Source organism: Fistularia commersonii, chromosome 29 (assembly GCF_037954325.1).
Source record: "Fistularia commersonii isolate RoL2024-O1a breed Wild chromosome 29, RoL_Fcom_v1.0, whole genome shotgun sequence".
Classification (NCBI taxonomy): Eukaryota; Metazoa; Chordata; class Actinopteri; order Syngnathiformes; family Fistulariidae; genus Fistularia; species Fistularia commersonii.
Window position 1 is genome coordinate 7,345,671 of NC_141312.1, and position 68,815 is coordinate 7,414,485.

Sequence of the window (68,815 nt, forward strand, 5' to 3'; positions counted from 1 at the left end):
GGGTGCAGGTAATGTGACTCACAGCGGCGGAGAGGGATGATTCACTTCCAGCTTAACTCAGATAAAGCCTGTCTGAATCTCGGCGCAGAGGGGAATCTTTACACCCGTAAATCAAACCGTACAAAGCCACTCCGGATTGGCGGCATCGGGCGCCACACCGTACTGTGCCATAGTTTTACTCCAAAGCTGCACATTCGAATTGATTTTTAATTTCTTTTTGCACTGCAATTTCAAACAAAGGACAACTCGCTTGCTTGCAAACGGTGACTTTTTCACATACGCCGTGTGTACTCATCCACGTACGTGAAATGCCTCGGCAGATAACCGATAACAAGGTTGCCATGTTGAATTCTCATTTCCAAGAAAATGCTGATTATTTATAATATTATATATGTTGCTGCACCGCGTCAAGTCAACCATGAGGGATTACGTCCCCGTGGCCAGGATGCTAATACAAAATAAACAAGTCTCGGTTAATTGCTTCTCATTTCTTATTCCATTTACTCTCCACTGCGCTTCTTTGAGATTAAACCATAGGGTTTAATTCTTAAAACAAGAATCGTGATGGGGAAACCGTATTTTGCGCACTCAGGCGTCATTCATGATGCAAGCTCGGGGTCTGAAGGTTTCAAATTGAGCTTTGCAGCGATACGGCGGGAAAAATTGCGGCCGTGCTGAGGAAGCACGGACGTGCTTATCTCAGATCCCGACAGGGATGCACAGAAATTGCAGCTTAATGGAGGAAGTTTGCTGTTTGAATCAAAATGCTTTCATCTGTACTTTTTCCTTCCTGAAACCCCCAGTAAGTTATAAACATAACATATATGCATTTTGAATTTTACATTAAATAAAAATAAATAATCCCCCTAAAGACATCTGTGAATTGACTTCCAATGAATTGAATCAATTACATGTATGGCTTTCAATGTCTTTAAGAGTGGGGATATATTGAAGGCAGAAAATTAACAGATTATCAATGTATCAATAACATATAATGTAGCTTGGGAAAAAAAAATGTGATTTACAAATAACCTCACAAATTTAAAGCAGTCGGTTGCCAGTTTATCCTAATGCTTTGGAAAATTAATATAGTAATCCCCATGCAGACATTTTTATCATAATCACACAAGTACGGTGGAACGTTGACCTATGAGAGATTTAACTTACGAGTTTTACGAGATATAAGCCGTCGCTCAGTCAATTTTTTGCTTTGTGATACGAGCTGAGATATAGACACGCTGCCACCACAAGGTAACTCTGGGAATATCATGACAACATATGAGGGAGGTGGCGTGTCAACTTGTCCATGAAGAAATGGAGGAGTTGTTGGTGAGATACCTGCATTGTTTGAGATGTCGTAACACATTCACGGGGGATTTGGTGCAGCAAACGTCGGGAACGTCATCGGAAGAAGCGTCCGAAGCCAGTCGAGGAGGACCGGCATTCACCACGTGCTAAATTAGGTTTCGCAATAAAATGTGCCGGTTAGATTTCACAATATGTTGTAGCATTAAGTGACTTCCTCCACCGCCGCCAGCATCTTTGTCCAATATTCAAGCTAAATACACTTCATAAAACCAGTTTATTTCTTTACGTTCCCTTCTATTACACATTATTATTTTTTATATATTTTTTTTTAATGAAGTTAATTTTTTATAAAGGGATTAATAGAGTTTAAGTTCATTTTAATGGGGAAATTGAATTTGATATACAAGCGAGTTAATCTCGTTCACAGAACGAAGCAAACTCGTACCTCAAGGTATCACATCGAGCAAATTAATATTAAACTTGAGAATGCACTTTTTACAGGAACCATTTTCCTGCCATTTTTTTCCTTATATTGAAGTTCACCCGGCAGAGATGTTCTCTCCATCTGCACGTTTCGCCACTTGCCGTACGGCGGCTTCAACCGTTGTTCACCCAGACAGCATGAGGAGAAATTCTGCAGTGCGTTTATTTCACGATTCTGTATCGCGTTCCGGCAAAAAAGGGGGCATCGGTTCCACAGTTTTGTCAAACAACCCTATGCTTTTTTTTGTAATGTTTTTTTGTTTTTGTGTCTCTCGGTACCCAAGACGTCTCGTGCATATGAATGAGAAGCCTATTTATTTTCATGCAGGGATTTTCAACAAAGACAACCAAACGGTCGGGAGGACTTATTGCAAATGTCGTGAAACACCTCTGCATACGGAGTTAAAACTAGGTTTTTTTTCTTTGTCGGGTGTTGAGGATGTCAAAGATATAACAACAATGATAATGATAATATTCTAATAATAATACAATTCATTTGAGGCGCCTTATTCGACACTCAAGGACAACAATTAAAAAATAGAAATGATAATAAATAAACAAAAGTGACAAAAATCTCACACTGTGAATTATTTTTCTAACCTCCCTCAGTGACCGGAGCAAGGCGCTCAGCCAGTTTGGCCGGAGTGCACGTGGTAGCCCAAGGTGACAGGTGCACGAGGAAGCGCGGGGCGGGGGGGACGCAAAGAGGATGCTGCAGTGAGGAGCAGGTGAACGGCAGCGGGTTTAAACTCACACGGAGATACGCAGCAGATTAAACAAAACAAAACAAAACAAAAAAAAAGGTACTACTCTACTTTGACCTGTGATTACTAGAAAAATGTCCTCCTTCAGAAAACAACAACATGCATGACTGTGCTGCATTCGGTTCGGTGAGGGTTTAAGTCCGGCGGCGTCCATGCACGAACTACTCGAATCATGAAAATCGCCGCAGGCCTCCCGTCTTTCTGTGCGTGCGCAGCCCGGGGTGGAGACGGCGTGACAAACTGACACATTCGACTACGCTCCCTGTCAACAGCGGCCGAGCTGACGGTGTGGATCTCTCGCAGGAGACGAATAGGAAGCTTTTCGGTCGCATGTTCCCGATCGACCCAAACGTCCGGTGCCAGTCTAATGGTTTTTGGGTTCTCCTTTTTCAGGCTTTTTTCAGATTTTGGTTTCACACATATTTCAGCTCCCGGAGGAGAAGGTTGATGACAGAGGCTGGGATGACCGAAAAAAATAAACATGCTGTCCGTGCCACAACTTGGCTCCCATCCACATTTAATCCATTATCTCGGACTTGCCGCCGCCATGCTGGAAAAACAGATTACATGTAAAGTGATTCTAAATCAAATCGATGGCTGGAATGCAAAACCTCCAATCTGAAAAAAAACACTTTTTTCAGGAAATGAAAAAAACCTTTCATTTGATTGCAGTATGGTCTTTGTTAAAGATATGCAAGAATATTCTACCGATCACAGGTTATATTTCTATGTTATAATTTAAAAATACATGGCATGTATTTTTACCACTGACAATGCAGATAAGAGTTTTTTTCCTAATTTTTTCTGCTTCATTGTGCACATAGGAGTTTTGTCATGTGACATTTCTGTCAAAAGAAAGGGCGGGATTATCTAGCAAAGAGACTGAGCATGTGGAGCCAGCCCATTTCTCACCATTCATTGAAAAAAACCCAAAATCAAAAAATTTGCAGATAGGAGGTTTGCATTCCAGCCATCAAAATGCTATAATAGAAATTTGTCCGTCACTACAAACTGGGTATCTGCAGTTGCAGCTCTCTGTGGATAATATCGTTATAAATGTAATTGTTTTGCCAGATCATAAAATCTGTGTAAATAAATGAAAGACAAACTACTGTTGTATTTGTAAATGGATCTTAATGTTGAATAAAGAGAAGTCCTTGGTTTCATGCTTATGTCACCATCTCCCATAAATTCATTAAGACATGAATTAGTTGGTGAGAGGAGCGGATGAAAGCAGTACATCGTCAAGTGCCGCTTTGTTTTACATTCACAGGTTGTAGTTTCGCTTTCTTTTGTGTTGTTCTTTTATCAGTCGGAAACTTTTTGACCTTCATTCCAACTCCACAAGCATGAGTCACACTCTTCTGACGGCAGTGCCGACTTACGGTGAAAATCACATAAAGAGCAAGTTAAGTCGAGGACCTCCTATAATCCTAAACTCGTTAAAACAGGCTTTGGGTCCAAAATAAATTTAAAAAGGTGAGATAACTATGTATCATCGCATGACAGACAAATGGATAAGACGGAGATTATAAAAAATCGGAGTGCCAAAGGCAGAGACTTGAGGAACCCCTCAACTTTGTGTTCAAATCAACGGAAGACCAAGTAAAGTGCTGTTATCTTTGCAGATGGATCTTAATATTAAATACAGGAAGTCCTCCGCTTTACGACGTTCTCGATCCACGGCATTCGTGCTTAGACGGCTTCATTTTACATTCATTGGTTTCACTTTGTTTTCTTTAGTGCTGGAAACTTTTTGGAAACTTTTTGCCCTTCATACCAGCTCCCAAGCATAACCTAAACTGTTCTGATATCGAAAATCATGTTAAGTCCAACTTTAGTCCTAAACTTATTTAAACAGGTTTCGGATCCAATAATTGATTAAATATGGTAAGATAGCGATGTAGCATCGCGTGACGGTGATAAGGAACCATAGCTCCAAACGGCTAAGAGGGAGATTATAAAAAGTCAGACTGCCAAAGACAGAGAATTGAGGCGATGTATTCATTCATTCATTTGTGAGTTTAATAGCAATTTCTCCATGAAATATAAGAACGAGTGGGGAAGGAGGATGATTTGATCAAACGGGACAAAGGGCCGTCTCCTTTTCTTCCGGGCTAATCCATTTTCCGAGCAGAGATTCACGAGCAGCTGTGGGCACTATGCTTGCTGACATTGCGCCGCCAGCTCTCGGTGGGAGGGCAGGTCATTCAAGCAGCGCACCGGAGATTCCTTTCAGTTGAAGTTAGCGAGCAGTAAACTTGACAAGGTTATAAAAACCTGCTAATTGTTAGGTCTCCGCTGTGAAAATCTAAGCAAAGCAAAAAAGGAAATTTAGTTTCCAGTCACACTATTTTTATTTGCATCCATAATCTGTAAAGCATCTATGCATGTTGGAATAAAATTTACTTTTTTTTAGCTTGTTTGTTCGAGGGTCTGTTTTTGAGCACTGCCTATAATAAATACATTTAAAAAAAAAAAGAAAGGGACTTTTCACAAGAGATGTTGACAAAGTGCAATTTGACTTAAAAGTTCATACATAACAGTGAGACAATGCGGAGAATGGAAAAATAAAGAATAGAAAGTCATGCTCAACCTGAAAACAAGATTAACTCCGAAGGAACAGCGCTGTCATCGCCAGGCAGGGTATGGGATTCATGAATAACACATGAAGACATTTCAAAGAAAGTCAAACGTTTCACTTTAAAACACGAATCCCTAAGAACGAGGAGCCGTTATTTGCTACCGTCTGGGAAAAAAAGGAAAAATTTAATTTCTCTTTTGATAGGAAAAGCCACGACGAAGCTGTGTACACCATATTTTTTTCACAGCAACATTAAAACAAGAACAGACAGCAAAGCCAAAATTAATTCTTTGTCAACATCTCTGTTATTGTTATATCACCTAACAAAAATGTTGCTACTCCAGAGCTTTAATTTTTCAGCAGCAGTAGCAGAATGATCAAATATTTTATGAAAAAGGTTAATATCCCCGTTGACTAGGCGATAAGGCAGATAAGGATTTTAGGTTCACAGTCACTGGCTTGGAGTTTTGATTTTCGCACAGTTCACTGTTTTTTTTTTCCAGACTTCTGATTTTCCCGCGTTTCAGATGTTTTTTTTATTCAGGTCTCCGACTTTGTGCATTCTCATTTTTTCTCTTTTTAGTTGTTACGTCTTACTAAGAAGTAGTCCAATATTGCGGATGTTTCTCCGTTTTGATATGTTAGCATTTCCCCAATTAGCTGCCGTCATGTTCTCTTCCCTGTTGGTTTTCAGCCGTTGAAACCTTTTTATTTTGTTGTTTTTATTTTGTTTCTCTGTCGTTCGCCCATCGGGACTTTCCGTGTGTTCCTGCCTCAGATGCTTGTTCTGGCTCACTCCCATCAATGTTCACACATTTTTTTTTTCTTCCACTTTCATTTCATTAATGTTCTAATTGGGCTTTTCTCCCAGCCTATATTTCTCTTGTGTTTTGTTTTCCTTATAAATAACATCTCACCTCCAGTTTGCTCCCTGCCATCCCCGATATTGCATGTGTGCCATATACACATCCTCTTACTCTCGTTGTACAATATTTATAGCTCTGTCACCAACGTCAATCCTTGTGAGAAAGATTCTTTATTCCTAAATTGTTTAAAAGCAAAGTTACATCAGAACTTTTCCTTGCAAACCGGAGTTTAAGTCCAAATCCTGCCCCAGGCAACTATGATATAAACATGAAATTAACCCGCCCTTCGTGGCTGAAATAATACAAAAATTTCAGTTGGGTAACCCCAAAACAATTAACTCTCTTAAACGAAAATGTATGTTTTGTCCATGTCTTCCTGCACTGATAGAGTGGCGATGTCCCGCATTTAAATTACAAAGATAAAATAAGTAAAACTGAGATGAAAAAAAAAACAAGCAAATGATTTATTACGGGGAAATTTTAAATATTGTAAGCAAAATCTAGCACAATGCTCCAATGTGTATTCCTCTTCATGCTTCTTGTACACTTGCGTGAGCTGAACCGAAGCCGTTGCCAGATAATGTGGATGTTCTGAAAACTGCCGTTTCCGGTTCAAATTGCCAAATAAGGAGAAGATAATGGCATCTAAACCTAAAAAAAAAAACTAAAATAATTTTAGTAATGATAACAACCATAATCACAATGATAATAGAGATAAAAAAATAAATTAAAAAAAATCTCACCCACTTACTGTAAATTGTAATAATTTATCTGTATATATATTCATAACTGTGCAATATTTCATTCCATAACAGCTTCATGAACAATATTTTTTCATACTCTTGTTCACTCCTATCTTTCACTTGGTACTTAAGACCTTAAGACACTTTATAGTTTATTTGTATTTCTTAGTCCCCCCCTCCCTTTCTTTTTTTTTTTTTTTTTTTACTGTTTTTTACAATTGTCTACTATTAATTATCATTGTTATGTTTTTCTTGTAACTGGCAAAACAATTACCTTCGAGATACATAAAGTTGCTCTTAATCTCTTATTCTCTTATTCTTAATAATAATTATCATCATAACAAAAATTATGATAATAACAAAAATAACAACAATAATAATAATAATAATAATGAAGATGAACAGATGTTGTTTGGTCGGCTTGACAAATAATCTCGTACCCGCTGATACCCTTTTCCTTGACACAGGAGTGAGACTATGGAGAGATACTCTCCAGTGTCATTGCCAACAAAACTGGTACAACAAGAGTTGCCAGGATATTTTTAACATCTCAACATAAATCTATTACTTAGGCTGTTGGTGGACGCGCTCACTCCACCCTGTGACTCTCTGAGTCAGACGGAGGAACCGCGTCGTTACTCCAGCCAGAACGTTGCAACTTGTGCAAACCCTCGAGGCTTGGCTTGGTTACAAGCCTCCGCCATCAGCGGCTAACTCTCGATGCAAAGCGGAAATTCTTCAGGTTTCGCAAACCAAACAGCCCTCCAGCTGTTTGAGCTCGGCGGAGCCTGAAGGAAACCACCCACCCCGTGAATTCGATGGCCTTATTTGGCCATAAAAATGTGTAGTTTCTTACCTCTTAACGCCTTTCTCAGTCTACCCAGACACATACCCCAACCCTCATCCCATTCTTTGACATGCTTCAGCAACCCTCATCGCCATATACCGTAGGACTTGATGTTGTCATGTTGTATGTTGACTCCGGAATTTACTGAATCTCAAGTCTAGAAATGAAATAAAGTAAAAATAAGGATTATTCATTCTGTGTCCAAATGAAATGTAGACACCATGGTCAACACATCATCTTTTCAGTATTTGCACTTACAAATATAAGATAACTCAACATGTCCCTTTATTAGTCCCAAAACAATGAAAACGAATTAAAGTTAGCGGAAATATAAATCTGTGAGGGGAGGGGGTGAATAAAAAGGATCGCTATAAAAATAGCACCTTCAGGTATATATAACTTATAACCATGAATATTCACCTTCTGCTGGTAAAGTTTTTGAAGTCTTGCTCTGTTGGTACCATACCAGGTCCATACCTTACGCATTAAAATACAACCTGCAAAACATGGACCCAGCACCACTCTTCTCTACAAGCCCCCATCTGCAAGGAGATAGGCTCTCTCACCTGTCCCTTCCGGGTTTTGGCCAATTCACTCTTAATGCTGGGGATCCAGACCAGTCCCTTTACCAGTATCCTTGGGAAGCCCCCCTCAGCTACATGCCCTCGGAGTTAATGACTATGATTGCTGACTTCCTGGAAGATTTTCCTGGCTTGGCTTCGCATGGTAAACCGACCGGTAGGACTCCAAAAAGTCCGACTTCAATGGTTCCTCCATTGGTCCGTCCTCGACAGCTGATTTGGTCCACCTTGATGCACAGTTACCGACCACGGCAGGCAATCAGATTTGAAAGCTGCAGCTCCAGTCCTACGAGTTGCCAGGTTTTTCCCTCCTCTTGCCTGTTTTCCAGGTACCGACCTTGCCCGTTTCAGATTCCCGGATTTGTCTGCGTTCTGTTATCACGAACGTTTCAACAGCTGTCAGAATCTTAGTAAAATGTTTGAACTCTTTCTCTTTTGGTGCATAGTTGTTGCAATTGTGTCCATACACCACCTACAGTGCCATCTTGTATGGTTTCCATTTAAAAAGTGCTTTCTGGTTGGTTCCAGAAGCATACATTTGCAGTGGGAGCTCTTTGTCCCCATTGTATCCCCAGTCTGTTGTCTAGGTTTGCATTGAAGTTGAGATTGAATTTGAGAATATCCGTGTATTGTGACTGTTCCCTCATCGAGACTGTCTGAGCCTCGATGGGACAAAGTGACCATGATGAACACGGCCGACATGGACATGCTAGTGGCAGCTATAGGCGCCCAAGAGGTTCTTCTGATCCAGACACAGAACCAAATGCCATCTCTGGACTGCGTGATGGATGGGATCCATGATGGAGTGCAACGTGGTCCTGACCCTCCAACTGAACCTCCCGGGGGTCCAGATCCAAAAGCTGGCAGTGTTTCTTGATGGTCAACAGCCAATTGCTGAGTCCTCGAATCCATTCGCCTAGCCCATGGCTCAGGTCCCTTGAGGGGACCCACTGGAGGAATCAAAGGCATATAGGGATGGTTTCCAGCCAATGGGTGAGCCCTCGAGTCCATTCGCCAAGCCCATGGCCGAAGTCCTGGAGGGGATCAACTGCGGGTCGGCACCAGGGAATATCTTGATGGTTCCAAGACCATGGCTGAGCCCTTGAGTTCATTCGCCAAGCCCATGGCCCAGGTTCCTGGAGCCGCCCCCCTCACCCCACCAGTGGGTCCCCTCCACAGAGCCCCTTCCTCTCACCGAGTTTCATTGATGTGGAGATACATCTGATATTGGAAGGTGATGGGTAAACTCCACTTTTTTTTTTGTTTGGGATGTCGGGAGCCATCCCTCGGGGCGGAGGGTAGTGCCATGGATGTAGTTCTGTCAATTACTTCAACCTGTTACCCATTCTGGACGTGTTTGTGTATGCATATGGTGTGGGAGCACTTTGTCCTGATTCTAGATTATGTCAGATTCAGGTCGGTAATTTTTTGGATATCTGTGTACCGTATCATAACTTTTGCCTCGAAGAGACATTTCCTTTTGCTCTCTAACTCTGTTCAGATCCACACCTCCTGTGGGGGTCCTGTGTCTTGCCCAAGGACACCTTGGCACCCAAGAAAGGAGGAGACAGGAATGGAGCTGCCAACCTTCCATTTGGAGGGACAACTGAACCACAGCCGCCCCCCCCAGTCTGCCAAGTTGGGAATAAGTAAAGGCGCAGCGTAGAAAAGACAGAGTTGTGTCTTTCCTGCCTGCAGCCTATCATTAACCTTGACTGTACTTCCACTCTTAACCCCTCCCCCGCCCCTGCCACCATGGGTGCTTTATCGACAAAAGTGTTTTTTAAAACCAATTTGTTTAATAATATACCTCTATAAATATTCAAAACAAATATTTTGGCAAACCAGGTTATGTGATCAGTGTCATTAAATCAAAAAACATTTTTTTAATCTAATAAATGTTTGCTTCTGTTTTTAAAATTAAGATTATTTTCACAGTTGGCTACAAAGCTGGGTCGGGGCAGAAATCAGTGTGAGTTGAACCTGAAATGAAACAAAAGATCATTCAATTTCCCGACCTCTGCCTGATAGTCCCATGAGGCGATTAGAAAATGATTGATGGGGGCCGCAGTTATTTGACTTCCAGTAACACCGGCAACTATGAAAAAGCCACGTGACCCTCCGGGACGATTGTTAGGTTTGCTCACTCGAAGCACTTGTTTATAAATCCCAAACTGCCGTCAGAGACTTCCGTTTCTGACAGACGTTTTGTCCCTATCAATCACGTTGACCTCTGGGAAATCGAGGCAACACTTTTAAAGCTACCTGAATTATCCTTTGACATGGTACAGATGAGCAAAATTAGCACTCGGGCCTGCTTCCATTGTCAGACGCTCCTGTTCGTGCCTGAAACCCGTACCTGCTTTGAGGAGATAGAGATTTCATAATCGGATCCTGCTAAGTCATTGACCGCCGTGTATTTTCCCTCACAGGGCTTCCAGTGAACGAATGTGCATAACGGGAAAATACATACTCAAACAAATATAATATATATATATATATATATATATGTGTGTGTGTGTGTGTGTGTATACAGTGCATGTATGTATATATACACACACACACACACACATATATTCTGAGCATAAACATACAGTAAACGTAAACATAGGTTTGTGTATAAACAGTGTGATTGTATATATACACTGTGCATGAACGTACATGTGTGTGTTTGTACGTACATACCCACATGTATACATTATGTATATTACAGTATGTATGTATGTATTACAGTATGTATGTTTATGCACAGTATATACACACATATATGCATTTGTGTAATTATGAATATACATATCTTTGGATGAATCGATGTGTATGTGTACGAATGTGTGTGTGTGTGTGTGTTCTTGTTCTTTCCTGGCTGGGGTTCCTAGCCTTCAGGGGTCGCCACAGCGAATCATGTCCCTCTATCAAAGTCTATTCTCTTCATCCCTTTCGCTCATGCCAACTAGACTGCCAACTATATCCATAAATCTATATTCAAATGTATAGATAGAGTATTTTTTTTACCAGATTTCATTCAACTTTCATACTGTTGAATTCTAAAGTTAAGGTGGGCAAAAAATATTTTTGAGAAACTTTTGCCCTCAGACTCAAAGCTAATAAAATCAAGTTTCAGCCAAAATAACGCAGAAAAAAAACAGTTCCAGACTGTAATTCCTATTCCAGTGGGATTTACTAAAAAAAGACAGGGACCTGTTAGTAAATCCAATTTATATACTACAACACTTTGCTTGTCGCAAATCCCAAGGTGACGCTGTCATTATCAAAAGACAGCGGAGAATGAGCAAAGGGCTGTTCGCCATAGAAACGCACTTCACAAAAGGAACTTTAGGGCATCTCTCTTAAAAATGTATTTTGTCAGACATGCAGAGGTATGTCGCACCAATGATATAACATCATTTGTTGTTTGTTTTGATATTTTTTATATCAATGCACAGTAGCTGCTTTTGTCAATTAATGCACTATTATATGGAAGTTGGAGCCGGCACGGCCACATTAAAGTGGTGGAGGGTGGAGAAAGAGGATTTGTCAGCTGTCAAGTAGCTGTCAGGTTATGTAAATGCAAGGGGAACGCAGGAACACAGCGAGGACACCACATTCAGGGAGCCGGAAAAAAAAAAAATTTGCGTCACTGTTCAAAATCAATCCCCATTGATCAACTGCAGCGACATGATCTTCCGATACCCAGTCGGAGTCAAAAGTACCGCGGCGCTCGTGTCCAGACAGCTTGCTCAAATAACACAAAGCAGGATGCACGGATGAAAAACAAAAAAGAACCATACATGTTTATTTTTTTGTTTGTTTTTTTTTTTTAAACAAGAAGGGCATATTTTGTACAAACCGTAAACTAAATACTGCCATAACTCTGAGGAATATAATCTTTGACATCACTTTCATGAATGAACACCAGAAACATGTAAATAAATAAATATATAAATAGTCGCTGGATCTGAAAAGTGTAAATGAAAAAAAAAAAAATCCCACAATGGAGTAAAACATACAGCATGTAAGTTTGCTACACACGTTGAGGTTTTTTTTTTTTTAAGATAAAAAGCACTTGTGTTTATCACAACTACATTTTGAACATCATTATACAATACTCTATCCCTGCTGCATTCCCCCAGCCATAAAATACTGCCATTTATCTCTTTTTTTTTTCTTTTTTTTTAACCTATTAAAGCATTGTTACTGAATCAATGTCGAGGTAGGGGCTCTGACGTCATCCTGGACAGATGATAAAATGAAAACGAACATCAGAAAAACAAACAAAAAAAAAAAACCTTACCCTTCAAACCCTACATCTCTCGGCCTCTGTCATTTGCCTAACTTGTTCGAAGGCATGTAGTGACACTCTCTGAGAGACCGTGCACTGTCAAAAGGTCTGCTGAGAAACTTGCAGGGCGTGCCAGGGGGTTGAAGAATTCCCCTGATCAAACAAAACATTTTTTCGGGCTGGGGCGAAGAGGGTGGGGAGGTATACTCACGCCTCCATCGCCCTTGTCCGAAAATCAAAGCGGCGACAGCTTCGGAGACGGCTCATTGACTTGACAAGGTGAGGCTCTGAGGGCTTTCACCTGGAGCCCAAATACACCGGGGAGATTTCTTGTTTTGATTTTTTTTTTTTTTTTTTCTCTAAAATTTATACATACAGCATTAATATACAAAACTGCATCTGGTGAACTTTTCAAAACCCCCTAAAAAAAAAAAAAGTTGATGAATCTATATATAATTAAGAGCCTTACCCTGAATGCGCTGCTTAAAAACAAAAAAAAATGAATAAATTTGGTAAAAGATTAATAGCAATGTTGACCAGGTGGGCATTTGAATTCAAGGGTTTGACTCAAACATACAGAAGGGAAACAGTAGGCCCTGTCTGTTTAATAATAAATTCCATGCGCGTTAACATCTGGAACACTCATCAAGTCGACAGAGGCAGCCAAGAGAAAAGAGAGAGAGATAGCGGAGGAGCGAGAAAGAGCGGGAAAAGGAAGGTTAAGGATGGAAGCGGTGGGCGAACAAATCTTCTCAGAGGCGTTTTTTTTTTTTTTTACCCTCCCGACGTGTTTTGTGCTCTTTGCTTTTTATCGCTTCTTCTTGCTAGATTATTTTTGGGAATAAAAAAATACATTTAAAATAAAAAAAAAGGTGGTCAGTGAAGGGAAGCGGGTAAATAATCTAAATGGGACGGTTGGCTATTTTTCTAAATGGTAACAGCTGAGCTGAAAGAGGGACAGTGAAGTCAACTGTGGCACTTTAAAAGGGAATATGGACTATTTTGGAATCCGAAACAAGCGTATCCGAATATATTATAATCGGACGGGAGCTACGAAAAATACAACTGACGGGGCTGTATGAAATGAGGATAAGGCAAAGAGGACAAGGTTGCTTTTGTGTCACACGCGGAGCCACATATCGAGCTAAAACGCCCCCCACCCACCCCACCCCTTTGTTAACATCCAGATAACATTGGATTTTCCAAAGCAGGAAAATCAAATGCTGCGTTCAAGACCAATTGCTTTCTATTGGATCAGCTTTCTACCCCTGATGTATGACGGTTTCGTGCATTTTCACAAACACACTTTCCATGGGTAAACATGGGTAAAGCATGGGTAAACACGCGGCATATATTTAATTGGTATATTAAAATGAGTGAAACAGAAGATTGGCTGTTGTTTTGTCTGACCTTGGTAATAAATTGCTTTTTTGTAGTTATAATGTGTGGACTTGCCCAGACTGAGTTAAACACACTAATGAACGTAATACTTTCTGCACATTACATTTTCTTTTTTTGTCATGTCTTATTTTCATAGTTTAATTTGGAATATCAATTACCTCCGGAAACTTGAAATCAAACTTAAATGAGTCCCGTGGAATTCGGGAAACAGGCTCCTGGTGTTTCATTACGCTGCTTTATGACTAAAAAGACCGACGGTGAGCAAACGTAGAGCAAAGGCTAATCGGAAATACGAATAAGCACCGATCTCCCTCTCGGAAGTCTGATTTAAACAACGCCGAGGACACAGCCATCCTCACCAAAATACTCCCCTCGATGTTCCGACGCAACAAATATCACAATGTCCAAATCGAGAAAACTAGACCCATGAAATGAAACCCGTCATTTCAGTTGGCCTCCCCTCGGTGACCCAGGCGGGACTTAATCTAAAAATTGCTAGAAATCATTTTTTATCATTTCGAAAATCTCAACATGTCGTTGCTGAACATGGGAGTTTCTGACCTGACTAAAAAAAAAAAAAAGAAATACAGAAAATGTACAATCTTTAAAGTGAGGGTTTGAATCAACCGCTGCTCCTTGAAATGGTTTGGAGAAAAATATCCATGAAGGTGAGCAGAATCAAATGATTCAATGAATTTGAATGTAGAATAAGAGCCAAGGAGAGACCATATGATTAATTAGGACAATACAGTATGAACAAATATTAAAATAAGATGTCAAACATAGATGGTAATTCTCATGATGGGGAAATTGAGGGGGGCTTACGTCCCTGCAAATATACTGAATGTCACTTTGCATGTCCCACATTGCCACCAAAGCACGGCGCAGCTCCCAGCATGAACAATTTACAAAATCAGATATCTGCAAGTTTGCAAAAGGTCACAAAGCGTCATTTACATTCTGGCTGAGTGAACACTGCAGACCCCCTCCACCTCCGGCCCCCCGAACCCTGTCATCAAATCATGGGATTTTTAGTCACTGTACTTTTTTCAAATTACCAACTGATGGCATTTGCTAAAAATAGAAACATGAGTGCCACTTTAGGAGGAGGGAGGACTTGAAATAGATCACTGTCAGTTTTAGGCAATAAACGGAGGGTTGACAAAAAAAAAACAAACAGATAATGATAATAATAATAATAATAATAATAATAATTGTATTATTGTTGATTATAATAACAATGATAATTTTATCATTATTATTATTATTATTATTGTCCATGAAGGTGGGCGAAATCAAAGGATTCAATGAATTTGATAATTATAAGATAATAAGATAGTAAGATAAGATGATAATAATAATAATAACAATAATGAAATTATTGTTATTATTATTATCTTATTTATTTCAATTTTATCATTATTACTATTATTATCATTATTATTATTATCATCATCTGTTTTTTTTGTTAGTTTTTTGTTACAATTATAAGAGATTATTATGGAAATAAATGAAATTTAAAAGGGAATGCAAAAAAATGCAACCAATTCACACAAATTTCATAGTCTGCATAGAATAGCAGAAAAGGGGGAAAACAAAAACACAGTCCACCGAGGGGACAGAAAGGAGGCGGGACCCAGGTGTAAACGGTCGTGCTGACCGAAGAGTCAGGGAAAGGGGGGGGGCAAGACTGAAGAGAAGAAGTTGACAACGCTGAGGAAATTGGGCCAGCGCAAGGCAGGGGGGTGGGGAGGGACTTTGCTGACTGAGGACAGGAAAGCAGAAAATCTGAGAGGAGAGGACAGGAGACGGCCTTAGAGAGAGGCTGAATAATAAACCTGGCGGGAAAAGGGGAACATGAAATTCGGGTAAACACTTGTTCGAGCCTGGATCAGATGAAGCGGGGGGGGGAGAAAACCTGCGGCGCTTTCGGGAGAACTTTCTCTCTGGTTCTCTGGCGTCTAAACATCCAGTTAGACCTCTGAGCTTGTTTGGTCAAAATCCCACATCACTTAAGACATCGTCTTATATCAAAAGATCGTCACGTCATCCGGGGGAGATTGGCTTCTGCTGTTTAAAGATGCGATTTTTACACATTTTTAATGTAGATTGGAACTTTGGCATGTAAAGGAATTGTATCTAAGTAAACTTCTAACGCGGTTCGGAGTGTTTTCAGTCTGCGGTCGAGATTTTTAACTCAGAGGGAAATAATAAAAACACGCATCCACCGATTTACCCACGTAGAACTTCCGTTCGCCGAACACATGGGAACCGCCTACCTACGCGACAAGTTGCTAATAGTTACTACGTCTTCCTCCGCTCTATATAAGTCCATCCAAGATAGTGTACAGGATACTCGTGCGGATGTACACGTCTTTGCAATTCTGCAAAAAAATGTATGCTTGCGCACGACGGTTCTGCTTCAATATTCACATTATCAACATTTATCATCAAATGTTTCAATTTCATCAATAAATGCTGAGAGTATTTTGCAGATAGTTACGTCCAGGATAAAGTGCCTTTTTTTTTTTTTTTTAACTTGAAAAACATTCTGAAGGTTTGTTTCCTTGTAGGTTTTTGTTCACAGTCTTGTACATAACACACTCACTATGTTGCTGTCAGGCGCGTGCACGGAGTAGTCCGTCTTGTCCCGGTGCGCGCGCACGTACGCGCCTCGCCGCTGCGTTCCGACCCCGGCCGTCGCCCCTCCTCAACACGACGCGACTTTGTGCTGTCCGTTCTGCGTGACGGGACTGATCTTTTCCGGCGTGACCTCGGTATCGCTGTCTAGATTCCCCGAGATGGCCGGACAGAGTTTCTTCAGGGTGTTATTTACCACTCCTACCTCGATCTCCCCGACTGATCTGTCCCTCTTCTGTAACTCCTCCTCCTGACACAGGATGCTGTGCGGAATCACGTAGCCCGCCGAATTGTTCCCCTCCTTCGGGATGTGACTCTTGGGTTGATACTGGCAGTTGGGGTTCGTGTTGGGCGCGCCCATGTTGTTGTTGATGCTGACGATCTCGATGGCGTTGCCCCCGGGGCAGAGGCGGTGGCAGCCCAGCAGGATGGAGAAGGCCTTGCGGAAATCTGCATTGAAGGCATAGATGATGGGGTTGAGCGACGAGTTTGCCCAGCCGAACCACACGAACACGTCGAAGGTGGTGGAGCCGATGCAGGGGAACTCGCCGGTATCGTCCGGCATGTTGGACTCGCAGAACGGAACCATGCAGTTGAGGATGAAAAACGGCAACCAGCAGCACACGAACACTCCCATGATGACCGAGAGCGTCTTTAAGACTTTGGTTTCGCGCTTGAAAGACATTTTGAACGAGCTCTCGCTTTCTATATTCGAAGTATTCCCCATGCTGCTGTGGCGGTTCTTGGCACTCTCCGCCGCCCTCTCCAAGGCGGATATTCTCCGGATCTGCTTCTGGGCGATGCGGTAGATACGGGTGTAGGTGACGATCATAATGGCCACGGGGATGTAGAAGCTGATGAGGGAGGAGGAGATGGCGTAGGTCCGGTTAAGGCTGGAGTCGCAGTTGTCGGGGGGCAGCTCGCCCGGGTACGTGCCGTTTAGCTCCGCGTAGCCGGTGGTCTGAGCCTTGTGCCAGTTGAGCTGCACGGGGATGAAGGAGATGAGGACGGAGAGGGTCCACGCCACGCTGATCATCAGACACGCCACCTTCGGGGTCATCTTGCGTTCGTAGCGGAACGGGCTGGAGATGGCCCAGTAGCGGTCGACGCTGATCACGCACAGATTCAAGATGGAGGCGGTGGAGCACATGATGTCGAACGCCACCCAGACGTTGCAGAAGGCGCCGAACGGCCAGAACCCCATGATTTCCGTCGCCGCCTTCCACGGCATTACCAAGATGGCGACCAGGAGGTCGGAGATGGCCAGCGAGATGACGAAGAAATTGGTGACCTTCGACCTCAGGTGTCGGAACTTGGTGACGGCGACGCACACGAGCGTGTTGCCCAGCAACGTGGTGAAGATGAGGAGGGAGAGGAAGCATCCCGTCAGCACGCGCTTGGAGGAGTCTCTCTCCGACACCAGCTGCTTGCCGTCCCGAACCGTTGAGAAATTCTGATCCATCGTTTGCGTCGCGCGGGCGATAAAGTAAGAGAGGGGGTGGGTGAGGGGGGTGTCAACAGTCACCCCATCACATCCCCGGCCTACCGCAGCTGTGCCTCTCTGGGGAAGGGTTTAGATGGACAGCGTAGCTGCTGGGGAGGTCAACCGTCTGGGCGCCGGCTCTCCCACGGACTGGGTCATCCATAGGTTCCTTGTCACAACCGCCACCCTCCCGCGGGAGTTCCCATGAATATTTTCAAAAAGGCCTCTTCGGGAACGCTCGTCCCCGAAACGGCCGGTTCGTAAATCCCAGCATCTTTTTTTGGGGCTTTGAGAGCGGGTGGGTAAATTCCAGCTGCTGCTGCTGCCGCCGCTGCTGCTGCTGTCTATTTCTCCGCTGACAGCATTGGTCCTGGGAAAAAAAAAAAGGATAAAGCAGGAGTGGGAATTATTTCAAAAGCGGGGGAAAAAAAAAAGGCAGTTCTTCCTTTCTCTCCCACCCCTGCGCGCCGCTCGCCACGGCTGTCGAGCCCTCAGCAAAAGTTTCGGACCGTATTGTCAGAGAGTTGTTGGGTAAACAGGAGCTCGGCCAATCATTAGCCTTATATACCACCTCGTCAGTGACTGCTATCGATTGATCTCGGGGTGCGTTTATCTGATTTGTTTAATGGTACTCGAGGCGTATCCATGGCGATCCACCCCCCCTGCAGGGAGATGCTGGATTTGATTTCTTTGCGTCTTTCATTGCAATTTATTTTTTTATTACGGTTGCGGTAGCCCTTCAACGATAACAATGTCGCCCGGGTGGTAGGTTTAAAAAAAAAAAAAAAAAGAAAGAAATAAGGAAACAGCAGTCAAAGGTCTCAATTTGAATTTGAGTTCTCGGACTGTTATTCACACACACGCAAAAAGCACGGAAAACAGTCATTTAAATTAAAAAAAAAAAGAATTTTGGTCACATGCAGTGCAGTAATCTCGTGTGTCGTCTTTCCGGGGGAATATAAATATAATCTAAATATTTTTAGTTTATTATTATTTCACACAACGTGCGCTCCGATCTGCGGAGGCGGACGTCTGACGCATCGTCTGAAGAGAAGCGCATCCAAAGTCGCCTCCGATCATTTCCACACAAAAAAAAAAATAATAATAATAAAAATTTGAAAGAAAAATACCTCACATCCAAATCCAACTTGCACCTCGGTCGCCAAATGGGAAAAGACGAGACGCTCACCTTCTCCGTGGGTTGTCTGTCGAGGGTTCCTCCAGCGCGTCACGGCTCCCCGTGGGTCCCTCTCCCCGGCGTCATCCTTCCACAATTCCGTTACCCCCGTTGATGCGTTTGCGTCTTTGCGCGTCGGACGGACAGTGACGGGAATAAAAAGTCGGGATTTTTTTTTTTTTTTTTTTTTTTTTCCCTGCCGTGCGCGTCCCCGTCCCCCTCCGCTCCACCGCCGCCTCCTGCCGTCTCTGCCGCGACTGCTGAATCCATCCGGGGAACCTGTGAGGGCGAAAGCCACTCAAATCACCCGTTCAGGGTCCACCTTCTGTTTAACAGGAGGCTCTGCATGTCATTTCCAATTTAGTATTATTATTATTTATTATTATTATTACAGGTGACACTATTGTCCACATGGATATTTATGCTTTTATATATTTTATATAGAACAATAGCTTTTATTGTCATGGCATTTCCGAAACACAACAAAATTGGAATGCTGCCACACGGTATAATCATGATTAATATAAATAATGAATAAAAGTTCAAAAAAATGCTATAGCACTTGTGGAAGATGCATGGTTCAAGGTTATCATATGTTATGTTATGTTATATATTGTGTTATATATACAGGACTGTCTAAGAAAATTAGAATATTGTGATCAAGTTCTTTATCTTCTGTAATGAAATTACAAAAACAAAAATGTCATACATTCTGGATTCATTACAGCCTTTCATTATTTTAATGTTGCTGATTGTGGCTTACATCTTAAGAAAACTCAAAAATCTCAAAATATTAGAATATCATGAAAAAGTAGTTTTTGTTTTTTTTTAATTGCATTACAGAGGATAAAGAACTCTGTCACAATATTCTAATTTTCTGTGACAGTCCTGTATGTTGGGGTATAATTTTTTTTTTTTTTTTGCACCTGAACCCATTCTATTGACAGTTGCAGGGCTGCAGGCTGATCTAAACCCTGGCCTGGCCTCCCTCACCAGCTTGGTCTTTATTGGACTAAAAAAAAAAAAACTTTATAATAAGCCATGAAAGCTGTTGTGTTACTTAAAAATGGAGGGAGTAGAGCGGGAAAGACTAAAAATGAAGGTGCCACTATGTCCTGAGATGAACTTGTAGCCAGTAGGCATGCAGACAGAGGCACAATGAGGCCATCTACCGGATAAAAGATGGTGGGCGGGCCATGAGAGTTTGGGGGCTGAGGGGGCAGAGCCGCAGCACTGTTGCATTAACGTCACCTCGATAAACATGACTGAGCAACTCTGAATTAGAGTCCCATGAGCCTCGCTGCAGCAGGCCAGCCCATGAATTAAAGGAGGCACATAGCTGTGCATGTGTGTGTGTGTGTGTGTGTGCAAACATGTGGGGCGGGGAGGTGGGGGGATGAATGACAAGCCTGACCAAAAAGCAGAATGCCTCTGCGTCTGTGTGTATGTGTGTGTGTGTGTGTGCTGTATGCTTGGTATGACTGTGCATGTATTCTTGTGTCATTTTGACAAAAGTGCGCCTGCTTAGTGTGTTTGTTTCGTGTGTGTGTGTGTGTGTGTGTGTGTGTGTGAGTAATGCATGTAGACAAGCCAAGTGTAAGAGGCCTGGCAGACACAACGCCCACATTTCCCTGTAGCACAGAGCCAGGGTATGCGTGCAGCCGACGAAGTTCAAACCAAGACCATGTTATACACAAACACACACACACACACACACACACACACATACTCACTCACACACGCATGCACAACCAGCCATGCAGGGTAATTTATGTCTGCTCCAAAAAGCAAACAAAATAGAAAAGAGTAGAAGAGCATAGAGCTCCAAATATGTCTTTCTGAAATGACTTTTCTGATTTTTTTTTCACCCTAACACACGTGAATCGGTAAAATATCACGTTTCCGTTTTCGTATTTCCTACTCCCTATTTTTCGTTTTCCGCCATTTCTATTCAGCTGGTGAGTAGAATTTATATTTTACCGACGCGATTGTTGGTTTAAGTTCATCTGTATGCAAATGACGGCACCCCGAAACTGACTTTTCCTGAGAATGTGGCGGCGCACCTCTAGACAGGAAGTTCATGAGTTATCTGTTCCACACACATCAAATACACACCCATTTCGAATAAATAAATGCTAAACATTTAACGGGGCAAAGCCAGAATAGGGGCAGCTCAAACATTAATTTCTGGCATCCACCACAAGCTCCGTAATGTATGTGCATTGAGAATGAGTTAGATTCGTAGCCTTGCGCCGCTCACGGGATGGCGAACACCCTGAAGAAAGGATGTGTGACACCCAACTGCATCGTGCCAGGAGATGAATCTAAATGAACACTTGGGCCCCGGAGTCAAATTTTTTTCACTTCTGCAAACACAGACGCTGGAAACACAAATTTCTCACAGGTGTTGGCGACGATTCAAACGTGAGCGATTTCTCGTGTAATTTACACAGATACGGCGTCAGGTCGCCCCTTCGCCGAGGCTTGAGAAGACGAGGTACCCTGGGATGAATTTCCACCCTGTGACAAATATCCATGTGTGAAAATGCACCACAGTCTTCATTTGAACCCATTCAGCCTTCCATGCTAATTTGTTTACACAATCAAGTGTTTGAATAGTCCTGGGAGGTGTGTGTGTGAGTGAGTGTGTGTGTGTTGGGGGGGGGGGGGGTTACATCATCAGGATAGCCGGCGCCTGGAGAAGCTGACAACCCAAAAAACACATTCAGGTGCATTTTTTGGTAATGATAACCTGTATAAGAGGACTAAATATAAAAAAAGAGAACATCCCACGGTACGTGACATTGAGCCCCTCCTTTTACGAGCCCAGACAGTACGACTTCAAACATCAGAGAGCTCCCCCATTCTCCAAATCCCTTTTTTTTTCAATCCCCGTGACATCTATCAAGGTTCCCTGCTTTTTGCCTTTTTGGGCGTCTAATGGTCAGACGCCCAGCGATGCTTTTGCGCTAATACCGTCACTGCCGGGATCCACAAGACTGTGGCATCCAAAACGACACAACTACCCGCATATTGCCTGTGCAAGTGTTTGTGTGTGTGTGTGTGTGTGCGTCTTTCCTTCGTGACAGTTTTGGGATCCCTCAACTCAATTGTACTGAGTCATCTTCAGCCCACGCTTTCAATTCCCTTAGAGGAGCGGGGTGAGAATATGAAGGCAAAGGTGAAAGCAGACGACACGCAACCGCGATCAAAAGGGCCTTTTTTTTTTCTATTAGCTTTGGAAATATAAAAGGCTGCTTTCAAATTCGCCGTCACCTTCAGCAATTTGAGTTATGACACGCTGAGTTGAACTTTTTTTTTTTCATCTCTCTCATCTTACTATCGTCTTTTCATGGCGGACTTTTGTTTTGTTTCTCTAAAAAGTCTCTGCCATCATTAACGTTTCAACATCGATAAGTTATTTCGGAATTTTGTGCATCCGCGCTTGGCCCGGGGTGAAATCGTCGCATGGTAAGTGGAGTGGGTGTCAGAAGGTGGCGGTTCAATTCACGACTCCTCCTGTCCGCGTGTCGGAGTTGCCTGTGGGGGGAAATGGCCAAAAATGAAGGTGCTACCCATCTGGTTGGTGCCTTACATGGCATTGGTGTGTAATTGTGTGCGTGTGTGTGTGTGTGTGTGTGTGAAGGAGGGAGTGTGATCCGGTGTAGCACTTTGATATCGCAAGGTGTGAAAACACTATAAATGGAGACCATTATCATTTACCTTATGTGGCGCCCTAGGCGAGGATTTACATATGTTTACAAAAAGAAATCAAATCAATAGCATCGTTTTCATCGTTGTCTTTAATTTTTAAGATAACATTACCCAATTTAGATGCTTAACAAATTACAAATAAATTTAAAAAAAAATTGAAATACAATATGAATATTTATGCCACAAAATAAAAATCCTGTAAATAAGTAAATGAGTAATGATAATAGTTTTTTAATACTTTTTAATACATTTTGAATATCACAAGGGGTCCCGACAATAATCAGCCCTCCCGGCCTTAGAGACAAAGCCGGTATCGATCAGCCGGGGAAGGGAGGGCTTATTGCTTTTCCCTTTTCAGAGCACAAAGTAATAACTAGTTTTACTTTTATAACATAGAAGGAGCTTTTTTTTTTTTTTTTTTTTTTCAATTTCATAGTGCCCCCTGGAGGCCACGTGCCCTTCACATTTGCCCATAACAGAGGTCCTCGACTTACATCTGAATTCCTTTCCTAAGGCACGACGTAATGTGATTTTTGCCGTAAGCTGGAACTCTGGAGCACCGGAGGGTGCTGGAGATACCGATGATCATGCACAACTTATTTAATAAATCACTGGGAGATGGTGACATAACCATGAAACACAGCAGGTAGAGGTAACTATAGCCAATAATAAATGGTTATTACAGGTGCAGTGTGGTTTGTTGTTAATGCCCTCTGTTCAAATTCAAAAGGACATATTTTTATTTTTAAATTTGGCAGTGACATTCTAGGACATTGGTTTGGGGAAAGACTTCTCACATCACTGACTTCTTTGGAGTTCCAGCGCATTTGTTTTTAACGTATATAACCAAATAGGCCGATCGTTATCAGTTCACCCGATTTGTTGCTTTACAGCTAATTTGCCAGGACATGTTGTTGGACCTCACGTTGACTCTTGTTGTGAACGGCTTCCAAATGCAAATTCAACGCCGGGATCAACACCGAGTCCTTTATCTGCTTAATTTGCCACAGAATAACAAGGGCAAAGGCCACGAACAGCCCAGTAATTGCTTGTCTGTCAAACATCCAGTTGAGCCTCTGAAAAATAAGGGACTGCATGAAAATGCCCCATGGCTAACTTCATGACGGCTGGCGCGATATCGTCAACAAACCCTTTGAAAGAAAGGTAAAAGTCAGCAATGTTGACAACATCTTGATTTCTCTACCTCCGATTTGACAAGACTTTAAGGGTGAAAAAAAAAAAAAAACATGCACCTCTACCCAGAAAGTCATGTATCCAATTATGCGCTCAGAAGGAAAGCCCTGATCTTGTTTTTTTTACCATATAACTAAATCTTCATCTTGACATTTGTTGGTTAACAATACGAGGATGTGGATGTTCTCCTCGCTGGCTGTATCCGCACGAAACGTTGTAAAACAACATTTTACGACATTCAACGTGAGCCACACGCATGCTTTTAGCTCCCGTCATTCTTTGTGCTGTCATCCCTTGTTGTTCTCATCGCATTTGGGGATAAAAGGCTCAGCGCGGTTTATGATATTGGACCATCTGTTTCATTTAATAAACTAGGTTTGTAAAAACAAGGCAAATGTCTGGGCAACGGTTAATCTCTAAACACATGCACGCTCTCTCTCTTTCTCACACACACACACACTCACACTGAATTATTTGGTAAGTAACTACAGAACCCTTAATCCAGCCTCCTGTCTCTGCACATACACAGGTGTGTGAACACACACCACCTCACTGTGGCACATTAGCGCAAATAGCACACGCACTCACACACGCGTACGCACATATGGAATTTTTTTTCATAAAAGATATAATCACAAAAACATAAGTTTGTGTTCATCTCTGCTACATTTAGTCCCAGCTACAAACATGTGCTGGTGCAACCTCCGCACACCCACCCCCACACCCACCCCCACACACACACGGTCTGACAAACTTCATGGCTTAGACGAAGTCGCTTGCATCCCAACATGCAAAGTCGTCAACTTGTTTTGTTCATGATGATCCACATTGCGGTGAGATCATTAATCCCTATTTGATCCAATAAGGATGTAATATAATTGTATTTTATGATCTTGAAATGCCTACGTCTGGCTCAATCCGTATTTGCACATCGTGTTAAAGTCCGCGGTTCTGTAAACAGGCAGCTCTCATTCTACCAAATCAATGTCTGTTAAAGTTTAGATGGGATGATGCTATTGTCTGGAGTGAATAAGAATAAGCTTATTACATCATTTATTGTTTTAATATTATTCTTCTGTTTTCCGAACACAAGCAGACAGATCCATTGCAACAGAGCATCCGGTAACAAGAAGACATTTTTATTGTCGATTTTTTTTCTTTTGCCGTCAATCTTGTTTTGTTCGGAGACGAGCAAATGCATCTTTAGAAACGGTCTAAAAATTCCGTGGCCTTGTTGTGAAACTTCGCGAGTACTTTTTTTTTTTTTCCCCTATACTTTGTGTATCTAGGTCTTTGTCTCATAATTCCACACAACAGGATTTTTTTTTTCTATATTTTATCTTTCTGTTCTTATTCAGTTTTCTTCATTCATTATCGTTACATATAGAGTCATGCAAGAGTTCATTATCTCATTTGACTGCGGGAGGAAACTCATGCAGAAACAAGAAAAACATGAAAAGTAGACACATTGTCGGAATCCAACCAGGGACCGGCTTGCTGTGGGGTGGAAGTGCTAACAATTGTGCCAGCGTTTTGGCTAATGATCCCCTAATGCCATATAATCATACGTTTGTCTACTGATATCAGGAATAATAGAGGACAATGGGAATTTGAAAAGGTACGCATTAGCGGGGCAAAAAGACCGCTTTAATTTCAGTGATGCGTAAAACATTGTAATTCCTATTGGGGGCGGGAATCAGCTGATACAGATGTTTCTTTTATTGTCAATCATTGAAAACACCCATGACCAACCCAGAATCACAGGGCTTTTTAATGTTATTGGAACATTGCTGTTACAACGAAATTATCATTGTTACACCTGAGCCATGACATGAATACATAATAGTATAAAAAAAAGTGAATTATATAAAAAAATAAATTTATAAAATATAAAAGTTATATAAAAAATCTTTTATGAATGAACAAGTGAAAAAAATGTCAAAATAATATGAGCATATATACACACACATACACACAAACACACATATATACACTGCTCAAAAAAATAAAGGGAACATTTAAAAAACACATCCTAGATCTAAATGAATGAAATATTCTTATGAAATACTTTGCTCTTTACACAGTTGAATGTGCTGACAACAAAATCACACAAAAATGATCAATGGAAATCAATTGTATCAACCCATGGAGGTCTGATTAGGAATCACACTCAAAATTAAAGTGTAAAAACACACTCCAGGCTGATCCAACTTTGATGTAATGTCCTTAAAACAAGTCAAAATGAATCTGTGTTGCTTCCTGAGTGGACACTATGATTTCACAGAAGTGTGATTGACTTGGAGTTACATTGTGTTGTTCAAGTGTTCCCTTTATTTTTTTGAGCAGTATATATTTTTATTATATTATTCATCTATTTATGTATTTATTTATTTATTATTATTTTATATTGTATTTATTTATTTATTTTTCTTATTCAGCTGCTAATTTTGAATGCATACATACAATGCATGCATACCTGACCAGTCCTGCTTATAGTCTGCTGTGGAAGTCAAAAACAAAACAAAACAAATTTCATCAACTCCAAACTAAGAAATTCCAGCTTTTGTTGTGTGTCCAAGACAATCGAAGCAGCACTAATGGGAAAGTCAATCATGCAATGGCATGAAACAACAAAAAATTATCAATGTCGCGCCCAAGGACACTTCAGCATGCATCCTCTGAGCTACAGCCGCCCATAGATGGGAAATGATATACTATAAAACACAGAGATTTTTTGGGGTTTGTTCAGAAACTTCACCTGGGAAGTGGAGAAGACGGATTAACTCAAGAAAATAAGCGGCGACTTCTGGTGATGGCACACACACGCACACACATGCACACTAAAATCTAATAAAGACAAATTAATTATCGAGCTACTTGACCTAGAATCGCATGACAAATAACCTTTGATTTTTTGCTGATCATCTGAACGATAGTGAATCGGATATGAACACACAAAATACATAAATTCTCCAAACCAGCACCCAATCATTTCAGCTAACTTGAACCTAATTTGCTAAATCCTGGGGTGGTGTTGTTTATCCACTGCTTTAAAACTCTTCCTTAAGGAAAGGAAATCAAATCATGTCTATTAAAAAGATCCACATCTACTGTTGCTAGAGGTTTCAGTGCAAAATTGGATACCGGCCACCTAGCTGTGTCTTGAAATGTTCTGCGTGTAAAGGGGGAACGTCAATATCGCACACTGACTGGTTGACAAATGTTATTAATAGCGATAATAACAATTTTGAACAGGGTTAATGATTGCAGTCGCAATGGGGCACAACATACACCAAGATCATGGTCTAATTATTGTAATAATGTTATCATATCAGTCTTTTCCTAATTCATGTGGATAACAACATATATTCTCCCCCGAAATAATAGTTTATGTAGAAAAATTATGAAACATAGCAACTGTGCAATAAAATCAGCTAAAATTGGAAGTGGAAGACACCCTCCGTATTGATAGCAGTGTATTATTTTCCACCAGAAAATAAATCAAATGACACACACACACACACACACACACACACACACACGTCATTTCATGTGATGCAATGACAAGAATGCCGAGATTGATCAGTGGCAGCCGGAGCCAGACAGAGGCTCCTTGCACTCGAAATAATTGCTCCCTATCAAGATGAACTCAGCAACTCAGCAACTTACCTGGACCGATTTCACACTCTGGCAAATTTCTCCTCATTCAACCTCCACATCAAACCTGGCGGGTGGAGGGGGGTTTTCATACAGACAGAACAATCAGTACGAAACAGTGGGCCCTTTTATGCAGGAGTGAGAATTTACAGCAAAAAAAAAAAAAAGAAAAGAAAATCTAATTTCCCTGTCACCATTCTGTCATACGAAGTAATCTACAAGTAACTGTGTTTTAGCACCGGAGCTGTTCATATTTTTTGTCTTTTCAAAATAACATACACCACTCATTATTGCTTGACTTGAATTTGGACACATATTTTGCACATCAACTGCAAAGAAAAGTGCCTGGCTTTCCACCATCATTGTTTCTGCTGTGCCAAACAAAAGCACTCAAATTAATTAAAATTGAATGAATAAAAATAAAATAATTCATTGTTTATGTAATAATCAATCAACAGATTAATTAATTCATTAAGTAATTAATTGTATAATTAATTTTTCGACATCCAATCAATAATAAATTGTTTTCATCCAGCCAAAATTTTGGCCAAAATTCAAGAAGGGGTCGGGGGGGTAAATAGGGTCTTTCTTAAAATGAATTAAAATTTAGAATCCTTTCGTAGGTGCATGTTATTCACTCTTCATTTCTTCAATTCACTGCTTAATTATTAAGTAATTAATTGTATAATTATTTTTTCAATAATCAGTCAATAATATATTGTTTTCATCCAGCCAAAATTTTGGCCAAAATTCAAGAAAGGGTCGGGGGGGTAAAAAGGGTCTTTCATAAAACGAATTAAAATTTAGAATCCTTTCGTAGGTGCAATGTTATTCACAGTCATCCCATTTATTTTTGCACTTCGCTCAAATGGACAAAAACTTACAGCCGCTTTGAAATTGAGGGTTATAAGTCAAACCTATGAAAACCATCGGATTTCTGCAGCAATTTAGAATTATTGTTAAGGGGCTCAAACCTGCATTGATACAAGGCTTAAAATAGAAATCCCCATTCATACTGTCAGCCAGAGCGGATTCAGATTTTATTTGCTGTCACCTCCCTATCATCACCCCCCCCCTCCCCGACCCCCATTCCTTTGTCACCGCCATCCAGCTGGCTGCTGTTGTGCCGCTGATGGTCCTTATTTGCCAGACACCACAACTCTCCATCAGTGGGAGGCTAATTTATCTCCTATTACCAGGTCCTGCACACATTCCCTCTTCATGCCAGCTTTGTGTGCCCGTCTCTGTCCGTCTCTCTGCTCACTGTCTGTGTGTGCGTTTGCGTTTGTGTGTGTGTGTGTGTATTCAGTGCCATTAAAGAGAGCAATCTTTGTTTGTCTGTGGAATATGTTTGTCTATCGCTCTCGAACATGCAAGTATTTTTTTTCTCATTTAATAACCAACATAAATATGGGGATAATTAAAAACGTTGAAGTCCTCAATCTGCCAAACTTTTTTTTTTTTTAAACGTAACATGTATAAATAGTAATAAACTCATAGTAGTTTCAAACAGGATTGACGAACATGCATTCTCTTTAAAGGGAGCCCCGCCTGGGAGGACTAATAGGCATAAATATGCTGTTTGTCTCTCTTAGAATGTGTAGGAAGAATTGTTATTTATTTTAAAAATCACTATTATAACACATGCTCCCACTGTTTACAAGTGCAAAACCTGCAGGGCTTATGACATATCCAGGTTGCTTATGTTATCTTTGGCTTTCCGCTAGTGTTAACTTTGGTAGATACAGATATAATGCCATATTGTGTTGCTTTTGGATGCAAATTCCAGTCTGAGGGAATGAAACGGACTGATGTGAGTCTACACAGCTTTCCAAGGGACAAGAAGAGAAGAACGGAGCGGGAAATTGCTTGTGGACGGACACAACGTCCTGACCCTTCTCTCCGGATGTATTTGATGCAAAGAACTCACAGGTGCTGTTAGTTTTAAATGGACACTAAAACCAAACGCCGTGCCTTTGGTCCTCGGAAAGCCAGATCGAAGAAAGATCGAAGAACAACCGGCTACTGCAGAAGAAGCATCTGATGATGAAGGAGGCGGCAGTGGCGCAATAACGGAGGATCCATATGTCTACTACAGTGAACAGCGGATAAAAAACAGTCTCCTTGCAACAGGCTCTCTCTTTCTATTAGCATAGCAACGCAGATTTCAGATGCACACCAGCTGCTTCTTCTGACTCTTGCGTCTTTGCATTTTGTTCGTCATCTTTTAACTTCTGTCTTTTGTATTATCCTCCTCGCTCACATCTCAAACAATGACGGCGAAGAGTGATTTTATTTTTTCACATTTTACACAAACTAAGTTATATTGAGAGACGTTTTTTTGTAGCTGGTACAAATATTGATCAAATTAGACAATCACATCTTGGTAACTGGGGATCTCTTAAAGAATCTGATGTTAAGCGGCAGACTTGGAAACGAAAGAAAGAAAGAAAGAAAGAAAGAAAGAAAGAAAGAAAGAAAGAAAATCTGCTATTTTGTATGTTCTATAATTGGGGGTTGTTGAAGTGGCAGTTTACAGATTTCAGTATGCGTGTTATATTTGTCATGTTAAAAAAAACAAACCTGCGTTGCAGCACGTGTCAAAGGGAATTTTTCATCCACTTTGATTTAACTTGGTTTTCCTCTGAGGCTAGTCAGGTGTCACATAGAAGGGAAACCTCAGATGTAAAAATAATAATGCTCATAATTGCCATTGTTTACTGGAAAGGCAAAAATGACTGGTTTGAGGATCCATATTATGGCATTTTTTGGTGAAAAGATGGTTCAAGTCAACGGGTGGCCAGGAGTTTTTGGCTCCGAAAAAAAGCCAATGGTTGAATTTAGCGACAGGAACTGTCATATATTGTTATCATCTTCTTTACCCAGCTGTCATCTCAGGCACCTCTACCTTCGCTATTGCTTTTTGGAGAGAGACAGAGGAAGATACAAATAACCCAACTGCTCTGAGGATTTTTAAAATACTGATCATTTTGCAGCGCATGAGCCATAACCTTCCTATTATATGTTCACAAACATACAGTATAAGACAAAATAAAAGCAGGACATTGAAATGGAGTAGATTCCATCCATGCCGTTTATTTTGGAGACTTGTTCATACCCTCATGATGTTTTTCAGAATAACTTTCCGATAAATCTAGAACTGTCTGCTGTTATTCTCAGTGTCTCGAGATTTGTTTTCTCGACACGCTCAACTCACGAGTAGCCATATTATTAGCAGTGAGGTGTAGGAGTGTAGCACTTCTAGAATAGAATTGAACTATAAAATTATATGGGCAACAGCAGCACTATATTAAAAAAGGTAGCACACAAGCAAGGTACTATACATAATAAAGATAAAAATGTGAGTTATGTAAAGACAAATTGTACAAATTCAAAAAATGAATAGCGTATAAAATATTACTAATATTTAAAAACTACATAAAAATTATATAAATATATAGAAAGATATTATATAATTCTATAATAATGACAACAATCATAATAATAATAATAGTAACAATAATAATAATAATAATAACAATAATAATCTATAATTGCAATTCACCTTATGTACAATAAAGGAAGAAACTTGCACAACACTCTCCCAAAATCATCACCCCTTTGCACGTCATATTAAAGACCAGCACTGGCCAGCAGAGCACACCTTCGATCTTGACCTAGCATTTCCTGCAGCTGTACTGAAAGTCCGTCATCCCCCTCAAAAAGTTTTGGGTGAGTATTTCCATTCTGACAGTTGTCATAATTTAAACATGTGCCTGAAAAATGCAGCCGGTTTCAAAAAGCCCCCGCGCTTGATGAAAGTATAATTCAGTCGATTCACAAAAGAACCATTTCAAGAAGTACACTAATGTTTGGAAACCCCCTGGGGTAAAATGAGATCATCTGAGATTATTTAATTCACTAAAGGAAGCAACTCAGCCCACAAGTGGTTACATATGTAAATAGTGATGTGTTCCTTTTTTTGTAAATGTGAGTGTTGCCCGGCAAGGGGAATACAGATTTAATGTAGCCTCTTGGCTTGCGACACCTCCAAAAGGTCTCAAGCACACAACTGTGAGTCAGCAACACACTGACCCGTGTCGAAAATTGTTTCCACCTCCACACCTTACTATTCAGCTCTCGATGCTGCATCTGATTCTTTGGCAACCTCGGTTGCCGTGAGAGACCAAATTCCCCAGCAGGGACAGGTGAAGTGCCACCTACCTGATATAGATAACACTAAAGTGGCTATGGAGAGGGCAACCATAATGTAGCCTACAGCTATGACACCATGGTCATAAATGTACAATATTAATAATGTACTGAGGGACCAGCGCTACTTGACAAGTAAAATGAAATATCCTTGGCCTGCTGCGCTACTACGGTGGTGAAAGCTATGCTCAAATTGTATTCTCCAACACCTAGATCAGAAATATACTGATTACTCATCAAATTGTCGGCATATGCTGGACTGTGGAAATAGAAGCGCAGTGATTTTCTTTATATAACCGCTGTTATATGTTTTACAGTAACTTGCACAGAAAAAAATTTAAAGATGAGCAAAGACACTTTATTCTAGAAGGAGTAAAAAAAAAAGCGTCTAAACATGTCGGTGGACGGCGCCATGTCTGCTTGATGGAGAACGGTGGTAAAGAACTAGCAAAAACGAAGCAATTTGCTATAATTATTCTCGCTGAGTTTATCGGACAATAAACCACAGAGAAAAGGTTACAAGGTGAGGCAGGCAGAACTGTGCCGCGTCCGATGGGGGACATATTGATGGCTGAAATGCAAAACCTCTGATCTGAAAAAAAAAACACTTTTTTCAGGAAATGAAAAAAACATTTCATTTGATTACAGTATGGTCTTTGTTAAAGATATTCAATAATATTCCATTGTTCCCAGACTATATTTCTATGTTATAATTTAAAAATACATAGCATGTATTTTTACTAATGACAATGCAGATAAGTGTTTTTTTCCTCATTTTTTCTGCTTCATTGTGCACATAGTAGTTTTGTCATGTGACATTTATGTCAAAAGAAAGGGCAGGATTATCTTGCAGATAGACTGACAATGTAGAGTCATCCCTTTCAATGCAAAAACCCAAAATCGAAAAATTTGCAGATTGCAGGTTTTGCGTTCCAGCCATTGATATGTGAAATGACAGGTAATTGTTGCTACCATCCTTCTATGAGGAATATAAGACAAAAAAGATAAATACAACAAAATAAGGAGAACCTTTACTGCAAAGTAACGGAGCTTTTCAGGGAGAAGGACAGATGCATGGACATTGAATATAAATAAAGGTAAGACCACAAATAGTTTCCAAGAGATCTGAGAAGTATTTTAAAAAATCACCTTAATTGAATTATTCTAAGTTTTTCTACCTGTTTCAAAATTGATAAGTGCCCTGTGATTTAATGTTCTAAAAACAACTAAAAGCTTAACTGTACTCAAAATGAATTTGTGTTGTACACCACTCGAAACTTCTATTTATTTACAATGTGTATGAATTATTTAGAATACATGGAAGAACATATTTGCTTTTCTGTTGACTTTTGCTGCAAAAAAAAAAATATTTCTGGGCCAAATGTGTTCCTATTTACAGTTTGCATATTCAGACATTTTAGCCGAATGTGGTGGAACGGGAGGAAATCGCTGTTAATGTCGCTTTTTAGTGTCACACATCTGATTAATTCATTTATTTAGATTGGCATGCAGTTTCTGTGAACATTTTCTCCACCGCTGTCATTTTGTGCTGTTTCATCTTTTTCTTTTTAAAGAAAAACAACTCGGTAACTATCTAAAGTAAAACAGTTCCATCAGTTATTTAGGCAAATGTTGACTTGTCAGCTTTCACGCTCAAAAACACACTCACAGTAACACACACACATACACACATCACAGAAATAGCTCTAGTAGTCCAACACAAGACATAAGGTCGTGGCATTTTAATGTCAGGACACGATGAAAATAGAAAGAGGGCCATGAGCTGGACAGACCGAGGCACGATGAGTCAGTGGGCTGATAACACAGACAGACTGAATCAGTGGGCTGAAAGCAAAAGGTAGTTTGTCAGAGTGAAAGTGAGTGAGCAAGCAAGGAAAGAGCGTGAGAGAGAAATTGTGTGTGTGTGTGAGTGTGTATGTGTGTACCTGGGGAGGAGCCATAGATATGATGTTCTCAGGTTTTCCAGGGATATTTGTAGGTTGTCTTGCAAGTCCTTGATGTCGAGCCTGTGAGCATATGATTAATAGCTCATGTGCCTGCAATTTCCAGATAAACGATTACATTTTTCCTTTTATTTTTGCACAATTGGGGAAAATTAACCGGGTGCTAAAAGAATTTGTTCTACAATGTGACCTCCAGGAATGTTAATAGGTACTGAATCGAAATGCTGCTGTAAAGCGCTGCACATGTTGATAGCCTCACAGGAACCGACATAAACATAATTATACGACAAAAAAAGCTAATCCAGCAGGTCTAAGGAAGGGAAAAAATCGCCATGCAGGGAATTCATCAGGTTTGACAGTTATGTTATTCCAAGGGGAAACACTGCCCTCTAGTGGTGATCTATTAGAACTTGCGAAAGATTTTGCTGAGGTGCTGAGTCTTCGTCACACCGAGTCTCAGGGCCCGTCAACGACATTTGACTGCGCCTTCTAGAAATAACAATAAAAAAAGCCTTTTACCCTCGCTGAGTAACGATGGTAGGGTGCTTTTGTCTGTTTAAAGAACACGCATGAATCCCCAACGAAACGCTTTCCACTCCCGGAAGCCGGAAGTCGCCGGTTGTGACGTCACGATTACAGCAGCGCGAAAACTTCATTGAGGTATAATTTGCCGAAACACACCGACTGTGACGTGAGTACTCATTGTAGCGTTTCTAGGACAGTTTCGCTACAAATGAACATCATTACTGCCGTTCCTTATTGCTGACTTTATAAGAAATTGCCATTCATGGTATATAATGACGCCGATTGTCAGCCAAGTAAAGCTTCGCTAGCTTAGCCGATTCAGAGTTGCCAACACTTCGTTTGCGTCGTAGTCAACAACAATATTGATGCCCCGCTAGTCGGCTTATGGCTTATTTAAAGGTCTCCTCTAAAAATGGCATGAACCTAAGATATATTCCCTTCAGTTCCATCTTCGGGGTTGCCTCTTTTCTTTAGAATTGTAAGAAAAAATAAACGACTAACTCAGAGTGTTAGATTGGTCTGATATTGCAGAAATACTACAGATGTTTGCCTGTGTCAGTGAGAGCCAGCTGAAAATAGCAGTAGCCTCCAAGTTGTTATAATGTACAACGAAACTTTGCTTTTAAAAAAGGCTGAACCCGTAATAGTGACTATTAAGGAAAAGAATAAAATGTTCTCAAGCTGAAGTGAAATAGTTGGTTTAGTCTATTATAGGCTTTTGCTGGACTGTGTTTCAATTTTTCATCTTTTCATTCTGCATCACAGAGCAACAATGTCCAAGATAGACAAGATGAGCATCCTCGGGGTGAGGAGTTTTGGGATCGAGGATAAAGACAAACAAGTGATTGCCTTCTTCTCCCCTCTGACGGTGCTTGTCGGTCCCAATGGAGCAGGAAAAACGGTACAGGACTGCAAATCATTAACCATGGAGTACAATCGGAGCAAATAACTGCATGCTGTTGAAATTAATATTTGTGCAGCGGGAAAGGCTTTGCTTCCGACATCCCTTTAAATATTTGAAAGAGATTTATGCTATAGTAAGACAGTGTGATGCAAAATGATAAATACAGCTGTTGACTGTATCAGATGTCACTTATTGCTATTTTTCCGCTGTCAGACCATCATAGAGTGCCTTAAGTATGCAACCGCAGGAGAACTTCCCCCTGGTTCAAAAGGAGGGGCTTTTGTCCATGATCCAAAGGTGAACACACACTTTTATCTTTGTGTTAGCAATAAGTAATTGATGACTTAACTGCTTATTTATTTACTATGATTTATCATAATTAATGTAGAACTTATTTTGACACAATGTGCGGGTAGGCTGTAGTACTTTAGTCCATTTTCCTTTTCTGTTTTTCTTAGTTTTTTTTATACATATTTTACTAATACTAACCTAGAATTAAAAAATTTAAGTATGACCCTTCAGACTACTCGCAGGCCCACTGGGGATTTAATTAAGATTGATTAAAAAAAACAATATTTATTAATTGTTTCATTTTTCTTTAATAGTGAATCGAACAATAATTTCAGATTATCACCTGATTAAAGCCTTAGAATTGCTCACCCACTAGAAATCTAAGTTATGTAAAAGTTATGTTGATTTAACATGTTTATATAATATGTTTAACAACCGTTAACTAATCAAGGTTATTATATTGTCCCAGGATGCTCATGAGACAGATGTGAGAGCACAGATTCGACTCTTGTTCACGGATGTCAACGGGGAGACCGTTAGCATACAGCGCTCCATGTCATGCACCCAGAAAGCCAAGAACTACACATTCAAAAGCCTTGAGCAGGTCATCACCAGAAAAAGGTAAGCCAAAGCTCTCCAATATTTCTTTAAAGTTGTTTTTGTTGTTTTTTTTTTTACTTTTTTATTTATCTTACATGCATTCATTTCTGTTCACTTTCCTTACATGCAATTTCCATTGCTGTTCATCTAGAAATGGTGAGATGGTGAGCTTGTCATCTAAGTGTGGTGAATTGGACCGGGAGATGATTTCCGCCCTGGGCGTTATCAAACCTGTGCTGAATCACGTTATATTTTGTCACCAAGAGGAGTCTAACTGGCCACTCAGTGAGGGAAAGGCACTAAAAGAGAAGTTCGATTCTATCTTCGCAGCCACCAAGTAACGCAAATTTTATTGTGATCATTTTCTATTGTTTGACATAAACATTCATCCACTTTGTCAAAGAAACTGCAACATGCATTTTTCAGTTTGCAATTGTGATTTAAAGGACATTTCACCTGTTGTTTTTAAGGTATATTAAAGCCCTGGAAACAATGCGACAGCTGCGTCTCAAACAGCAACAGACGGTCAAAGAGTGTCAGGTGGAACTGCGCTACTTGAAGCAAAATAAGGAAAAAGCCCAGCAGATTAGGGAAGACCTTGCCACCAAGGAGGCGCAGTTGATGGCCTCCAAGGATAAGGTCCAGCAGATCGAGAACCAGATCAATCCTCTTCAGGTTGTTGAATCACATTTTTGGTCTGTCTTTGTGTGTGTGCTGGTAAGCAGACAGTGTATGGAGTGAAGTGTCTAATCTTGATAAGGAAGCTTTTGTAATTTATTTCCCAAAGTTCTATATAACACGAAAAAGTAACTCAAATTTATATTTGTTATTACCATCCGCGCCATGCTATTGTGTGTTGAAAAGATATCTGAATCGGCGTCTGACCAAATCCGAAACTCAATTTTCCATTTAAAAAAGAAACAGCTAGATAATATCACAAGCCTGGACTCAAACTTAAAGCCTATTTCTTTTTCTGTTTTAAAATCAAAATAAAATAGGTAAAGCCTTATGGTAATCTGGCAGGATCATCAGTTTAAATTAGGTGAATGAAACTGAATAATATATGTTATGTTATGTTATATATGTATATTATATTATCCTGTGTGACATAGAACCAATACTAAATTTTATTTTCCATTCTTTTTTCTTTTAAGACTCAACTGGATGATATTGATACGAAATTTGGAAAGGTGATGAAGTTGGACAATGATATTAAGGCTTTAGACAGCAGAAAAATACAAATGGAAGAGGATAACAGGGAGCTGGAGGAAACAATGGAGCAGGTAACGGAATTTACAATATGTTAATAACATGTGTATAAACATTGTGTTTCAATGCAATTCTGTGCCAAACTTTTTTTAGAAAAAAGCAGAAATTATAGTTTATAGTATAGTTATAGTAAACAATATATATATTATAGTATAGTATAGTTCATTAAATACCACTGTTGTTGTGGCTCTGGAGTTATGCATTGGCTGAGGTCACCTAAAAAATGGTCTAGCTGCTTGAAGTAATAATAATAAATAATTGATCAAATGGATCGAAATGAAAACTCAGATGAAGAAAACAGCTTTAAGAGAAAATGGAGGCAGCAGATGGTGAATGATAAACCACTTCATCACAGTTTTGTTTATATGAATACATTTCGCACCATTTGGAAGGTTCTACACTGCGATTCATCTTGTGAGACCCCATGTGCCTTAATTTTCCCCTGGAGGTCAAACATGAAAATTTATGGGCTGTGTAGCAATTAAACACTTGTCTGTGTATTCCAGCCTAGTCCAATATTTTCAGTTTAATTTGCCTGTGGCCTTCTTTATTTACTTGAGAAATTCTGCTCTGGAATCGCAATGCAGAAAGAAATCTGCTCTCCTCAAATAGTAGCATCTGTGTAAATATGTGAATTAGGTGAGTCATTTGTTTGCCATATTTATTGTGGTTGCATGTCAACATCAAGCCAGGGGTCTGTGTGCGCGGCAGGTGTTTCAGGGCTCAACCGAGCAGCTGCAGGAGCTCTACCAGAACCATCAGAGAACAGTGAGGGAGAAGGAACGTAGGCTGACAGACTGCCAGAAAGATTTGGAGAGAGCCAGCTGGGAGTGCCAGAGACTCAGCAGAGTCAAGGCTGACCTCCTGGTTGAACAAGGTACCATCGCACCTGCACGCAGACCTCAGTGGAACAAAGTAGCAGATCTGCAGCTGATATTAACATTAGCTGATAGACTTGATACTTTGTCATACTTTATTGAAGAGCAATAATTTGCATGGCAATATTTTACTGATTTAGAGATCCTGACTTAAGTCTAAATGTACATATTATGGCCATTGAAGCATATGAGATGCAACTGCACTGACAGTCATAAGACAGCCTACTTCAAAATTTTGTTATGCAGCACTTGCTTGAAAACACTTTTAACAGGCTATAAATCACAAATTATGGTCAGTTATCACATTATCAGCTAAATTTTCCCATTAATTTGTGATTAGAATCTTGAACTTGGTGCTTGGTGCTTTCTCTTCTGACAGGTGTCCTAAAATATTGTAGAAGCAATGTGTCAATTGTCACAGAATAGCTGTTTTGCGACAAAGTACAGTGATTCCATGACTCCTTGCGACGTAGCCAGACCGTGCCGGAATCGATCTTATGAACCCATCACAAATACTGGAAGAAAAATAAATTCTCCAGTACTGGCACGAGACCTTACATCTTTGTTTTTCCCCTAGGTCGTCTACAGCTGGAGGCTGACCGCCATACTCAAAACTTGGAGAGCCGTGACACTCAGGTGTGAAAACACCAATATTTCTCTGTGCCCTTAATTTGCATCACTAACACACAAGTTGGGATGCAGTGCACATCGATATCAGACAGCACTTCACACTTGTTCCTATCGGGCTTAAAATATTCATAGTCAGCTTCCTTGCACAGGAGTATCTACAGAATAAATCTCAAATCATGCGTATTATGGGAATTAGAAATAAAAGTATGTCCTGATCCTTGCTTGAGCTTCTGCGGGTACTACCAGTAGAGAAAATACTCAGTGTTGAGAATGTTAAAATATAGCCTCCCTCTAAAAAATACTGCTGAGGATGTACATATACCAGTTAAATTAAAAAGAAAACAACCGACCATCCATTCATATCTCTGTCCCTCCCTCGCTTCTAGGTCCGTTCCTTGTCATTACACCTGGATATGGAGGGATACGACCGACCGCCTTTCTCCGTTCTTCAACTCGGGAGTTTTCATCAGCACATCACAGAGAGACTCGAGCAGGAAAAAGAGGAACTCAACAAAGCTCTGGTAAGGAATCGTTGGAGTGAAGTAATGGCACCACACGAAGCATTCATTTTGACCGTGCGAAGTTTAAAAACAACTTTCAAGGTTCAAGATATAGGGTAATACATTTGAGATATGCAAATGCCTCAAATGCCTCATATACCTCGTGGCTGTAATTCATATGAACATCTGTACATGTGGGGCTCCCATTTGCAAATCCCATAAATTAAAAGCTGACAGATAATCACTATTTTGCTTGCTGTCGCTCACTTTCTGTGGCAGCCGTACTGGATTATTGATTTTAGCACCCTTTGCGTCTTGATGGATTGGCAGCATATTGGAGTCAATTGTTCAACAACACCAGGCATTAATTTGAGAAATTTATAATCTGACTTTGTCACTCAGTGTGAGAGCAATAGGGGATTATTGATTTTTACAACATAAATAAGCTCTAATATGCACTAATGGATTTGCGCTTCTATTATACAATATGGCAGTTTTAAAGTTTAAGCAAAACTTCACTTAATTATAACTGATTTCAGTTTTATGGGACAATCAAATGACTGGTGTTATCTGTATATCTTTAACCTTGAACAAATTTTGTATTAAACCAGAACTCGGTCTGCCTTCTTACAGGTGGATCTTCAAGAAAAAGAACAACTTAAGCAGCAATCCCTTGATGAAATCAGGGATAAAAAGACGGGCCTGAATAGAACAGTAGAACTCAAGAGAGACCTGCAAGAAAAGAAACAGCAAGAACTCAGAAATGTCAGAGCAGAGCTTCAGAGTTTGGAGGGTTCATCCGGCCGTTTGCAAGAGCTGGAAAATGAATTGGCCAAAGCAGTAAGTAACCAAGATCACCTTGAAGATGACTGGCTGATCAGTGTTGGAAGATGTTGCGTCATCTTCTGTTTGCACGGCATTGGAAGTCATAGCTCTTTGTTCTATTTGTATGGCTCACATGCATATTAAATTGACATGACATGGTCTTAAAAGTATTTTTGAAGTCCTTGATTTATGTAGATGGGGGTGGGGGGGTGGGGTTAAATTCCCTCTTGTTATTTGAAACCTATGTTCTCAAACAGCGTAACAGAAATGCAAAAATAAATTATTTTCCATGTTGTGTTGCATAATGTACAACATCCTCTGGAAAACACCAATTACTGCTGAAAGCCTGTGGTGCAGTGTAATAGCACTTGGACCACATACATAAGAATCAGTTTTTACAATTACAAACACATGAAATCTATGCAAGTGCAATATTTATTTTCTTCTAACAACAGTTTGCACACAGTCTCATCATTTTTTGTAGGTTCCTCATCTCTTGCAACTCCTTCGACACTGAAACTATGTATTTACATTTGTATCAAAATACATTGGATCACTCCAGCTGTACCATTAATATGAATAGCATGTGTATATATATGTGTATATGTATTTGATGGATCATGTCCACAGATTCATTATTTCTTACCCAATCCTTATTTTTCAAAAGAAATCTTACCTTCGGTGTAGATTTGAAACATTATTTTGAAATATTAATGGCAGCCCAATTTATTATAGTGGACCTTTTTTTTATTATTATTTTTCTTCTGATGTGTTTTGTTTTGCCCATCAGGAGCGTGAACTGCAGAGCGCGCTGCAGAACTCCACTGTGGAGGGGCTTAGGGCCGAGATCGACCAGCTCCAAAGAGAAAAGACTAAACTCGACCACACGCAGAGAAAGCTCGACCAAGAAATGGAGAACCTTAACACGCACACAGCCATATGCACACAGGTGGACATGCTGAAAAAGGACAAGGTAAACTGGCATTTTGTGACTAAAAAGCAACTGTTGATGTGCGTTCAAGGCCCTTCATGCGAGTGACATAATAAAAGAAAACTATTTCTGATGTTTGTCTCTCACCGAGTGAAACTGCAAGTTATAATTTATGTTTTTATTAATCCCTTGTGGGGAAATTCGTTCTCTGCAATTAGCCGCCCACCAGTACCAGGGGAGCAGTTTGGTGTTCAACACACTTGGAGGACACAAGTGTTACACAAGTGGCTGCAACGGGGCTCTGCCACTACTCTGCTTGCCCGTTTGCCTTTCTGTCCTTCCATCGTCCCACCTAAACCCCTGCCTCCATGTTTTCCACATTTTTCTGTTTGCTTATGTCTATGATTTCATTTGTGCAGACGGACAAGGAGGAGCTGGTTCGCAAAATCAAGTCTCGTCACAGTGACGATCTGTTATCATTGCTGGGCCACTTTCCCAACAAGAGAGAGTTGGACGACTGGATCTACGCAAAGTCTCAGGAAATTATCAGTACCAGGGACAAACTCACCAAAGTCAAGTATGGTTTATTTGCATTAAAACTCCCACACAGTGAAAATGTCAAATAATAGTATTTCCTATGCCTTGCTGTACCACTGAGCAGTTTTATTCTGTGCTTTTCATCGTGTCTAGACAGGACCTGGCATCCAGTGAGCAGAACAAAACCCACATCACCACAGATCTTCGGAAGAAGGAACAGCAGCTGGCCATTGACAAAGAAAAGTTCTTCAACGTGTGCGGTAGTCAGGATCTGGAGCAGGATTTGGGCAAACTGCAGGAGGAGTTGGAGAAGACCTCAAAACAAAGAGGTGAACGATTTAAAACAAAACTTACGAGGGTCCTTGATCTGAATCAGATCTGATTGTTTCCCAGAAATCCTGGGAAAATACAAGTAAATCACATACAAATAAAAGCAAAGTGATATGAGCCTTGACCGACACTGGCACAACATTGTAAATAAGCAAACCAAAGCCAACCTCTGAATTAGGTTCCGGAGCCATATTCTACCGTATCAATTCAATCGCCATCCACCGGCAAAATATGTCACACAAACTTTAATGCTCTTAAATTTGTTAACCTGAACCTCTTCTGGCTCTTAATCATATCACTGGTACACGCTGTGATACCAAATAACATCAACACCTCAAACAAAACAAATATTTATGAAAGGTCATTTTGTGAAAGAGGTACCTTTCAGCGGTCAACATTACAAATGGCAAAAAAACAGCCCCACTTACTTTGGGAGTAGCGTTGAAGATGACTATCATAAAATGTAATCTCAAAAACAAACCATTTTTCACTCATGAATTAAGCAAACAGTAATTTAGCAACCAAGCAGAACGCTCACTTTACTTCACATACCTGTGGAGCAGTAAGGATCAGATGTTTGCTATTTTGCATCCAACTCAAACACTATATATATATATATATATATATATATATATATATATATATATATATATATATACACACATATATGTGTGTATATATTCTATCATAACCCAACAATATGTTCATAAACTGGGCTTCGCCAACTGGATCTGTCGTGATCATGACTCCGAGTAGCACCAGAATAATCCTTAAACCTTTTTTGTCTGCTTTAATACAAAATGAGTGATTTCTAATGGAATGTGTGTTTATCAAAACAAAAAAAAAAAGAAAGGGGGGGCTGTCACTTCTCATTTCATATTTAGAAGCATGTACCTTTAACAACATGCAAAGCTTCTAAAGCTTAAGAACTGTTTGAAACTGTGTCCCCCATTCAGCTCTAATGTAGCTTATTAGTTTTTTTTTTTTGTGTTCGGTTTGTTTATTGTTAATGTTGCACACGTGACTGATGATGATTCAGTGTGTAGGTTTTGCGGGTTTTATTGTCGGCTGTAACACAGACATTAGCCACATTACAGGCGTCCAACCTCTTTGCCGCCGACACAGGACTGAACTAATGCTGTGACCGCGTCTCGGCAAACTAATCACAGTTTTCCTTATTTACAAAACTAGTATAGCAATTGCTCCCATTTACCCTCTGTACTCGTACATTTACACACATTCCAAAACGACACTCGTCTCCAATGCACAGTAGCCCCGCCACGAGGCTACAGTTAGCTAGCGGCTAGCGATCGCATGCTATTAGCACTACCCAAGCTACTGTCGACCTCAACCCCACAAGTTAAACGGCCATTCACTCACTTCACTCTTTCGCTCGTTTCTACCTATTTACGTGTCGTTATAAATCTTTACCTGTAACACAGACATTAGCCACATTACTGGCGTCCAACCTCTTTGCCGCCGACACAGCACTGAACTAATGCTGTGACCGCGTCTCGGCAAACTAATCACAGTGGTTTCACGCCATCCTGTGGTGGAATGTGGTACTACATACTTACGAACAGTGAGTGAGAGGAAAGGAGCAAGTTGCTAACTCAGGAAATAAAATCAATTAAATATCAAAAAAAGGGAGGGGGATGTCTGGTCTTTGCGCTCTCACATTAAGAGACATCACTCCCAAAACAACATTTTCCTTATGAAGTATTCCAAAGCACATAGCCAGAGGAGTCAAAGTGCATGCAGAGCAAAGGAAATCTAAAGTAGCATAAAGACAGAGTACCCATAACAGCAATCACAATAGACAGAAACTATTTTTTGTAATATTAAAATACTATACTCATCCATCTTCTGCCGGTTATTTCGCACTCAGGGTTGCATGGGATGCTGGAGCCTATCCCAGCTGTCATTGGCCGAGAGGCGGGGTACACCCGCAGGGCAACATATATAGACAACCCATTCATTCAGGGCAATTTTGCCAATTTTTTTTACTTATTAACCTGCATGTTTTTGGACTATGGGAGGAACCCGGAGTACCCAGAGGAAACCCACGAAGACACGGGGAGAACATACAAACTCCACACAGAAAGGTCCCCTTGTCGGAATCCAGGATCCTTTGTGGTGTGAGGCTGAAATGCTAACCACTCCGCCACTATGCCCCCTAAAATATTATAGCACATTTATATGATACATCACTCATAAACTTATGCTATTTAAACATAAAAGTGCAATCAGATTCTCCTTCAATCTAAATTTTGTGTTTATTTTTCATCTGTTGACCATGTTAGAAGATGACATTTATGCTCCTTTAAATCCTGAGCTCAGCCATGCTGTGCCTCTGAGGTAAGGAAGTGTAGCGGTGGAAAAGAAAATGATGCTGACTAGATGTTGAATTTGCCTCATTCCAAATAAATCCAGAGATGTTGAAAATATCATAATCGCTGTCAATAAAACTTCCCCCTGTGCCTTGCAGTTGTGCTTGTGATTCCATAATAACCTGACCTGATTTATTCTGTTCCTGTCCCTGAACATTTGTAGCCATGTTGGCTGGAGCCACAGCAGTATACACTCAGTTTATCAGCCAGCTGACAGAGGAGAGGGAGCCCTGCTGCCCAGTGTGCCAACGGACATTCCCATCCGAGTCGGACCTGCAGGAGGTGATCAACGACATGCAGTCCAAATTGCGTTTGGTTCCAGGCAAGCTGAAAAACACAGAGGAGGACCTGAAGAGGAAAGAGAGGAGAAAGGATGAGATGATGACACTCAGACCAATCAAGTAAGGCCTTCACAGATGTACTGAAAATAAGCAGAATTCACTACAGAATTTGATCCTATCTCAAGCCCTGCTTTTTCGTTTTCTTACCCACTGAGAACCCAAGTGCCACATCCTGGTCTACAAATCCTTGTCCAGATTTCACACAGACATTTTATTTTGTTTCAGAACCCAATCAAATCCCATCATTTTGTGAATGGTCACCATTGCATCCAATTTACTAACAGAAACAATGAATGTGTTTTGGGTGATTCACGCAGATATGAATTCGATATTTGATGAACAGATCATAGGAGAAAACCAGCATATTGAAATGTCCGTTGCATTCAGAATTTGAGTTTCTTGTTTGAATAGTGTGTGACCAGTGGGTGATTCATTTAGGTGACAGTGGTCCTACTGAGACAATGTAGGTTAAGATTGTTACTAAGTGTGATCTAAATAATCCCACAATATGCCCAAGCGTGAACTTAGAGGTTTTTATTTAATCCAAATTTACTGTAGATTTATTCCAACATTTAGATACATTTTCAGTAGTAGTATTAGTTACAAGTTTATACCAGTAGATGGAGCCATCTTCTTGAATCAAGAAATATTTTGGTTTACGCTCAGTCTCAGAACCGCGCTGCGTAGAGATCCAACACACACTGTGAGTTTCAAGTCTTTTTTTTTTGTCACGTCACCTTTTCAAAAATAATACATAACATTTTCAGCCAAGAAAATCTGAATTCAAAGAGATATCAAAATGCCTCTTCCTTCAACCACATGAAGACTACATTTGTACTCATCATGTTTTTTCATAAACATAAGAAATTTGACAGATTTAAATTGAGATGTAATATCCACGACTGTGCTGCATAAAAGTTTTCTTCAAATCACTAAATGGGATTCAGCTCAACAACAAAATCTACCTCATATAACGTTATTTTGAATTCCACGGAAATTTGCAGTCAAGAAATATTTGACACAAAACAAAAATTCAGTAAACCAAGCAGAAACCACAAATATATAAGGAATTCTCTTGTTTTGCAGAAAGCATTTCACAGGAATCCATAAGATTTTATATAGAAAACTTCACTGAAAAATGCTCAAAAGAAAAAAAAAAAAAGGAATTTTCTTTTTTTTGTCCCTGTCTCTCAGGGAGGCCATTGTACAGCTTCAAGAAAAGGAGGTGCCGGAGTTGAAGAACCGCCTGCAGAGTGTGAACAGAGAAATTGAGAAGCTGAAAAGAGATGTGGAAGAACAGGAGACTCTGCTGGGAATGATGATGTCCAAGGAGGAAACTGCCAAGGCCTGCCAGCAGGACATAGCTCTCATGGAGAGATATTTGGTACCGTTCTCCTGTCTCCTGTCCTGCATTACAACCCAGCATTATGTCTGGAAACAGAAGCGTTTCCAGACATGGTGCTCCTCCCTAACAACTCGATCGGTTTGAAAAATAAGAAATAAAAAAATACGTTTGGGTACAAAGGAGTCTCTGAAGTGGTTTCCTGCTGGCACAGTTTTAAATTCCTCCTACTAGTTGTGTATTAAATAACACAATTATAGAAAAGAAACGCATGAAAATTAAAAATTCATTGACTTGGATTCATGCCACTGATAGGTCTCGGTTAGGAAGAGATGCCCCAGGACACGAACAGGCACCGTAAATGGATCCGCACCCGTGTCCAGACCAAAGTTGTTTTTCCTCGGAGAGAGTTGTGCCGTCAATAACCTTTAGAAGCAGAGTCGGCGAGATTAATGAGATGCGTGTGCCCGGATGTGACACATTTAGGTGGCCTTTTGGCCATTTAGTTTTCAATCACTCTTTTTTTTGTCACGTCACTGAGCAAGCTTTTCTCCATTTTTAGATGGACCTGAAAGAGTTGGAGAGGAAAATAGCGCAGCATGCAGCCAAACTCCAAGGGGTGGACCTGAACAGATCCATCCAGCAAGTCAGCCAGGAGAAACAGGAGACTCAGCACAAGCTCGACACCAGTAAGATGTCATCCTGCCGCCTTAAAACCAACATCTACGTCCACCAGGTCCACCTTGATGAAGATGAACACTCAAAGACATGACATTGCCGTATGAGTTAAACATCGTCCTTCAGTGAGGTTCTATTCGCTTTATTTCCCAGGGCTTTGTTTTGTAAACCCGGCTCTAAGATTTAATTTCATGACTTCCCGATCACAATGATCAGCATGATGATAACGGCAATGTCAAATATAATCATAAGACAATTTAAATACACAACAGGACAGACATTGATTGTCAGCAGCCTTCATTTCAGGGTTCAAAAACCCCCCAAAAGACCCGTTTTTTTTTGTGAATTTGCCACCTCTTGTCTCTCATTTCTCCTGTAATCGTTTGTGTCCTCGCAGCCAACAGCAAGATTGAGCTGAAACGAAAGCTGATCCAAGACCAGCAGGATCAGATTCAGACGCTGAAAAGTAACGTAAATGAGACGAAAGCCGAGAAACTTCAGCTGAGCAGCAATATGCAGAAACAGCAGCAGCTGGAGGACCAGTGTATTGATTTCACCGCTGAGATAAAGGCCTTAACCAGGGATATCAGGGTACAATGTTTTGCTTATTTGTCTTTCTGTAGAGACTGTTTAACTTGTGTAAAAAGCTACATCATGCAACGTTCAGCACAGGCGTATTGCTATGAAAAAAAAGCACAAAAGAAACAAACACGTTTTTTTTTTTCAATAAAAGACATTACTCATCAATTAGCACAATCAACGTTTAAGTAAAGCAGTCGGAGATGTTGATTGAAACTCGTTTCTTAAGACAAACTCAAATGATAGCCATCTTAAAATGAGTTACCGGTACTTTCCATTCATCAAACAGTGTCTGCTATTATTATAAATATCATCAGATTACAAGTCTTCACATTTTTAAGCAACATTCAAAATGTACCCGATGTTTTTGAGGGCGCTAGCTCTCAAGCGAGCTTCAGTCTGCTCAGAATGTTGTCTTTCTAAAAGCTTTTCAAGGTTATTCTTTTATGCCTCAGTTTGAACTTCAGACTTGCTATTTTTAAAATCTCCTTCACACTCGCATTTGCGCACGGCCGCGATACAACTGGTTATGTGCAAGGAGCTATATAACCACTCATTTTTTAGTTACGTCGGTCGGTTAATTAGCTACCGCGAACTGAAGCGACGCGTCGGCACCTGATCCGTGTTCTCCTTGCTCTTATGTGCTCCAACCAGGATGCAAAGGAACAGCTGTCCCCTTTGTCATCCACACTGGACAAGTTGCAAGTGGAAAAGCAGGAGCTCTGGGAACAAAAAAGGCAGCGGCAAGAGGAAGGGCAGAACAAGGTAGACGTCTTGTCGTCGTCATCCAGGACCTTGTATTTGCCCCCATAGAGATTCTGATTCAACAGCTTAATGTTTGTCTTCTCCCCTTTCCCCGCAAACACAGTGCCCTCTTATTTGTGATCATTGTCCTCCTGGCTTTCCCCTACCTTATTTGGAAATGAGCAGAAAGCCGATTCGTGGCCTTTCCAATCATTTCCACTTCTTCTTTCACACCACAACCACTCATATGCCAGTGGTAGTGGGCAACACAATAGCCCAGGATTGAGCAGGTCATCTACAGGTAGCCAATTGATTCCCAGCAATTTTTGTTTTTTTTGCCAGGGCGGAGGTGGTGGCTACAGGAGCTAATCAAAGATATCCTACTTCCTCTTTTTGAAACAACTGCACCGAGTTACATCAGCTTCAAACGCATCTATTCATTCTCCCTTCATTGGATATGTATGTGTGGTGTCAGATACAGGGGGGGGGAAAGGGAGGAAGGCCTTGCATATGGATATTTTCTTGAAACAAATCACATGACACTTCATAATAATATCAAAATATCGTTGGAGGATGACGTTGGATCAAAACAAAACCTCGGTGCGGACAGATCCGGTGCAACCCAGGCGTGAAAGATATTCAATGCTGCACCAATATAAAACATGAAATGTATTTTTCAGATGAGAAATATGAAAGCTAATGCCAAATTCACCGCTTAATTCTAAATGTTACTTGCGGTCACCGGTCAGGTAATGAGCCGGAAAGGATCATTCAGTAAAGTAATGATGTGGAAATGTATCACATGGGTATTCCCTACTCTGCCTCTCACCTGAAGGGGGTCCAAGTGTCCCGGAAGACTGGTGACCCCTTTATATTTCACTTATATAAATTACATATTGCCGTGCCTTCCCCAACCCCTAAAGAAATAAAACTGGTGATTTAGTATGAGGTAATCAGCTGTGTTTCCCGGATGACAGTAGTGTGGTCTGACTTCAAATCTTGTACAAAAAAAAAAAGAATAAGGTCGACTTTCGATGATAAGAATGAGTTTGACAAGTGTCAGTGTGTAATCCTAACACATTTTCAAATGTTGGCAGATCAACGGCATTAAAGAGAGAGTAAAGGCAATCACTAATTTGGAGACGGAGATCACCAGGTACCTCGCAGAAGGCAAAGATAAATACAAAGAGGTAAAGTCTTTTTATGGTAATTCTTGGTTTCCCAGTTCCTCGGCACGTATTATGTAAATATCTCAAGATGGTTCTTGCGTAAAATGAAGTCTCTGTGACAGGTTTCCGTAACCTATTTAATTTATTTATGGATTTTAACTGTGGTATTGTCGAAATTATTCAAAGAAAATATAACGTCCATTTTCATTCTCATTTCAGCAAAAGGAGCTTGAGCTCGAAGAAAAAAATTCTCAGCTCTATGAGGCCGAAAAGCACAAAGAAAAGTTAAACAATGACATGGTGAACTTCCGTAAAGACATAGACACTCAAAAGGTACGGATTATTATCCTCTTCGCAATAATGATCAACAATTAGAGGAAACATAAATATCAATATGCAACACTTTATTTCTATTAATCTCTGCAAGTATTTACATTTTCAAAATTTCACTTCAACAACATTCCTAAGAAATCATGTACTAGCCACCAACAGCCTTTTCCAAATCATTCAATTAGTTGCACCGTTTTGTAGAAGTTATCAATTATGTGATACACACAAAACAACTTTCAGATTTTTGGAAAAGTCTCCCTATATTTGAATTTGATACCAAATCTGCGGCATTTCAACAAAATATCATATGTTTGTAACCAAACCTGTTGCATTTTAACAAAATATCATATGTTTCAATGAAACCTATCATGTGTTAAACTTTAAAATCAACCAGGCTGTGTCAGACATGTACTCATAATATAGACCCTAAATAATTAAGAAGAAGAATTATTTTATCAATAATGTGGTCCTATCGGGAGGCGTTTGATCAGCTTGACATTGTCAAGTGACAGCTCAAAGGATAGAGACATGACAACAAGTCACGCTTCCATGTGTGTTGATCCAAGAAAAATATAGCTTCTGCAAATACCTTGACCAGATCTGAAACATTATGTATAGTCTCTGTAGTTGCCATGTCTGCATGTGACAATCCACAATCTGGTTATCAAACACAGACTGGGAGGAAGAGCAATGTTTTTTTGTTTATTTTCTCTCTCTCTCATCTTACACACACATACATAAACACAAAGCTCTGGCCGAGCTGGTCAGACACTTTTCAAAGTTAAATTTTTTTTAATAATAAAACAAATGTAAGTGTGATTCTAAGAAAAGAATAGAAACAAAAAAAAATGTTGCATGTTGCCCCCTAATCTATAGGGTTAGCACTACTATATCAATGTTTTGTTGTTTTTTTTTTTTTGGTTTTGTTTTTTAAATGTAACCATGTACTTCACTACTCTCATTCTCTATGATATGTGTGACAGAGGCTTGTTCACCATGAATAATGTTTAAACATTCATTTATCACACAATGTCAGTGATAGCATTCACAGCTGACCTTAGATGGGCCAATGAGCACCACATCAGCAGAAGTGTTGCCGGCTATTAATGGAAAAATATAATTTTTGTCTGCCCTAAATCCAATCTTCCTACATTTCAGTGATTATCCCGATAGGTTCAAATTAAAACCCCAGTTATGTATTTCAATCATGAACCATACTTTACATGTACTCAATGCATGTTTGCTATATTGCTCCTGGAAAAGATCCGAAAATTATCCCCATGAGGAAATCCTCTGTTTTTTTTTTTCTCAGGTCCAGGAGCGCTGGCTGCAGGACAACCTGACCCTGAGAAAGCGCGTCGAGGAGCTAAAGGAGGTTGTGGCTAAATGTGAGGCTCTTAAGAAAGACATGGGCAACATGCAAGTGATGCAGCTTCGTCAGTAAGAGCCTTACATTCTTAATAAGCGAAGTAGGGTGGTTAATTTGACGGTCCTCGTGGTGAAACCAGGGGGTTCATCGTGATGCTTGGACCTGATTCCTCTCTGTGATTCAGAGAACGGAGAGAGGCCGAGCGCAAGCTGGATGACTTGAAGGAAAATCGCAGCATGGCAGTGGGGCGTCAGAGAGGATTCGAGGAGGAGATTCTGCATCATAAGTAAAACACACTTATTGAACTATGATTTGAAATTGCAAAGTACTTTTCCTGTTCGATTTACTTTTTGTATGTTTGTTCGCTCAAATGAACCTTAAAGCTGTCGTTTTGATCACCCGTAGAAAAGAACTGCGAGAGGAACAGTACAGCAAAGCTGACGAGCAATACAAAAGTCGGATGATCGTCATGAGGACAACGGAGCTGGTCATTAAAGACCTGGATCTCTACTACAAGGCTCTCGATCAGTAAGTGTCACCAAAATCCGTATTCACGTCATTAAATCAAATAGCAACTGATTCTGAGCAATACGAACCAGACTGATTATTTGTTCAATTCAAAGAAAAGGCTGTTTGTCTCATCTCTTGACAGATGAGACAAAGACATTATTCATTAATAATGTTATTATTTATTTTCTGATATTTTTTTTTCCTGTCAAGATCCCAGAAAGGGGTTTGGTTATGTGTGGCTTTCTGGAAAAGAATAAATGTTTACGTTTAGACACTTCTGCGATCGTCACGCTTTTTGTTACAAACTGGCCCGGCCCCCTGTCCGAAAAGGGAAAAAAGTTATTTGGCCCTCGCAGGAAAAAGTTTGGGGACCCCCGATATAGATGATTGATGAAGTTCCTCCATTTTTAAGGGTAAATGTCACACTTTTGTGTTTATAAAGTTAATGGTTATATACTGTTACTATTTATTTCTTATCAGTTCCGGTTTTTGTTAACTCAGATCACAGTATGTTTACTCAATCCGGGAACGCATGTACATGCGTATGTAGTGATTCATAATGAAACTGAAAAGATTGTCTGTGAAGTTAAATGCTGAATTTTGGAGCGTTCCACCGATAAGCGTTTTTACAGAGACAGTCGTCATAAAAAAGCAAATGACATGTTTTCACAAACAAATGCATTTCAAGAGAAGATTTTTTTTTCCTCTTTGAGTCTGCACTTGAGAATTACTCAGATTAAGAAAAGAAGCTTATCTTTCCAACATTGCCCAAACCTTCGGTATATGAGGCACCTTTTGGAGCAGTTGCTGCAATTAAATAACTCTAAGATAGAGAAAATAAACACTTTTTCAATAACGTGAAGCTTTCAGTGTGTCAAACATGAGAAATGTATGTGTATGTTTAAATAGCCCACAACTACTGATATTCCAATTCCGATTGTGATGGTGTTAGAGATACAACAAAATTGTCATTGTAATCCCGCTATATTTGAAGGTTCACACAATAGGCAAGTGTCACACATACAACACATGTTTTGCTAAATTCCGCCATTCTATAAGACTCCTCCAGTAGACTAGTCTATCTCTGAACATACAATATTTTTGACTTGATTTGTTTTTTGTTTTTTTTTTTGTTTTTTTGGGTGTGGGGGGGGATTCACTTAGTTTTGTACTGGATCCTTGCAACACCTTTCCAAAAACCTGGTAACAAATGACTGGGAAAATTGAGGAGCCCTTAGAAAAACACCTGTTGGGAGTAATTTGCTGATGAACAGGTTAATTTTAAAGTGGCGAGTGTCACGATTGGGCACTAAAGAAGCATTGCTAACAAGCTCAACCATTCACTGTCGTTTTTCTTTTTTTTTCTTTTGGGAAAGTGTGTTTACGCCTTGTTTGTTGTCTTGTATATACATACATACTGTGTGCATGTATGTGTGTGTAAGCATTAATTTGAAAAGCTCCAAAGCCATTGATCCACCTCAGGAAGACAGAAAACATCTCATGTGACGCCAGAAGGGGCATCATTTATTACTAAATTGTGCCCCCTTTCTTTATCTGTAGTATTATCTATGCATGCAACATGCAGATTTTGCAGGCTATATTTCCAGGCTACAGTTTGCTATTAACTGTGACGTCATGGTGATTGGGGAAATTTAGAAACCCACTATCAAATTTCCGATGTGACCCAGTTGGAAACAGATTACTGTGTATTTGTGTATGTGCAATCAGACAGAAAAACTCGAAAACTAACCTCACTTTTTGGATGTCCTGTCATGATATTTTGTGAAAAAAAAAAAAAAGCCATTGTATTTGCTGTCCCAATCATTCTATCTCAATTCTTCTGTATTTCAATGTAGAAAATAGATAAAACATCAAGAATAAATCAAGTAGTGAAACTAGTGGAAAAAATAAATTGCAGTAATAATGATTAAGCCAAAAGCCTGAAGGTATAACTATCTGAATACATTGTGTGCCCCCCCTACCCCAATTATTGTTGTTAAAGTATAAAATAAGATTGTGTAAAGGCAAACAGTCTCCAATACAATTGCAGCATAGTCTTTTTAATTATTTTGATGACTGAAAAAGATAAACACTAGGTCAGATAGATAGATAAGGCCACAGCTTTTCTCTGTTTGTGTGTGCTCCTACTCCTCCTCCATATATGAACTTCAGATGAAGCGCAGTGGATTCATGTGGTTAGAAGTCCGCTGTTTTCAGAGCACTTTATATCTTTTTATCAATATGCTTGATTACAGACACTGTGCTTCTTGGAATGCAGGAAAGCAACCTCCAGCCAATCTGACATCATATCTTTTTGTATCATGCATCAATGCACCTCTTGAGTAGAAAAAAAAAAAAACTGCGCCCAGAAACCATTTGCCATTTTATTTATTTATTATTTTTTTTTTTGGCTTGTTTCTACCTGGATGTCAAGTAAATAAACACCAACAGTTAATTATATTTTGGGGTCAAATGTGGAATGACAATTATAAAACTAAGTTTTCAGATGACAAATCATATCCCAGGGTGTATCGTAAAATTAAATGTGAGCGTCGCTGTTTTTTTTCATCTGAATTGATATAAACTCAAAGATGGCGTTTTTTTTTTTCCGCCCTCAGAACCATCATGAAATTCCACAGCATGAAAATGGATGAAATCAACAAGATTATAAGAGACCTTTGGCGCAGCACCTACAGGGGTCAAGGTGAGGCTCAAAATAATGGCGTGCACATTTGCTATCAATACATTTTTATCCAGCGGTTGATTATAATTTCTCTTTATTGTCGGTGTTACCGCCTGGCCCCCCCACACCTTCAGACATAGAGTATGTGGAAATCAGGTCGGACATGGACGAGAACCTGTCTGCTGGAGTGAAGCGGAGGGTTTACAACTATCGGGTTGTCATGGTGAAAGGAGACACCGCCCTGGATATGAGGGGGCGCTGCAGCGCGGGCCAGAAGGTAGCGGCGAACACCTTAATCCGAATTGATTAATATTGAATACGTAGAGCTTCTTTTTGGATCCCCTTTCTTGGAAATGACTTCTCGAAATAGCTGGGCGTGTGTCTTCCCAGGTGTTGGCCTCCCTCATTATCCGTCTGGCTTTGGCCGAGACCTTCTGCCTCAACTGCGGGATCCTGGCCCTGGACGAGCCCACCACCAATCTGGACCGGGAAAACATCCAGTCGCTGGCGCAGGCCCTTGTGGAGTCCGTACACAATCACGCACATGTGGGGCGGGGGGACTCTCTCTTGAACGAATTGGCATTGATCGTGATCACAGGGGCATGTCGTATCGCTAACACTAAACCAACCTCAAACCAACCTGTTCACTTAAGAACAATTTTATGAACCTAAGTGGCCCCAACCTATATTTTTTAAGCAGTAAAGAATGCTGGTCTGAATTGTAAATTTGAAGTTCTTGCTTGGGTATTTTCAGGGTACATATTAGCATGCTATGTGCATATTCAGAAATGCATCAAGTACATTTATACATGTATATACACACACACACACACACACACACACAGGAATATTGTGATAAAGTTCTTTATCTTCTGTAATGCGATCACAAAAACAAAAATGTCATACGTTCTGGATTCATTACAAATCAACTGAAATATTGCAAGCCTTTTATTATTTTAATATTGCTGATTATGGCTTACATCTTAAGAAAACTCAAAAATCTCAAAATATCAGAATATCAAGGTAAAAACAAAAAAGTATTTTTTGTTTTTTTGATCGCATTACAGAAGATAAAGAATTTTATCACAATATTCTAATTTTCTGAGACAGTCCTTATTTATATATACATATATATATATTCAATATACATATGTATATATATTCATATGTGTGTATATGTATAAATATACGTGTATATATACATATGTATATGTTATGTTTATGTATGTATATATATATCTGTGTGTGTGTATATATATATATATATGCACACATATATGTGTATATGTGTGTACATATATATACTCACAAAGAGAACGTCAGTACGTTTGTTTTCCCCTGCTCATATGTATAATACAACATATAGTCCTGTTTTAACAGATCCATAGGGGCCATGCTCATTGTTTATGTAAGATGTAATTTATTCCTTATTTGGCTTAAGTTGGGGCAATTTTACTTACTGTGATGTAAATATGCCAGATTTGAGCCTTTTTAAGCCCATGAAATTAAGTCGGGCGACACTGAAATGGGGAATATCATTTAGGGGAAAATAGAAACACACAGACGCTGTGTTCAGAAGATGATGATTGCTTTTTCTATGCATCGCCAAGCACTGACAGATTATTTCCCGTCTCGTCCGGCACAGCATCATCAAGAGTCGCTCCCGCCAGCGCAACTTCCAGCTGCTCGTCATCACCCACGATGAGGACTTTGTGGAGTTGCTCGGACGATCCAGCTACATCGAACACTTCTACCGCATTAAGAAGAACAAGGACCAGAACTCGGAGATCGTGAAGTGCAGCATCTCCTCCCTCTCCTCCTACCTCCACTGAGGTGGGGGATCACGCTGTCATTTTTCCGTCCTCCCGCTTCAGTCTCATTCCAGAACAGTTTCTTCTCAAGTTCTAATTTCAGTCAGATCACACAAAGGAATAATGGTAACATTGATTTTGTTTCATCACAACCAACTTATGTGCAAACCAAGACACCAACCCGGCAACAGGAGTCCACAAGAAGTGGCATGCGGTGATGGTCGGGCCGATACGATCTGTGCCCTCTTGAATCATTTCAAATGAAAAATAACGTTTTGTTCTGATCACAGAAAACAAAAGAGTTGACGTAAGTCGGACTGTAATTCTCTGTGCAATTCTCTAAATAAATGTTGTTTTTTTTTTTGAATAAAACGACTTGATCATTTCAAACCAATTAATGGTGACGTTGGAAGGCAAACTTTGAGCCAAGGCCATTTAGGTTTTTGGGTTTTATTTTTTTGTGCCAAATGACAAGATTCCATGGAGATGTATCACTGTGAAAAAACAGATAAGGTCAAAGATCTGGCTTATACATTTTTTCAGAATTCATTGCCACAGCCTGGAATTAAAATCTCTTTTTACTGAAGATTCCACTGCTTACATCAAGGACTGATAAAAAACTCCGTCCGAAAGAGCATTTTAGACCCATTTCATAGAAATGTATCGCAGCTCGGTTGAAATTTCTCATCAACCGCAGCCTAATCAAGCAAATCTTATCTGCCAAACTCTGCAAAGTCCCCCCGCATTTGTTCCTTGTAAAAAGGCGTCAAAAAGACACAGCAACTGTATAAATTGAGAGCTCGCAAAAACAAGACCACACAACCAGTTCCGAGCTCATCGACCAGTCGACTACATCAAGAGGGCCCAGGCAAACTTCTCAATCTGACTCTTGCCGCTACGATGACGACCGCGATTCTTCTTCTGCTGTCTGCTCTATGCTATTCAGTTGAGAACAAGCCGATCGTGAAGCCTAAAGACATCCTGGACTTCATCCTCAACCTGACCGAACATCCCGTAGAGGTGAGAGCTCCCGTGATCACTTGACCTCAAGATGGTCAAATTGCTTTTGTTAGTTGTTGCTGTATTAATAGTTTGTTTGCCTGTTTGTGTTCAAATAGGAGGATTTAATCTTTGTGGACAATGTGAAGTACCTGACTGAGAGCAACGGCAGATGTGATGTGAGGACTAAGTTCAAAGATTTCTACATTTATTTTAGATATGTATACATACATACAAAGATATTTTCCTTTCGAGTGGTCCCCTCAGGGGTGACCCCTCCATCTAACCCTCCTCTCTGCATCCTCTTCTGTCACAGCAAGTAACTTCATTTCTTCTTTCACTCCACTCACTAATCTAGGTTTTGATTATATGCATTTGTGTGTGTGTATGTGTATGTGTATATGTATATATACATATATAAGGAGCCGTTACATAGCAGAGATAACTCTTGTAGCAAAACAAACCACATCAATTTGTTCTCTTCCATCAGTCATCATGAGTTGACAAATTAGTGGTAATATCAACAAAGCTATACTTGTGTTTGTGCAGCTTGTGACAGATGCAGCCTGCTAGCTCTGGCTAGTACACTCTCTGACTATCAAGTCAAAGGCTATGTGATACGTTGACATTGCCGTAGCCTTCTAGAAGGCCTTGGCGTCGCAACTCAAAATCTAATTGGTTGAAGCAATAGTTCCAGCGACACATATTTTGCTAGAGCGCCTGTGAATCTGATTCTGCTGGCCTCCAGGCAGATTTCTTTATCTTTGACCCTGCTTGGTAACAAATTATGTCTGAATGTGATTGGTTAAATGCTTTATTGTGAAAATACATGTCTGAAACCAGCACAGCCAGGGAACAAGCGATGAAAGGAAGCGAACAGACCATTTGGGATTATTTAACAAGTATCCATGGACAAAATAAAAGTAAAATCAGTCTGTGATTCAGATATTTTTTAGGCCAGCAGAGAAGGCCTTGTACCACTGATATATACACACATCCGTATTATTCCCCACTGCATGACAAATTGCATTGAAAAGAGCAGTAACTGCTGCACATCGCCACCTCGAAAGCAGGCACTTTTTTTGAGTCACTCATTTTAAATCTGCTGTTGGCCCTTGTACCCGACAGGAGCGTTTTTTCTGCAAGGTGCATGACATCCTAGATAATCTCAAGGTCTCCCATAACAACGGGTCCAAAATAGAGGCCATCGCGAGAAACTTGGAACAATTCAACAATTTGATGGGCGTGAGTATATTTTTCTAACAAAATTGCATCTTTAATTCCACCGGCACATGGTTCTGAAGCGCGTCGATGATGTCTTTCCAGGTGAACTGCCAAGCTGTTCTAAGGACATTGCAGCCCTTGGACGACAGCAGCATTCAAGTTGTCACGCTTAAAGAGCGTCTGAAGTACTGCATCCAGCACCAGAACTTTCAAAAGATCGACAGTACGACCCAAGCCCAGAGCACCTCCACCACTCCTGCCGAGTGACCCGACGGGGGTGGGAGTTCACGATTTCCTGGCGGGAGTCAAAAAAGTTTACTATCTGCGATCTGATCATGTTTTTAACCGCAAAGGGCAAGGGATTTTAGAGAATGTGACTTAATATGGAACTATATGTAATGAAGTTTACTTTTCTCACTTGGTCTTCATAAGTTTTTGAAAGAAAAAAAAATGTTTCATATATTTAAACAACATATTTATTGCAACCTCTCTTATAGCCGTGGAAATTTTGTTCAGAAAGTATTTTGTCCAAAAAGTAGATAAATATATGAAACTCTTCTCACCCATTAAGATACTCTTGACTGGCCTCTTTTTGGCAACTGTGCCTCATTCTTTCACCTTTCACTGATCGACGTGATGACATAGTTACAGTTTCGCTCGAATAATATCAAGTGGAACACTTGAGAGATTAAATTGTAATTAAATACAAGCACATTAATTTTAATACACTGTTTATGGGCTACTCAATTTTTAACCCACTGATATAGCATTTTTTAATTGTGGGCTGCCTTCTGCCTCGACCGGTTGGGGTAGAAAGAGAAAGCAAAAAGGTGATAGAGATGGTGGGGGTACAAATGATCTCATACTAACAATTAAAAGCAGCGCCAGGGATTACATGCAAATAGCCGACATGATACAATAATAAGAAATGAATATGTCAACCATACACTTAAGGTTTGGGAAAAGACAAGACAATTCCTGAATCTACCTCTATCCCTGTCAAGGGCAGCAAAAATAACAGCAGCAGGTGACTTTCTGCCAGCAAAGATGGACGGTGGTTTTCAAAAATTCAATATGAACCATGTACCATGGACAGGAAGGTGAAATCTCTCGTGGTTGGGTTCTTAGCCCTCCAAACATCCACAAGTCCTAATTCTTCCAACATATGTTTTGCTGCCCTGGATTTCCTGCTAATGGGCCCATAATCAGAGGGAGTTTTATCCAATTTTACATTTAAAACACAATTGAAATCTCCTCCTAAAATTATAGTACCTCTGGCTTCTCTTGCCATTACAGTTGCCACTTCTTTAAAGAAATTGGGGTCATCTTCATTGGGGGCATAGATATTCATGATAGTTAGCTCTACTCCACCTACTGTTCCCATAATAAGTATATATCTCCCCGCTTTATCCTTCACTTCTCTCTGAATTGCAAAACTAATTGAATGACTAATTAAAGTTGCTACTCCCCTCTTTCTGCTGTTTGAACAAAAAGCATAAAATACCTGTGCAACCCAGTCTCTCCTCAATTTCTTATGTTCTACCTCATTTAAGTGTGTTTCCTGTATTAACGCTATTGAGCAATTAAATTTCTTCAACTGAGTCAGCATTTTCTTTCTTTTTATAGGATTATTTAATCCTTTGACATTATAACTGATAATCCCTACCTCTGACATAAATCGGTATTTCCTATTTTCATTTTACTCTCCCCAGATTCACCTTTGCATAAAGTAACTATCCTTGCCCTAGTAGTAACAAAAATCACTTGTGCCGACCTAACCGACATGTCAAGGAAATAAGGACTCTTAAAACACAAAACAGAAAAAATAAAGTAAACATCTGTGACTTCCAATAGTCCAGCTGAGTACAGATATCTGTCCAGCTCCTGTTGTAATGCAGGCAGAGGGTTGTGATTTAAGATTCCCTCTGGGCAAAGTGCACTAAGTGCTGTCCCAACCACAGACAACCACAGAAAAAAAGCAAAATCTTTGGTGAGGCGGTGATCCCAACACGGGTCTCATCGTAGAAAAATATTAATTGAAAATAATAGCAGAGTTAACTCTCCTCTCCTCTCAATAACTTTACAATATGATTCACTTAACTTCAGTTTATTTGGCTGTTTAAACTATGAACAGTAATACACATAGAACTTTAAGATTGACAGTAATAACGTTATCTAATTATTTTAACATTACCCGGGCACAGTCCTCCTCATCATTTTAGTCCAGCAAAACAGCCCGCAGGTCTGCGGCGGACAGTGATGTGTCCTTTCTTTCTCTCTTCCCACCATCCTGTCTTTGCCATGTGTCTTTTGAGAGTTCCCATTCCAGTCTCTCTCTCTCTCACTAACCTGCAACCCGATGCCCAACTTCTTCAACGTTGGAACAGCATCCACCAGCGTAGGAAATGTTTTCACTCCCGACTCCAAGTTGATTCTCAGCTGCGCCGGATAGCGGCACATTGCCCGGATCTCCTTCTCCTTCAGCTGCTTGATCACTCCTCGGACCCGCGTTCTCTTCCTCTGTATTTCTGGAGAGAAATCCTGGTCAAAGTAAATCACTCCTTTTTGGAACTTCACTCGTTTTTGGGCCCATGCTTGTCGCAGCAATGCTTCCTTTACTGTATAATCCAGAAACCTCACGATAATGGAGCGCGGAGGCGCATAACTCGCAGGCTTTTTAGCCCCAGTGATCTGTGTGCCCTCTCGATTTTTATATAAGAATAAGAATAAGAACAACTTTATTAATCCCGAAGGAAATTGCTGTGCCAGAGTTACAGAAAATATAACAGTAATAAATAATAAAAGAAAAGGCAGAATGAGAAATAAAAATAAACTATAAACTATAAAGTGTCTCAGTGAAACTATAAAGTGTCTTTGTAAACAGTGATAAAACTATACTACTATCTTAGTAACAGGTGAGGTAGGGAGTGCACAATAGTATGAAAGAAGGGAAAATTGTAGTGTAGCTGTTATGAGATGAAATATTGCACAGTTCTGAATATTGCACAGTGAAATGAAATATTGCACAGTTTTGTTTTGGTTTTTTTTTTGTTAAAGATAGGTTTTTATGGTTGCCGGCGGCTAAATGGAGACCGAGCTATATTAGCCCGAGCTATATTTAGCTCGGGCGGGAGTTGTAGCGCCGTCTCAATTAAGTTCCTCACAAAACCAATCATGTTACCTTTCTCACTTTCCTCGGGGACTTAATAAATTCTCAGATTGTTCCGGCGCATCCGGTTCTGTAGATCGTCGCACATGTTCGTCAGGGCCGCCTCCCGTTTCAACAGGTGCCTCAGCATCCTGTCATGGCGCCGGCCTGTATCCTCCACCTGGCATACCCTGGTCTCCGCTTCCTCAGTTCTCCGCTCTAGCTTCTCCATCATTTGAATAAAGTTCGCGACCGACACCTCCAGTCTAATCAATTGTTCCTTAGTGTCTGCAAATGCTTGCTTATTTTCTTTCCTCAACTCTTTCAACTCGCGAAGAATGTTCTCGATGTTCTGTTCATCCGTTTTCCCGCTCACCTGGCTTGGGGGAAGATGGCGGCCAATTTTTTTCCTTTCGCTTCTTCTTGCTGTTTTTTGCTGTTTTGCTGCGTTCCGTGTTTCTCTGGCCGTGCTCATCCTAATCTGCAATGCTTCAGACTCACTGTTCCACCATTAAACTGTCAAGTATTTTTTTCATAAACTGCCGAATACTACCAATTTTCGGGAGAGCTCAACTCCGTGCGTATGTCTCAGTACATTGCGTCACCGGAAGTCCGTCATTTAATGTTAATGGTTCAAAGAATATCCGGTTGAATGTCCGGCCCTCACACCTTTTCCCCTCCCAAAATATGGCCCTCTTTGCAAAAGTTTGGACACCTCTGGCCTATGGCAACATACCTAGGGGGCTAGCCTAACCAAAAAGAAAGGTTTTAGCAAAGTAATGCCTCTTATTTTAAGGGGTTCCCCTGTTACTGAACCGATATTTGATCCATATTTTTACCGGCGACATAAAAACAAAGTTAAAATCAACATGTCTTGGTCTGTAAACCATTTTGAAAAACACTTAGTTATAAATTGCCATTTTTGAAGAAATAATTCTTTATACTTCTTTAACCACACACCAGGGTGGGGTTCCCTTAAAAGTCTTATTGTTAGAATTTTTTTTTTTAACTGAATATATTCTCCCATCCTTTTTCTTGTAATTAGGTGGGTAGTAAGACAGATTGCTGGTCATTTGCAGAGGGTGTTTTTGAAATTGCTCCGTCACAGCAAGGTTCCATGAGGGTGCAGTAGTATTCCATGCGCAGCACAAATTCAATTGAAATGCATGTATTTTAATTTAGATGCATGCTATTTGTGTCGAGCATGTCGAAACATCCTTTAGCAAGGCGCTGACCCGTCCCCGCCCCCCAAAGTTGCCCCGATTGTTGGAGAGCATTTACCACAATGAACGGATAAGATTTGAAGAGAGATCTGGTTTGGACGCACACAATACTGGATTTTGGAATAAAGCTCTTTAAACAGGCCTCCTTAAATGTGACAGAGCTAATGGCGGCTTACATATGACAGCCATTTTTTTTCCTTTTTTTTTTTTTTTCACGACAGAAGTCCAAGCGATTTGCTCGCGCACGCGTGATTCTATAAATCATTCAGGATGCCGGAAAAAAAAAAAAAAAGTCCTCCGAAGGTTTCTTCCGAGCACCAATCAGGGCGGCGGATGACGCACGTGGAGGCCGCGGCGGCTCCCGGCTCCCGGCCTGGCTGAGGCGCTCTCAGAGAGGAACATGTTTCACCACTCTTCTCCCCGTTGCCTCGGACCATGTACCCGTCACTCGGTGACTTGATGAAATGTGAGAGCCACGGCGACGGCCCGCTCTCGCCCCCCGTCGTCTGGCTATTCGCGTGCGTGCACGTATCTGTGTGCGGATGTGTGTGTGGTACCCGACCGTGGCTCCTCTCATCACTAAATAAAAAGAATCAGACCCTTTTTCTTTTTTTTCCACAGAGCTTTTTATAGCTTTTTATCGCTGTATTCTGGAGCCAAAAAAATAAAAAAAGACACAGTAATTGGCTTAAAACTGGATCACAAGGTCAAGCAAAGGTCAATGGGGCCACGACTATTTCATCTAAATGATCATTTATTCCCTTTTTTTTTCCCCCTTGCCCTCAAATTCACCTTTTATCGACCAAACCACCTCACGAACGGCGTCTTCATCCTGCCATCCATCAATGATGTGATGGATCAACAATCGATATCAGATTTGTGTCTGTCTATGCGATCCCGGGAGGGGATTACATTTCAACCAAGGTCCTGGTAGCTTCTCGTTTTCCATTTTTATTTTTTGTTTTTTGGAGTTTTGGCAGGTGAAGATGCATGGGGTTTTTCGTTTAGGAGAGATGGAGGTCTAGGATCAGGGACGGCGGCAGGTGGTAGATGTTGTGGAGGTTAAAGGTCAGACAGCAATGGTTTCCCTTCAGCGTGTTTTGACGCCCGGCGCCGCCTGGGATTGGCTGCAGCCACGCCACCACACACTTCAGCCAATTATGGACTCTGAGTTTGAATTTGTTGCCTGGTTGTTGTTATTGGTGAAAAGTATCATGACCCTCCTTACACACACTCTCTCACACACAAACACACACCAGAACAACATTCAGTTGAGCTCAGGACTTCTAATACAATATAATTATTTTTATTTAACTGTTTTATAATAATACTATTATTATTGATGCCATTATATAATAATAATAATAATAATAATAATCTCCAGCATCCTCCACAACCCTGAGTGCAGGAGTGCAGGATAAACAGACAATGAATGGATGAATGGATAATAATAATAATAATAATAGTAATAATAATAGGAGAAGAAGAAGAAGAAGAAGAAGAAGAAGAAGAAGAAGAAGAAGAAGAAGAAAAAGAAGAAGAAGAAGAATTGTGTTTTAATTTTTCTGTTTTTTACGGTTTATTTTTTTATGTCTTTTTTGGTGATTTTTTTAACATTTCATTTATTTTCTTTTTTGTTTTTACTGAGCCGTCACACACTTATTGCCTCTCATCTAATTTAAAAAAGATAAAATAAAAATAAAATAAAAATAATAGCTGGCTGCAAAGTCACATTGACGGGTGGAAACGAGGCCGATCTGGAAATTTCCCGGCAGCTTGATGAGTATTATTTTGTTTTTTTTTTCTTTCTTCCCCTTCATCCGTACACACAAAGACACCGGCTTCCTCTGGAGCTCCGTTACTTCGCCCCTGGTCGTTTAGCCTCGGGGCTGTCTTCAGGGTGCCGGGCCAGTGGGAACAGCCAGTGTGTGTGTGTGTGTGTGTGTGTGTGTGTGTGTGTGATGAAGAGAAGGGGGAGATGGGGTTGTTTGAGTGGCTGCATCTGCCAGGGGACCTCCTCCTGGGGGCCCCACTGTGGTCTCACTCGGTTTCATGTCAACCTTCAAAGGCGAGGCTCCGTGGAGGGATGGAGAAACGGCGTGGGGGTGGAGGTTGCTGATGGGGAAGCTGGGTATGTGTGTGTGTGTGTGTGGGGGGGGTGTCATCATCAGTGTCGTCACCATAGTGAAAGATATGGGATGAGCATCTCAAAACCGGAACCCACTTCCCCGATTTGCACTGTTTTACCCCCGGGTTACCCTGGTTATAACACAGTAATAACACAACTGTGTTGTTATAACACAGTTATTACAAGTTCCTCGGCTAACCTATTTTACCCAATATCGTCGGCAAATATCGTCGGGCTTTCTCTCGCCGTGATGTTTGAACGGGTCTGAATTTGTTGTTTTTTTTTCCGATCGCCAAAGAGGCCCCTCAGACGCTCCTGTGGGCCGCACAGGTGCTCCCGGTGTCACGGCGACTCAACGTCACGGAGCGCGATGCTCACCTTGACGTGATCGACTCGGAAGCTGGATATAAAAGAGCTAAATCCAGGCGGTCGGACTGACAGGGGAGTGGACATTTGGGGATTCTCCTCGTCTCTCTTCTGATCCCCTTCCGTCCTGTCATTTTCATCATCTCCCATTTATGTTGTTTTTGTCTGATTTTTTTTTTATTTTTTCCAACGCCACTCCTTTCTCACCCCCACTCCCCACACTCCTCGTCTCGTTACACTCTGGCTCCATTTTCCTGGAGAGGATTTCTATGTTCAGCAGACTGTATGGTGATTTTGTGATCGCATACTCTAAAAATCACACCGGTGTGAGTTATTTCTGGCTGGGTTAATCTGATTTCTCTGGGCACTTTGATAATGGAGAGCACTTGAATAATGAATGGGGTATATAAGACTGTTCTCAAGGCCTGCTAAAAGAGTTAAGCAGGAGCCCCGTTTAATAGCCCCGTTTTTCTGACCCCTATTTTATTTTATTTTATTTTATTTTAACTAAATCAATTAAATTAAATTCTATTTCTCACACACTCCCCACTCCCATTGTAGAGGTGCTTCTAGGTCATGATGGGTTCTTCACTGACTTGAGGGGAATTTTTAAAAATAAAAATAAAAATTAAAAAAAAATAAAAGTCCCACCCACATATATTCACATGTGCAATCATTTTTTTATACAAGTCCCCTGATATAATAGACATCTTTATCTGACTCTTGATTTAATTTAATTTAATTGTGTTTTTTGTTTGTTTTTTTGTTTTATTTATTACTCACGCACTCCTTACTCTTTTCATGCAGGTGTTTCTTGGTCATAATGTGTTGTCCTTTGACTTGACAGGAATTCATAGAAATAAATAGAAATCTAATTCACGATTACTAACAACTTTTATTTTATTTCATGCAATTTTATCTTTTTTATACAAGAGGGTCCTTGAATCCATCTGTTAAAATATTCCTCTTTCTTTCCAACTCAGGATTTTATTTTATTTTATTTTATTTTATTTGATTTTATTTTATTTTATTTTATTTTATTTTATTTTATTTTATTGTTTCCACACAATAAAATAATGATCTCACGTCGTGATGTGTTCTCTGTGGATTTGACAGAGAATTAAAAAATGAATGATTAAATAAATAAAATCCAGTTCACATTTATTCATATGTGTGATCATATTATTTTATTTCATGTTGTCAGAACTCATATCCCCCTCTGTGTATTGAAATCGTCAGGAAAGCGTTCCGCTGACAGCACGGCGATGAGCCGAGAACCACTGAGAACAGGTGAGAACTTTACGGGCCGGAGCAGAAACGTCACACGTAAACATACTTATAACCACGTGACGTGTTAATAAACAGCAAACACACCTTTGTTACAAACAGTACGAGCCAGAGTGAGGTTTTCCGTTAAAAATGGGCCCGAGGGGAGAGAATAGAGGTCAGGGGGGTCACGGATTGAGAACTGGGGCGGAGTTCTTCATCTTTGCAGACTCATTTCGTCATTTTGCAGTGAAAGTTTTGCTGTATGAGATTATCTATAGAAAAAAATAAAATTAAATTAAAAGAATCCTCCTTACAAGTTCAGGCAACAGGATTGGTTAAGACTCGGAAGCGTGGTTAAAGGTTGAGCGTGGGTTCCAGCTGCCTTGATTTAAGGTTAAGGTGAAATTGTATGCATGTGTGTGTGTGTGTGTGTGTGTGTGTGTGTGTGTGCTCATCCCAAACCGGTTTGTCTTTTGATGATAATAGAATGTGACTAATAGAGAGCGCAGAAGTAGCTGTCTCCCTTCACTCTGGTCACAATCTCATTTGTTGCTGCTGGCGATGAATGAAATATTGAGTTGGGGGATTGTGTGTGTGTGACTGTGTGTGTGTGTGTGTGTGTGTGTGTGTGTGAAGGGAGGGGGGTGCAAGACACCCCCTCCTCATCCTCCACCCAACCTCTTCCCTAGCATTCCCTCACTCTGCTCCCTGGAATGACAGCCAACCTGCATGTGTGTGTGTGAGTGTGTGTGTGTGTGTGTGTGTGCAGCAATTAGACACGGCCCTCATCCCCATTCTGTCAAAAACACTCTTCCCCGCATGAAAACATCCTGTGCGCGTTTGTCTTCACACACACACACACACACACACACCTGCAGTGCTTCCTATTCCTCACCATGTTCTTCACCGGCCAGTACCATCATGCACCTGCAAATCAAAAAAAAAAAAAAAAAAACACAACAAAAAAATACGCCGTATACCTTTTCAACCGCCGCTGAATTATTGAGGCGACCTCAGCCGCCACCTGCCGCCCCCGTCTTCCAGCTCAGCTTACCCCGCCGCCAGGACCCGACTTATGGTAATAACACCGCTATTACACACATCAATTATTCACACATCCACCCCACTCCGTTCATTTTTAAATTTTTTTAAATTCTTCCTCGGATTTGCTTCGTTTTTGCATGCGTGCCCTTATCAACTTTTTTTTATTACATTTATTTTATTTTTAAAAGACCCATTTCGATATGTACTTACAATAATAAAAGGTTAATTAATCACGTATTTCAAACCAATTGCGTTAAAAATGAATGGATAATAATGGATGAATGTCAACGCGTGACATTGACGTTAAAAATTAAAAATAAACATTATTATCATTACTATTATTATTTTTAAAACTCATTTTTTAATAGATTACCCTTACAAAATTCTGTTTATGAGTGGGGCTGCAGGCCGGTGGTGCTTCCTCTGCATCAAAGAGAATATTAATAAGCGCTGGGGCAAAAAGAAAAAATGTTTCCGTGGAATAACGACATAACGTATTTATGCCCGTGGATGAAAGCGTCCCACGAGGGGTGGGAGTGGGTGGGGGTTGTTGAGGAAGAGAAAAAAAAAATCCCACGACCGCAGGGTCAAATGCGGAAGTCTTTTCAAAAAATGTGTGTGTGTGTGTGTGTGTGTGTGTTTGGTGTTTCCATGCGAGACGTGGCCAAATGGTGTGGAATGTGGAAATCCGCAACAAAAGGGATCGATAAGAGCTGATTTATGATTAAAAAAATGATATAACAAGCAGGCCTCAACGCGGTTTGCCGGAATTACAGGTTAATAAATGTGTAATAACCAAAGTAACACACTGTTATATTGTTAATTGATAATAAAGATTGCTGAACGAAAGTAAATCTCTCTTCTTCTTTTTTTTTACCTTTCCTCTCTTTCTTTTCTAACCTGTTGTGCTCCCCCCTCTTCCTCTTCCCGGCGCCAGACTCCGTTTTAAACCGATATATAATTAATATCGAATCGATCGTTGCTTAATGATCCGCGGGGCTCCTGCAGACATCCATAATTAAGGGCCCCCGTCTATTAGAGAGGAAGGGGCCCATTAGCTGAGGGTGAAATGAATACGTAAATAAATAAATGAATACATAAATAAACAAATAGGTAAATAAGTAAACAAAACAAAACGGAAATGCGTTTTTTTTTTTCCGGTACGCATTTATTTAAAACCCCGGCTGAGGTTTGAACACAACAATCCCGTGTAAATAAAGATTTGATTTTTATCTATTTATTCTTTTTAATCTCCCGTTCCGAGGAAGAAGAAAAAATATATAAATATATATTATCATCATTAAATTCCCTCTTCATGTCACCCACCCATTCAATGCATAACACAAATTAC

The 68,815-nt window shown here is 40.4% G+C and overlaps 3 protein-coding genes across 3 annotated transcripts; 2 read left to right on the forward strand and 1 right to left on the reverse strand.

The window, feature by feature from the left end:
- Positions 1 to 15,295: 15,295 nt before the first annotated feature.
- drd1b (dopamine receptor D1b) lies at positions 15,296 to 19,346 on the reverse strand. The gene is made up of 2 exons (XM_086176869.1): positions 19,169 to 19,346; positions 15,296 to 18,349 (listed from the first exon to the last, which is right to left on the reverse strand). The coding sequence occupies exon 2, from the start codon at positions 17,956 to 17,958 to the stop codon at positions 16,567 to 16,569; it is 1,392 nt and encodes a 463-aa protein (XP_086032995.1). The 5' UTR covers positions 17,959 to 18,349; positions 19,169 to 19,346; the 3' UTR covers positions 15,296 to 16,566.
- Positions 19,347 to 34,459: 15,113 nt separating this feature from the next.
- Positions 34,460 to 56,435, forward strand: rad50 (RAD50 homolog, double strand break repair protein). The gene is made up of 28 exons (XM_086177225.1): positions 34,460 to 34,588; positions 35,188 to 35,323; positions 35,540 to 35,623; positions 36,087 to 36,238; positions 36,369 to 36,554; positions 36,688 to 36,892; positions 37,372 to 37,500; positions 38,198 to 38,363; positions 38,942 to 39,000; positions 39,381 to 39,515; positions 40,128 to 40,334; positions 41,110 to 41,292; positions 41,670 to 41,827; positions 41,941 to 42,116; positions 44,671 to 44,908; positions 46,043 to 46,232; positions 46,753 to 46,879; positions 47,266 to 47,459; positions 48,102 to 48,212; positions 49,289 to 49,381; positions 49,580 to 49,693; positions 51,003 to 51,130; positions 51,244 to 51,345; positions 51,465 to 51,587; positions 54,188 to 54,273; positions 54,387 to 54,529; positions 54,643 to 54,776; positions 55,898 to 56,435. Exons 2-28 carry the CDS (start codon positions 35,195 to 35,197, stop codon positions 56,082 to 56,084), a joined length of 3,939 nt encoding a protein of 1,312 aa, XP_086033351.1. The 5' UTR covers positions 34,460 to 34,588; positions 35,188 to 35,194; the 3' UTR covers positions 56,085 to 56,435.
- Positions 56,436 to 56,900: 465 nt separating this feature from the next.
- Positions 56,901 to 58,845, forward strand: LOC147216885 (uncharacterized). The gene is made up of 4 exons (XM_086177323.1): positions 56,901 to 57,083; positions 57,182 to 57,241; positions 58,191 to 58,307; positions 58,389 to 58,845. Exons 1-4 carry the CDS (start codon positions 56,964 to 56,966, stop codon positions 58,551 to 58,553), a joined length of 462 nt encoding a protein of 153 aa, XP_086033449.1. The 5' UTR covers positions 56,901 to 56,963; the 3' UTR covers positions 58,554 to 58,845.
- The last annotated feature ends 9,970 nt before the right edge of the window (positions 58,846 to 68,815 follow it).

Bases quoted from the DNA above. Each gene is read 5' to 3' on its own strand.
- drd1b (XM_086176869.1), bottom strand. From the start codon at position 17,958: ATGGATCAGAATTTCTCAACGGTTCGGGACGGCAAGCAGCTGGTGTCG.
- rad50 (XM_086177225.1), top strand. From the start codon at position 35,195: ATGTCCAAGATAGACAAGATGAGCATCCTCGGGGTGAGGAGTTTTGGG. The intron at 42,117-44,670 runs GTGAACGATTTA...GAACATTTGTAG, and splicing joins GAAGACCTCAAAACAAAGAG to CCATGTTGGCTGGAGCCACA. The intron at 54,777-55,897 runs GTCCGTACACAA...CGTCCGGCACAG, and splicing joins CTGGCGCAGGCCCTTGTGGA to CATCATCAAGAGTCGCTCCC.
- LOC147216885 (XM_086177323.1), top strand. From the start codon at position 56,964: ATGACGACCGCGATTCTTCTTCTGCTGTCTGCTCTATGCTATTCAGTT. The intron at 57,084-57,181 runs GTGAGAGCTCCC...GTGTTCAAATAG, and splicing joins TGACCGAACATCCCGTAGAG to GAGGATTTAATCTTTGTGGA. The intron at 58,308-58,388 runs GTGAGTATATTT...ATGTCTTTCCAG, and splicing joins AATTCAACAATTTGATGGGC to GTGAACTGCCAAGCTGTTCT.